The sequence below is a fragment of the Nuphar pumila genome, chromosome 13 (genome assembly GCF_984573655.1).
Source record: "Nuphar pumila chromosome 13, dmNupPumi1.hap1.1, whole genome shotgun sequence".
Lineage (NCBI taxonomy): Eukaryota > Viridiplantae > Streptophyta > Magnoliopsida > Nymphaeales > Nymphaeaceae > Nuphar > Nuphar pumila.
The window spans coordinates 10,303,486-10,375,574 of NC_143261.1; the positions used below are offsets into that span (position 1 = coordinate 10,303,486).

General features: G+C 39.6%; 1 protein-coding gene, 1 long non-coding RNA gene and 1 pseudogene across 3 annotated transcripts; 2 read left to right on the top strand and 1 right to left on the bottom strand.

Annotated features, from left to right (window-relative positions):
• The first annotated feature begins 11,365 nt into the window (after positions 1-11,365).
• On the top strand, positions 11,366-13,599 carry LOC149817726 (BTB/POZ domain-containing protein At1g63850-like). Its single transcript, XM_089986063.1, has 2 exons — positions 11,366-11,950; positions 12,610-13,599. Exons 1-2 carry the CDS (start codon positions 11,366-11,368, stop codon positions 13,597-13,599), a joined length of 1,575 nt encoding a protein of 524 aa, XP_089842189.1.
• A 23,247-nt stretch (positions 13,600-36,846) lies between these two features.
• On the bottom strand, positions 36,847-46,551 carry LOC149817727 (uncharacterized). Its single transcript, XR_016427389.1, has 4 exons — positions 46,354-46,551; positions 40,859-40,979; positions 37,991-40,534; positions 36,847-37,919 (listed from the first exon to the last, which is right to left on the bottom strand). It is a non-coding gene; the product is annotated as an uncharacterized LOC149817727 (long non-coding RNA).
• An 11,693-nt stretch (positions 46,552-58,244) lies between these two features.
• LOC149817728 (brassinosteroid-responsive RING protein 1 pseudogene) lies at positions 58,245-58,905 on the top strand (annotated as a pseudogene). Its single transcript, XR_016427005.1, has one exon. The product of XR_016427005.1 is annotated as a brassinosteroid-responsive RING protein 1 pseudogene (transcript).
• The last annotated feature ends 13,184 nt before the right edge of the window (positions 58,906-72,089 follow it).

Consider the following 72,089-nt stretch of genomic DNA (forward strand, 5'->3'; position numbering starts at 1 on the left):
ATTATTGCATTGTTCCTTTGTTTACAAGGATGTACAAAGATAAGTTCTCGGTTTCTCTAGTGTGAATGGTCATGCGTGAAGACCTAAGTTTTCTTTACATAACGATAAATCTGTTATGTGGATGTTTGTTAGTTTAAAATCTTGAAGATTAAAAATCACGGACAGAGTGTTGGCAACAAAACATCTTTTTGTATGAAATCCATGAATAGGGATCTGCATTTTATTTTACCTTTATTTAAAACTGAAAAAAAAATGTGTGGGTTTTTTCTCAATGAATCCGTATTTTCTATTGCATCTCAAAGAATATTAGTTTATGACTGCATTTTTTTTATAGTTTTATCTATGGTCAAAAATTTGTCATGTACGTATTACTATTTTGCATGTATTTTATAGGCCCTTAATAGAAATTTGCATAAGTGCTTACAAATTATAATACGAGCAAGAGGAATAGGATTTTTACTTGGAAGTCTTTTATGGTTATGTGATTTTTTTTATAAATAAAACAGTCATCAGTTGTTAATCAGACTGTGTGCATTTTTTTTATGGAATGCATTTTCTGTCATATATATATATATATATATCCTACATGTATTTTATAGGCCCGTTCGCATGGAAAATTTTGTAATAATGGAACAAGGTTTTCTTAGTATACACTGCTCTTGGGTAGAATCTCTAATAAAAAAAATGGTGCACAAATAGACCTATAATTCCTGTGTGGGCTGCACAGAAAAAAATAAAACACATAGGTTTGTGTTGTGACCATGTATGTCCCTACTATACATACACCCACGGGGCTGAGGAGCCGCGATGCATAGGCTGTAAACGGACCACACCTGTTGGGTCATCACATGAGGTCGACACCAACGTGTTCGGCATATCCAAACCGTGAATCACCACTTTGGTGACGCTAGCCTTTCTAGCATATAGCTGGAGCAACAACCTGTTGATGTTGCTTTCGGCTCAACGTCAATGTTGTGGTTGGAACTCCATGTGGGTTTGCCAAAGAGAACAGAACCCGTTCATGGGTTTTGGCAAAGGTCGGCTTGACCTTGGTCCTGTTTTCGGTCACACCATTGTTGCGAACTGCAATGACCTGGTGGTTGATGTGCTCATAGGAGGCGGTTAATCATTTCGTAACCCAATTGCTCAACTTTAATCAAGTATAGGTGTATACACCGGTCCTTGGGCGACAGTTGTAGCAAAGGCCACAATGGTATCGATATGTCAGAACATAAAGAGAGAGAAGTGCATAAGAAGGACAACAATGCTTGTCGCTAATATGTTGTTGTTCAGGGGTACGAAAGCGTATGCCAGAAATTTAAATGTTGATTGTGGGCTCCGGGCCAAGCCGATTTCTGATAAAGATTCACTCATTGGTGGTGCGTGTGGCAACCTGACTATAAAACACATACGATCGGTGTAAACCTCGTGGCGGGTTTAGGATTTTTAGAATCTCATGTGGTGCAATGAAATGTACGCATAACCGTAAGGTTTGCGAGGTTTTGGGTATACCCAAAAGATGATATATGTTACCGGACTCCTCGGGGTGCAATAGCTCGCGCGTAATGATAAAGAAAAGGTTAAATGAGAACAAAAACATAAAACCTTCGAGATTCTGGGTATACCTGAAAGACGGTATATGTTACCGGATTCTCTGGGCTCTGTGTATACGTGAAAGACGATATATGTTATTGGACCCATGGTCTACCTTGGAGAGGGTAGGTGGTACAAGTTTTATGGACGTTCTTGTTTTCCTGAGAGCTAGGTGTCTCACCAGGTCCCCAGTCCACGGAGTTAGGGGACCAAGACTACCAATGTGTCCTAGGTGTTAAATCCAAGTCTTTTGCAGAAGTGTCATAGGGTGCATCCTAATTCTTGTTCTAGCCACAAGGGAGTACTCTCTCGGTCATGAACCGTCCCCTTTGGATATCCGTACAGCTAGTCATACGGGTTATTAAATAATAGACTCTCGTATGGTCTCGGTCCGATACGATGTCGAATGCCTGTGCGTACCCACAGGGTAATTGAAACATAACATTAAAAAATTTATATTTTTCTCCAAATTGTTTCTGAGTAAATGTTGAAATTCTTGTAGTGGATCTTATAAATAATGGAAACACATAGTGCCTGTAAGAATGAACACATATCTGGTATTTTTTTCTGTTTTTATAGCAAAGTAGAAAGCATGCTTATCTCAGTAGAAATTTCCTTCTTAGCAAGTTATATTGCATGGAACTTTACAATTGTAAATCTGTAAATGTTGCACATATTTGTACACAGGACACTGATCACAACATATGGATATAATACTTCTTACGCAGACAAGAAAGTCTGACCCTTATGCTTTAAATGTTTTTCAGGTAACAACTAAATCAGAGCATCAGGGTGTCGTTATGGATATAGCCAAGCGATTTCATTTATTTTAGTATTTTATGCTTGAACTCTGATTAGTAGATTTATATTTATGTTATGAGATGTAATTAATAACATTAATGCTTTAATTAATGAATAGTATGCTTTTAGTACTTCTCTGTTTTACCCTGTTTCTCGCCCGACACTTGGACTGGTCACTTCTGCTATTTAAAAAAAAAATTTATCCAAAATTATGCATCTAAATTGTTGGGGTGTTACATGCTTGCTTTCATACTTCTTCACTTGAAAGAAACCTGCCCTGCATACCTTTATGCAATGGATCTTCCAAGGGCAATCAATCGTTATATGCATGTCCTTCCTCGTGCATATGACACTGACTATGTTATTGCAGCTCTTTAAGAATTTTGTTTTATAGTTATTCCTGATCACATGATCTTTCAAAAACTCGCGGTAGTGCTTGAGATCATTAAACCTTTTGCCCAAAAAAATCTCTCAATTGTTTGAGTTTGTTATTATCTATTGTCATTATTCATAATTATTAAGCTTTTCATTAGAAAATTGCTTATACAACTCATATGTCTCCACTTCAACGATGTTCAATTGTTCTTCATTGTATGAGAACTCATTGAACGAGAACCAAGGATTCATATTCTTAAATGTCATTGGTGCATCACTTTCACCTACCCTAATTTGTCCTATGTCATAATTGTCTTTATCCTCTCTTATCGACATGATATACTCATCATCATCGATACTATTTGATTCTTTACTGTCAACATGATCACTGCTACCATTAATTGATTGTTCGATTGCAATAACTAAATCAAAATTCATTGTATCAATCACTTTATTTGCTTTCATGCATGCATCATTCTTGTATTTTAAATATTCAAGATTAACCATCAAAAAATCGTATTCATCATCACACCTACATCTTGACCATAAATTACATCAAAATTACAACTTGTATCTAACATATTCTATGCCCAAGAAGGTTGCATGCCATTCAAATTATTGCGATAAAGACCACTGACATCGGTTTGCCCATGTGGTTCTACATCATTTGCAGTGATCCACTGATCATGCATAACATCAATATCGTCAACTATTTGCGGCAGTTGGATAATCATTAAAGGACTCGACTTGATAAATGGTGCCTGAGATATATGCACATTTTTCATGATATTTGCATTATTCCATTGATTAACTAGTCTTTGTTTAATTGCTTATTGATTAACTTTACATATATCTAAGAAAATATCACCACTAAATAACATTGATTCTACATCATTATTGTATTTAATATCTATCCATATTTCTTGGTTTAAGTTTGAAGAATAAGTATACTGGCGGCTCATTAAGTCTACTGCATATCCTATTTTATGAGATATCAAAACTGCAAATTCCTTAAATGTACTATTTTTGGAGACCACTATAAATTTTCAATTAGTATAATCAGACCTACGATAGTTCACTTTAACTATTTCATACACTGTCATTGACTGCCTACAACAAGCATGGTAGTATATTTTATCCCTTTCAATGCTTGTGCATAGTGAACCCTAGCCACATTACACCAACAAAAAAACAACAAATATAAACTAAAGGATAAGTAAACAATTATAAATCACCTACAACAAAAACAAATATATATATTTGTATAAAAATCATAAATAAAATAAACCCTAAATGATAAATTCGATGGCTGAAAAATCGAGGACAACATAAAAAAATATATAAAAACATCTATAGCAACAAAAAAAAAATACACGTAGGGATAAACGATCATGAGCTTAATCTGTTTGCACCTCTAATTATAGGCTGTCATTAAACAAAAATACGCATGAGGATATACATGTATATTTTGTATGAAACTTATATTTTGAACTTGTAGATGGGGAAGTCGATCACAAGGATGATACCACAACCTCTTCGGAATGCAAAGCCAAATTACTAGGGAATCACTGTAAGGGTTCTACATAAAAGTTCTTTGTAGACACATGTGAAAAGAAGAAACCTTCAAATAAAAAATAATTATATATATGATTTAAGCACTCCGGAAATAATAAAAAAAATCATATATAATAATAAATTCATAAATATTTAAGTAAAACATTTTTTATTTTGTTGTTTCCCTTTAAGTGGAGTTTCACACATATATTTATGCGAATTTGTGAAGTATATGCAAAAAAATAAGATATTTGTGATTGGTGTTTTGCAAATATTTTTATGAGAAATATTAACGTATATGTGAAAAGGTAGGATATTTGCGATTTTGGTAATTTCAATTTCACCAAAAATTTATAAATAATTAATTTCAATTTCACCAAAAATTTATAAATAAATTTACGTGAGTTCATGAGGTCCGCATAAAAAATATGCGGTTCTAGATTTAAGCGTGAGTTTACACTAGTCGACGAGCTGTATGATTCTATCGTAATAAAGCATCAATCATAGTTACGAAGAATAAAAGGGTCCTGACGATGCTGGATATTTGCAAGTTTGGACATCTGGATAATATAAAAAATTATAGGGTTTTTAGGAAATCATGTCAGTGCAATCATTTTATGTTAAAAAAGTTATTGTTCTTTCTTTATTTTTTTTCAAGAATTTTGGTGCTCCTCAAAATGGTGTTTTGAAAATAAGTCAATATACTTTCACTATCATGTAAGTGAAAAAGGACTAAGATCAACTAGGAACTTGAGAAACCACCTGTTTAGAACATTTCTCATTTACATAGCGTGTTTGCTTTTGTGATAAGTGAGAAAGCATACTCCAAGAAAGAAGAAACTGAGACGATAAATCACAAGGCCAACTTTGTGATCTACTTTCACAAGATTCAAGACAAAAAGAAGCAAAAACAATCACAATCACAATTTTTACTTTTTCATGTTCCACTAACCTTGAGAAAGTATGGCAATTGTGATTGAATTGTGATTTACAGTCACGTGATTCAAGAATCACGTGCCATTGCAAACATGAATCCCAATTGTTGGAGAAAAATAAAAGGGAAGAAAAAGAAAGTGTGGCCGGCTCTTGCTTTGTTAAAGAAAATGAGTCAATTACAAAAGCTGCCAAACTTATCAGCTATTCGTACAGACGTGCTAACTTTTCCATTATTGCATTCAACTGCCTTCATTTTTAATGCATTTCAAAAACCTACTTAAAAAATAAAATTATCTTTAAAGCATGTGTTAAAACGATTGCTCATTTTATGTTCTGAAGAAGTTATTGAAGGAATTTTAGCCATTTTTATTAACCAAACGATGGATTTTATGTCCAACAATGTCTTGGAAATAGAAGCGAAAAAGACATGCAAATAATTGTTACCAACCAACACTGAACATGCTTTTTGTAAATAATTGGTAAGTTGGGTGGACTTACGAAATTTATTCAATAAAAAAAGTAGCTGGGGCAATGTCACAAATCCCAGCAAGGGGTCTCGTCTCGAATCCCATGATGATCCGTCAGCTGGTCTATTTGAAAAAATAAAAACTTGCGGCAAATTTTTTTATTTTTCCCGTGGGGTTTGGGCCAAGGTTTTAGGCTTGGGCTTGTTAGGTACTGAGCCAAAACCCGACCCGTTATATATGTGGGCAGGGCCTTGGCCAGCCCGAAAGCTACCGAGCCTGCTTTGATGGGCCTGAGTTATTTATTAATTTTTAATAATATAAAATTTTAAAATTACTATTGCACAGTAACTTGATAACTATTACTATTTACCCAATTTTATAAAAACTAGAAGGATAATTAATTGAGTGCATAGAAAGTTGAGAACTTGTTAGTTATTACTATTTACAAATAGATTTGGACGGGGATGGGATAGACCCGACCTGTTTCACATTGGGCCAATGGGCTGGTCTTCAAACCCGAGCCCGTTAAGAACCAAACCAAAACCTATCTCATTAGTAAACAGGCCAGTCCGGAACGCACTTTAAACCTGACAGGCCCAACTCTAAACGGGAGCCGGCCCGATGCCCAACCTTACATATAACAAGGCTAAACATTTACATATCAAACAATGTAGAAAACAGGTATGGTGGTTTATCCTTCCAAAAGTGATCAACTCCCAGGTTTCCTAAATATGATAGAAAACAACAGAGTTATGTTCCTTACTAATCTTGGGGTAAAGTTGGGTAAACTATATTTTTTAAATATCAAAACACATCAACATATTTAAAAAAATAAAAGATACACAAACTATAAAAATATAAAAAAGTTATTTTTGTCACATCAATATAGTGATATGATTATGATATATTTAGACAATATTTTCAAAAGCTCCCCCTTTTTTTAGAATGATATCAGCTCACTGATATTTGTTGCCTGCCAATTTGATAAATATCAGTTTTTGTTAAAAAAAATGTGATATTTTATGCGGACAATAAATGTAAATAATGATAAAAATTAATCTCTATTTCTTCTCTATAAAAACTAAATTTGTTAACAATATTTTGCCAATGAAAGCGTGATAAAAATAAAAAAAAAAACAATTTCTCACGAGAGAAAAGATTGACATTTTTTTTTTCCATTTTTAAACGTTTGTCACCGTGCATAAAGTCGTTGGAAAAAGAGCCAAACCAGAAAGAATTGTTTTAACAGGGTTGTCAAGTACTCAAGTTCCAATGCCTGATGCGAGTCAGAAAGAATTGGATTTGGACTCAGATACAAAGAGGGTCAAAACAAGATCCAAATCATACTGTTTGGCCATTAAAAACAAGAAAGTTGGATCTACTTTTTCTATGTTTCTTGGTATCTCCTGCCTTTAAGTCTTATTAAACCTAAGTCCAATATTACATGATGTGTATCCTACTAGTGAGATCATCTCTTGGATGGGGTCTGTTTTGAACATAGGCACTTGGTCAGCCATGAAGTATTCAAACAAGGTTCAAGTGCAATTTGATTGGGTCAGGAGGTCGGGTATGGAGCTAGAGTCAAATAACCAATAATAGTAACCCCATTGATCATTTTCTTTCAGATGTGTTTGAATTCCTCGAATCCCCTCAAACAAAAAAAAAATCTGGATTAGAGATCCGTAGATTTGGGAGGAAAATGGCCTAAAACAAGATCTGAGACATAGTGACAAATATCGCAAGATTTATGAAAATTTAGTGATAATATCGCAAGATTTATGAAAATCTAGTGATAATATCATGAGATTTATGAAAATCTTGTGATAATATCACAAGATTTATAAAAATCTCCCAATAATATCGTGAGAAATTGCCTCAAAGTATAAAACGATAATTTCTTGCAAGATTTTTAAAATATCGCAAGATTTATAAAAAAACATAAATACCACGATTCAAACACCATGTTTATGTTTTGAACGGCTATTTATCATAAAAAAACTATGTATTTTTATTTTAAAATAAATTTTATTAATAATTTCTTATAAAAAATACTTTTTATATTTTTTAATTTATTTTTTTATTGCCGAGATTTTGCCAAAAAATGCGAGATTTATGAAATTTTTTCAATTTCTTGCAAGCTTTTGAAAAACAAGATTTTGCCAAAAAAAACATGTCATAGTATGAGATTAGGGTTGGGAAACGAGATGAGAAGCTGAAGATTCAGTTCAGATCGGTTAAAAAATTGGGTTAAGTGAGCCAAACTACGACCCAAAGCTTGATCATGAACCTGTCTAGCTAGTCTTAGATCGGCTTATATAGGCTTGTTTTACATATTGTATAGTTATATATTATATATGTTTTTTTGAAGGGCCATTTTTTTTTAAAAGGCAGTTGTATATTATGTTTACATACATATATTATACATGTTATATATATAATATGGGGTTAATATTGGCTACTAATGAAGGTAGAGAACTAATGAGGTAGAAATTATAGGTGCAACCTGTATCAACTCAATCTAACCACATACATGTGTTCAACATGATTTATTTGCTAAGGATCAAGCTTTGGGTCATGCTTTATTTCAAAATGTGATTTTAGAGTTATGAAATTTTGGCACATTGTGGGCCACTGATTTCTGGACTCCTTTGAAAACCTAATTATTTATCATAATCACATGATTCAAAACAAATTTCTTAATAAAACAAACCATGTAGATCACATTTGTAACATTTGATCTACAAAAAAAAAAAATTAAAATTTTTTAAAGAAAAAAATAATTTCTACTCATTAGTTCTGTACCTTCATTAGTAGCCAATATTTACCCTAAAAAAATACTTCAAAAATAACTTTTATTTTTGAAAAAACCAATCAGTTTGAAAAGCTCACCAGCCGAGCCCAAAGAATGATGCACCCTTAACCATCCAATCCTGAATAGCCCAAGCTCAGCTCGTTCAGCTCTATTATCAGTCCGATATGAGATCTCCCATTTGAGAGTGCGTTCGTGTGTTCATGGATCTCCTTAAAGATCCATCTCCGTTAGAGGTGGTCAATGAGCCAGGCAGCCCAAGGGCCAGGCTACGGCCTATAAATTAGGCCCACACTCAGGTTACCCCAGAACCAGCTCCGCATGAGCCAGGCCGCCAGCAGCCCGGCTCGAACTCTCTCTCTCTCTCTCTCTATATATATATATAATAATAATAATAATAATAATAATAATAATAATAATAATAATAATAATAATAATAATAATAATAATAATCCCAACCTAGCCTGCTCGAACACAGCTGATTTCTCCATCAAGTGGGGCCTCTCATATAATCATCTACCAGTATTTAACTTTAAAAGCAAACGAATAGACATCCTAAATACTGAGAATTTAGGTGAGGACCACTCATCAAACTAAGGATTTCTTATCGGGATACATTTTTCGACCATTACAGTTAAAAAACAAAATTCTCCCTAAGTTTTCAACTCAAAAGAAGAGCCATTATTTTCTCTCCCTTCTGACATTGCATGTGAATATTTTTATTGGCCTAACCAAGAGGGTACCTATACTTGCTTTTCCTCTTTATTCATGAATAAAATACATGAAGAAAATTTATTGGCTCATGCTAGTAGTGGGAGTCACATGACTCTCATAGTTAAATGAAGCTCCTCCCTAGCCAACTATCCTCTCTTTCAGGGTGTAATTAGGCCCCTGTTTGGAAATTAGTAGCTGGGATGAGAGTTGATGCAATTGCTAACTACCTTGATGGCGGACGTTTGGAAAATGGCAGCTGGGACAAGTGTGTATGGATTTGAGATGAAAAGTGAGGACCTTTTTCCTTTGTATTTACTATAAAGAATGGAATTACTAAGGTGGCAGCTGCTAAATCCAGGATTTAGCAGATGCCACTTTTCAAATGCATAATTTCTATTCCACTGCCAGTTTCCAATAAAAGGACTCCCTTGTCATCAAATGACTTGGGCTAGAAGGAAAGCTCTTTTGGAAAATCTGTCTTTTGCAAGTGTAGAGTTACACTTGGGGTGTCAACAGGTTAATTAATAAGGTCTGGGTATGGTGACAAATAAGAAGACCCGATTAAGACCTGGGTCCAAACTCAAAGGTCCGATTAATACATGGACCCGGGTATAGTTTGTGAAATCTTATAGCAGACTCTGGCCCAACTAACTGTCCAAGCAGAATGAAGATCACAAAACCTCCAGACCTTGGTTTTGAGATCTTTCTTTTGTATTGAAGTGGATCAAGGCGTGAGCCCCATGTCTCAATTAATGAAACCTCAGTTCTGCTCAGAGATCCAAGGTAAGCAAACACACCCTAAGGCTCCCCTGAGATCCGAATTTGAGAAGGAAATGGAAGGGGAGATGGGGGTTCACCGTAATATCTAAGTCTACCATTGTTTGGGGTCCTGGGTTTGAGAGATGAGTAGATGGATGGGATGAGATTTGGCCTCACCTCTCAATTTCAATTGCATCCTCAACAAAGATGTCCTCCCATAGTTTCCCTCACCTCTCTCATATCCATTCCAACACCGGCTTCCCAACAAAGCCTTGAACAGAATAAAAAAAATTTTTTTGGAAGGCAAGCTGGGGTTAGGCATACCCCCCACCAGTTACTATTCAACGTACTATTGGAGTTTCAACATGCAACGTCCCACTATAACGAGACAGACGTGCACTGACAGCTCCTAGCAACCACCCGGAGCCCTACTGCTCTACTACTACCAACTTATGACACTGCTACTAACCCCAAACTAAGCAAATACAAGTAAAGCACCAAAGCCCATAAATCAACTAGCTTGCATTCTCTAATAGATGGAATAACTAAATTCACCATGTATACCTGACAGCAACTACTTACAACAAGAAAGTGATACCCTTTTCTGTTAAGACACCCCCACAAAGTACATACTCCACATACAAAAGCCACCAAGAAGATTCAATTGAGGGCAGTTCAGAAGAATAAAGATTGATATATTGCAGACACTATCCATGCCAATCCTGGAAAACAGACGCTCATCCAAGCATGCACGCATTAAGACACTGAAGGTTGATGACCCTAATAATAGAAAGGGGGTGGTCTTACTGCTCTTAGTCAGACACATTTTGAATGGAATGGAGGCACGGTGAGCATGGTGGGAGGCACCCTACCCCACCAAACTACCCTTATCCATCGATCGCATCGCCCTTTCTTTTGGTCTCAGACTCGAGATAAAACCCACTTCCCTGACCAACCCTTCAAATTATGGCAGCCCATCTCAAAAACCAAACCCACCCTCCCCAAACCACTGGACCCAGAAGAGGGAGGAGAAGGGAGACCACCATCTCCACCACCGCTGCCTCAGCCTCCCTCCTTCCCCTCCCCAAACCCATCCTTCTCTGCTAAGTAGGAGCCACCGTCCGTCTCTCCGGCCGCAACTGGTGCTGCGCTCCTCATCGCCGCCGCCCCCACCACCAATAGTACTCCTACTCCTACCCATCCATCACAAGACCAGAGATACCAACAACCAGAAACCACCAAACCCACATCATAAACCACCGAAATCTCCTCCCCCACTACGCAGAGCTTCATTTTAGACCGACCCTCTTCCTCCCCATTTCGAGTTAGATCCTCTCCTGGCCGAGTCTCTCCCCTCATGGAATCTTCTTCCTTCTACCCTTCCAGCTACAGCAAATTCAACTCTGCACTCAATGCCGGCCTCCTCAACCCCATGTCTCCTCCTCCCTCCATCGACAAGACTCGATCGAGCCCGACCCTCTTCGAGATGATGACCAGCGAGCCGGATTCCCGCCCCAGAAACCAACCCCCTTCTGTTAGCACATCCACCACCGGCGGAAAACCGCCTCCCCACGTGATGAGCGTTCAGGATAAGCACCTACTGATGCAGGAGAGGGTGAACGAGATCCTGGGCAGCTCGAGCCCCGGAAACCAGTTCAACGATGCCGGATCGAGCGACGTCAAGCTCACGCTGAGCTCCAAGGACGGGTTCGGCGTCTCCTTGAGCGTCCACCGCCACATACTCGTCGCGCACAGCCGGTTCTTCGCGTCGAAGCTCTCAGATAGGTGGTCGAAGCAGCAGAGGTCGCTCCCCCACCTCGTGGAGATCTCGGACTGCGACGATGTGGAGGTCTATCTGGAGACTCTGCGCCTCATGTACTGTGATGACCTCAAGAGGAGGCTGATAAGGGAGGATGTCTCCAAAGTCTTGGAGATATTGAAGGTACAGGGCCCGTGTGTGTGTGTGTGTGTGTGTGTGTGTGTGTGTGTGTGTGTGTGTGTGTGTGTGTGTGTGCGTGACCACCATTGTGATTCAATGCTAGTCTTGGAATTTCTACTTTTGTTATGCATGATTCTAGTGTTTCAGAGGCCATTGTTGATCCAGTGGTGCGTTATGTTGAGAGATTTCACGTGTATAACTGCCCTCTTGTTTCGTTATACGTTTTTCACTGCACTATTGCTTTTAGGGAAAAAATTATCTCTATACTGTGGAAAAAAAAAGGAAAAAAATGTTTAGTGCGTATTCCTATTTCTTGACATACTATTTCAGCACTTTTCAGCTCTTTTCTTTTCTTGGTAATTATAGTTTTTCTTTTCCTAACCCATTTCAAACGAATGTTCACAAGCTGTAGTGGTTGAATTCAGGGAAGGTTCAACTACCATTTCTATATCTGATGACTGTCTCAGTCGAAGTGGTGCTTTTTGCTCTCTACCTTTTTATACCCTTGTGGCGTTTACCTGTTTTACTGTTTTACTGTTTTCCTGTTTGATGAAAACCGGACTTTATAATTCAGGTCATGAAATTGAGCATCCATGCTTCTGATTTTTCACTTTGATTGCTATGTAAATGATCAAAAGGGCACTTTTTTCTTCTCTGTTTAGGTATCTGCAGCAATTGTGTTTGATGCGGGTATTTTAGCATGTCTAGAGTATTTGGAAGCAGCACCATGGGCCGAAGACGAAGAAGAGAAGGTGGCAACCCTGCTGTCTCAGTTACAGCTCGATAGCACAAATGCGGCAGGGGAAGTCTTAAAGAGGGTGTCCATGGAAACTCCGGCATCTTCTGAAGAAGAAATAGTGGTGAGACTCTTAGACGTGGTGCTTCAAGGCAAAGATGAGAAGGCCAGAAAGGAGATGAAAGGATTGGTGTCTAAGATGCTAAGGGAGAACTCTTCTCACAACAGTACTAACAACACCAATCTCCTTGACATCAGCAAGGAATCACTCTATGCTGCCTGTAACTCTTGCCTAGACCTTCTCTTTCATAACTTCACAAGGGCTACCCAGTTGGGTTTCATGGACAAGAGCAACCACGAAGAAAGAAGTGCAGTTGTGAGTGAGATTTCTCGGCAATCTGATAATCTCAATTGGGTGCTGGAAATCCTGATTGATCGACAAATTGCCGAGGATTTCACTAGGATGTGGGCAAGTCAAGTTAAACTTGCAAAGTTTCACGCCACGGTCCCAACAATGTATAGATATGAGGTGAGTAGGCTGACTGCTAGGCTGTGTGTGGGGATTGGGAAGGGTCAGATTTTGGCACCCAAGGAAGTGAGGAGCTTATTGTTGCAGACATGGCTTGAGCCCCTCTATGAAGATTTCGGGTGGATGAGGAGGGGTTGCAAATCGATGGATCGGAATGTGGTTGAAGAGGGGCTCAGTCAGACAATCCTTACATTGCCGCTGTCTCAGCAACAGGCAATTCTGATCAATTGGTTCAATCGATTCTTGAATTCTGGCGACGAATGTCCAAACGTTCAGAGAGCATTTGAAGTATGGTGGCGGAGGGCTTTCTGGAGAAGAAATGGGGAGACTGACCAGCGAAGGCAGTTACAGATTGCAACAATGCGGGTTTATGAAAATGGGGGTTGAATATCCTGTTGGTTTAAAGGAAATCAGGAATTGGATTCCTTTGAAGAAATTTTCCTTGGAAAATTCTTTTAATTGGTGGCCAGAAGTTCTTTATTGGCTTGTCATGTGATGGGAGAAAAAACGATCAACGGATGAGGGTGAGATTGAAAGAAAACTGATGATTGAAACATACTGATATGGATGATGATTTCAAAAAGAATAGACGGGCAACTTCATCCTGGTAAATGGTGATAGACAATGACGGGATCAAAAAATAAGGGTTTTATGTTTGATGGGAAGATCACGTTGAAGACGATGGAATACTAGGAATCTTTAGATTTTTTTCTTTTTTTGGCGTTCCCCCTGTACGTTTTTTTATTGGCAAACACAGGAGGTAGATGTTTGTTTTTGGTTGTATAGTGAATTAGTGTATTCAGACATTCTGATGTCATTTAGTTTCTAACAATCGAGTGATTGACCCTCTCTCTCTCTCTCTGCGATTAATGGTTTTGCCTAAAGCAACTGTTCTCTCAATGACAATTTATTAATTGGAGAGTTCACTTAGTTTGAGCACCCAGACATTTTGGAAGGGGAGGTAAAGATTAAAACACACTATCTACAACCCCAAGGGGGGCCTTGGCTGCTAGACGGGCAGTCAAGGCCCCTGGGGCAGGGGTCATAGCCTCAGAATTCTATGCTGCCAGCACGATGACCGTAGGTATGGCAGGCTAAGCCAGTGCAACCAAGTCTTCATGCCGGGTGCAGTTTTTCGGGTTATAAATTAAAAAAAAAAAACACAATCTACAAGGATGCGACCTGCAGGAAAGTGGTCGCCCACACACAACTTGCTATGGGGCCCATGTGAGCCTCACATTTCCCTGCTGGCTGCCTTTTCGTATGGAAGGCCTTTCGCAGGTGGTCCATGATGCAATGTTCTTGTATCACTATACCAAAGGCTGTGAGGAGGCCCATCATCATCAAGCATTTGTTCCATCTGCAAGGAACATGTGTACAAACCTTGGTATAATTCCTCCAGTTTCATTGGTGCGCAGAATATGGTCCTCTGTTATAATGGTCTATATTCATGTTAAGGGTTAGTGTAACACCCCAATCTGGGATCTTGGGAGTTTGAGTTTGGTTGGTATTATTTTTCAAAGAAAAAGCATACAGAGTTCACATATAGAAAATATAGCTATTTTTTTTTAATAACTCACTTTCTTTTACAATGTTCATCATTTATAAAAAAAAAAATAACAAATATAAGAATGTTCAATGACAAGAATGATAAAACTATCAAGTACTCTGTTGAAGAAGAAATCAGTCACGTTCTGCCTATGCTAGTATGTCTGAAACCTACAGCTGTAATTATACATGAAAATGAGTTTATAGCACAATAAAAAATAATTATAAGCAAATAAACACCTAAACTTACAGCTGAAGTGCGCTCTAAGCCTCTAGTCTGATTTTAGTTTTTGACACATCACACAAGTTTGCGTATTTTAATTATCTCGTCATTACTCTCTTAAAACCTCTATCACCCCAATTAATCCTAAGTCGGTTATACCGGTCATAACCATCTATGAGCATAACAACCCATGTAGAACACTCCAATTTTACATATTGGTCAGACAATGAACCATATACTCTCAGTGGTCCCCGTACCACCAGGCACTACATTGAAACAAAAATAGGACCCCACCTGTAGCTAGCCGGGAGGTCAGGATTAATCTCAATCTCGATATGGTTCATGCTATATCCTAACCATAATGGTTCTCAACCATCCATAGTCGTCTAGAGTCCCCAAACACTGTGTGGGTGTAACCCTAAGTCATAAACTAACTTCAATATGTTGAACCATATTCTCAAACTCATATTTTACTCATTCTCTCACGAGTGATATTGTAAAATGATCACGACAGATCTCATTCTTTAATCTCATAATGACATTAAGACTCAAACTTATCTCATAATAATCACGCAACGATGTAAGATCTCTATATCATTAAATCACCGGTGACCCACTCTCCATGATGACTGCACTCTGGCCGTGAACCAGGTGACCCTTACCACAGGTTGCTACTTTCAGGATTAAAGATGTTATGCATGCTAATCTCAATATATCCATTCACAACATGAATAGAATAAAAAAACTCAAAACTAATACTATCTCATTATGATGCATGTTATTAACAACTTATTACACGGATATGCTATCACAAAATAATCTCTTTCTAATATGAATGACATACCACAACTAATATGTGTATGTAATCATCGCATAATATCATGCATGATCATTTTATGCACATCAAGATCACACTCAAATGCTATCATACAAATTTACAATATTACAATAACATGCAAGGTAAAAAGGTTTATTCACATCTAAATTTTACTTATAATATTTCTTACATCGAATACGAATATTGTGCTCTAGTTGCAGTCGAGTTTCAAGATGCTCTAACAGTAGGACCTGGTCATTATACAAGCATATTCATATTAATACACATCACCTCTTATATTTTAACAAAATTATTAAAATACCCCTCCTAAATTGACTAGTCAAACCTCAATTTTTGTGCCCCTAATTTGACCAAAACCAGAGGACAAGTAAATTTTTCTCTATGATATGAGTCCAATGCACCAAACCTCACTCGATTCTTAGTTTGGAGGGCGAAGTTATGTCCATTTTATCAAAATAGATTTTGGATACTCATAAGAGCATTTTGGTTATTTCAAAATTATTTTCAAAATTCAAAAATAACTCACAACCTGATCCAGATCCATTTATGAACTATGTCCAAATTTTTTTGACCGGATCCAGACCCATTACTGATCTAGATCCAGAACTGTCTAACTCGATTTAGACCTAGTTCTAATCTGGATTCAGAACTAATATGAACCAGATCCAGTTCTGTTCTAGATCCAAAATAGTCAGTCCAGATCCAGACCCAGATCTCTCTGGATCCAGTTCTATTTGGATGTATAGACTGACTGGATCAGAATGGATCCAGATTCGGTATGGTCCAGATCAGATCAATATGGATTTGAGACCCAGTCAGATCCAACTCAGTCTGGTTCAAACCCAGATCAGTTCTGTTTGGATCGATTCAGTGTCACCTGGTTTGATCCAAATCGGTTTGGTTCAGACTGGTTTGGTCTGAACCGACTCTACTTGAACCGGTTCGGCCAGGACTGATTTGTCTGAACCTGTTCGATTGACCCTATTTTTTTTAAGACCATCTGGTTCGGTTTGGGTGCGATCTGGGTCGCACCCAGGCTGACCTAGGCTCGATAAAATGAAAGCAGAAGGGGCAGAGCCCCTTTCGTCTTCTCTGTTGCGGGGGGGGGGGCGTCTGAGCTGGCCCTCTCCTCTTCTCTTTGCGGCAGAGGGGTCGACCACCGATCAACCCTCTCCCTCTCTCTCTCTCACAGTCCCCCCTTTTTTTCATTACAGTAACTCATCGGCAGCCATGGCTGTCGGCCCTCATCTTGATCAAAAAAAAGAAAGGAGAAAAATATGAAGAAGAGGGTGAAGGCCCTTACCTCGCCGCCGATCGAAATCTGATAAGTCTTTGAATTTTTTTTCTTTCTTTCTGGTTTCTCTCCCTCGTTCTTTTCGCTCTCTCTCCCTCTTGCTCAACTATGGGAGGAGGATAACCCTCACCCCCCTGACGATCGTGGGGGGTGAGGTTTATTCTCATCCCCTAATTTTTTGTAAAGGAGGCGGTTCCACCAAATGGGAAATCATCTTTTCCCTTTTCAATTTTTTTTCAACTACATCCCATCCAACGGTTTCGTCAGAGTTTTTTTTTACAATTCTACCCCTCTTAAAATAAGATTTGTCCTAAATCTTACCTAGAAATAATTGTTAAAATTATTTACCGATGTCTAATTCACGCTCCCAAGTAACCTCATTTTTATTATGATGACTCCATCTGACTAATACGAGAGATATTTCTTTGTTTCTCATCTTCTATACTTTCGCATCCAAGATTTCTATAGACTTCTCACTCATGCTCAGATCGTCTTAGATTTTCAACACTGACTCGACTATATCCAATATATGGGAGGGTTCAGGCACATATTTCTGCAGTATAGAGACGTGAAACACATTGTGAATTCGAGACAAGAAACGTGGCAAAGCTAATCAGTACGTTGTCTGACTAACTCTTATGAGTATCTCAAAGGGTCTAATATATCTTGGACTCATTTTTTTTGTGTGATCAAAGCGCATCACTCCCTTAAAAAGAGATATCTTCAAATACATATGATTACCTTGCTCACTTTCTAACTCACGATGTCTTTGATCTGCATAACATTTTTATTGACTTTGTGCTGTTAGGAGATGCTCTCGAACAAATCTCGCTTGGTCTATCATCCGCTATACCAAATCAGGCCCTAACAATCTTCTTTCTCTGACCTCATCCCAACACATGGGTGTTCGGCATCGTCGACCATACAATGCTTCAAATGGAGTCATGCCTATACTTGCTTTAAAACTATTATTGTAGGCAAACTTCATCAGAGGTAGGATGTCATTCCATGAGTCACTATACTCTAAAGTACATGCCTGTAGAATGTCTTCCAAGGTCTGAATGATTCACTATGATTGAGGGTGAAATGTCGTGCTCATTTTTAACTGTGTCATCATTGACTCTTAAAAACTTTGTAAGAATCGCAACGCAAATTTAGAGTCTTTATTCGAAACAATCAAATTAGATACTTCATGAAGTCTGACTCTCTCTCTAATAAAAAGTTTGGCAAGTTGGTCACAATAGTGAGTTGTCTTACAGACCAAAAAATGAGCTAACTTAGTTAACTTATCTATAATCATCCATACTTAATCCATTCCATTCTTGGTCTTTGAAAGTTTTGAGCCGAAGTCCATAATGACATCTTCCAATTTTCATTCAGGTATGAAGAGTGGTTGTAGTAGTCCCCCGAGTCATTGGTACTCAATCTTCACTTGCTGGCATACCAAACACTTGCTTACAAACTCAGTAATGTCTCTCTTCATTCTGCTTCACCAAAATGTATCTTTCAGATCTCGATACATTTTAATACTGTAAGGGTAGATGATATATCTAGAGTGGTGTGCCTCGCCCAATAACTGATGCCTGAGTTGATCATCCTTAAGAATGCACACTCTATTACGAAATTTGAGAAGCCTTCATCATTAACTTTGAAGTCTCACTCCTCACTTTCTGAAATCCTCTTCCTCGCTTGATCAAACTCTGGATCTAAAGGTTGCTTTTCCTTAATTTGCTCCTACAATTCAGACCTCAACATGGTTTGCACAAATAGTAGCTGACCTGGTATGCATTTGGCTTCTGCTTTTTGATGCACGATCGAGAAAAATAAATCCTAATTTGCGATTCTAGCCAATGTTCCTGACTTTTTGCTAAGCATGTCAGCGACTACATTCGCCTTTTCCGGGTGATATTTTAATTCAAAGTCATAGTCTTTTAAAAAATCTAGCCATCGCTTTTGCCTCAGGTTTAAGTCTCTCTTTGAGAATAGGTATTTAAGGCTTTGATGGTCGGTAAAAACTTTAAATTGTTCGTCATATAAGTACTGTCTCTATATCTTGAGGGCGAATAGAATCGTTGCTAGCTCTAAGTCATGCATCAGATAGTTGACTTCATGTGTTTCAAGTTAGTGAGATGCATAAGTTATCACCTTACCATGCTGCATCAGAATGCAACTCAATCCCTTATGAGAGGCATGACTGTAAATAGTGAAACCTTCAGATCCATAAAGTAAGACCAACACTGGAGCAGTGGTCAAACACTTCTTTATCTGTTAAAAACTTCGCTCACACTTATCATTCCACTCAAACTTTACGTATTTCTTAATGAGCTTTGTCATTAGAGCTGCCAACATAGAAAACTCTTCCACAAAATGTCGGTAGTACCCAGCCAATCCCAAGAAACTATGAATCTCTGTAAGATTCTTGGATCCAGCCTAATTGTTGACTGCTTCAATTTTTGTAAGGTCTACCATAATTTTATTTTTAGATACAATATGACTAAGGAAGGATACATGCTCTAACCAAAGCACACACTTAGAGAATTTGGCATAGAGTTGATGTTCTCTGAGTGTCTGCATAACTATTCTCAGGTGTTCCTCATGTTTCTCTCTCGTGGTTGAATAAATAAGAATGTCATCAACAAATACTACCATAAACTTATCTAAATATGATATGAAAACCCTGGTTATCATATCCATGAAGGTCGTTGGTGCATTAGTCAGACCAAAAGCAATGACCCAAAATTCATAATGATCGTATCTTGATCTGAACGCCGTCTTAACCACATCTTCTTTCTTAATCTTCAACTGATGATAACCTGATCTCAGATCGAACTTCGAGAAACATGCAACTCCTTGAAGTTGATCAAACAAATCATTAATCTGGGACAATAAATATTTATTCTTGATGGTCACTACATTCAATTGTCGATAATCTATACGCATTTATAGTGATCCATCATTGTTCTTGATGAACAGAATTGGAGCACCCCAAGGAGATATTGACAGTCGAATAAAACCTTTCTCCAAAAATTCTTGCAATTGCTTATTGAGTTCCATAAGTTCTGCATGTCTCATCTCATAAGGAGCCTTTGAAATGGGCGTTGTTCTCGGAATGAGATCAATCTAGAATTTAATTTCTCGATCAGGAGGGAGACCTGGTAGTTCTTCCCAAAAAATATTAGCATATTCACGAACTATGTCTATATCTAATATGGAGAGTTCATCTCTTCTTTCGGTCTTCATGTAGACTAAAAATCTAATGCATCCTTCTTAAATGTATTTGTTGTCTTTCATGCAAGATATAATCATTGAGTTGGGTAGTTTCCTAACACCCTGATATATAAAAATTGGAGTCTAGGGAGTTTGAAAACTAACACACTTCTTTATTAAATCAATGGTAGCATGGTGGTATGACAACCAATCCATGCCAAGGACATCGTCTATATCCGTGAAATTGAGTTGCAGCACATTCACAGACAACTCACGGTTCTCTATTTTTACTATATACTTGTTATACACAATGTCCACTATGGTGGACTCGCCTATGGGTGTTTTTATCAAATAAGAAACATCCAATCATGAAGGTGCAATTGACAATCATTTCTCAAAGGATAAGGTAAAAAATTGAAATTATCATATAACAGTCTTATCATTTATTTGAGTCATTTATCTTCGCACAAAATTCCATCACATGCAAGCAATTATGATACTCATTTAGTAAAAAATTATTTTATTTCATTAATCATCCCAGCACATAAATATTACTAGGCAAGCAAGAAGAAAATAATGCAAAACAAGAAATAAACAAACTAGACTACATAATGCTATGTATTTCTAAATGTGATGTCATATCACTCTTTAATCCATCCAAAGTTTGGTTTTTTCCCTAAACACTTTTGTGTCTGTTGAGGGCCAGGCAAAAGAAAAGCTTTCAAATCGTATTGGGGCAAAACAGGAGTATAGGTAGGTGAGGCAGAATCAATAGTAAGATCTTCATCCTCGCCTCCTTTCCATAAACTTCTTGATGCTGCTCGATCCTGTATTAGTCTTAGGCTACTTTCGTTCGCCTCTACAGCTTGCCATGTTGCTTCAGCTACCTGAATTGTTGTCCTCTTAGTTTCTTTTAAAAAAAATCCCCAACTAGATGTGAAACTCCTCAATTGGCTGCACTCATGGCAGCCACATAGCTGGCTCGAGACCTATATTATCCCCGTGCATTGGTCTGAGACTCTTCCCGAGATGCAAAGTTTGCGCTATGGGATGCTCTCCTTACGACTCATCATCGAGCAATCATCTAATTTTTTGTTATTCACCCACGTACTGATCGAGCTCTCTGACGGTATGATTGGTGTGTCATTCGCTCGTAGGGTTGTGGTTGTTGCCCATAAAATTATGACTGTCGTACCTGAGTAGTGTCAGGGTAGTCTTGTCGGTACGCCTCTCTCTTATCGGCTATGATATAAATTGGCGGGAGTTGTAGTGTAAACTCTCTAACTATCTGGGTCATGCTCGCCATGACTCCAGTAGCCATCACCATTATAGTGACAAACCCCTCACTCCCTACGATAAGTAGCTCAGAAAGGTCTTGTGCTCTAGGGTCTTTATGATTATTGCGCTTGCTAGCCATTTTCTAATCATAAAACAACCTAGTCACTAACGTATTTTTCTCGAGCAGAGACTTATATCATATTCTATATCATTGAACTTGTTATGAATGATGAATTTTTTTGTGTGAACCTAGCTCTGATACCATTTGTAACATCCCCGATTTGGGACCTTGCGAGTCCGAGTTTGGTTGGTATTATTTTTTAGAGGAAAAGCATACACAGTTCACACAAAAAAATTATGGCTAAAAATTTATAATGACCGTATCTTGATCTGAACATTGTCTTATTCACATCTTCTTTCTTAATCTTCAACTGATGATAACCCGAAAAGCATACACAGTTCACACAAAGAAATTATGGCTAAAAATTTATAATGACCGTATCTTGATCTGAACATTGTCTTATTCACATCTTCTTTCTTAATCTTCAACTGATGATAACCCGATCTCAGATCTAACTTCAAGAAACATGCAACTCCTTGAAGTTGATCAAAAAAATCATCAATCCGCCACAATATATATTTATTCTTGATGGTCACTGCATTCAGTTGCCGATAATCTATACGCATTCACAATGATCCATCATTCTTCTTGATGAACAAAATTAAAGCACCCCAAGGAGATATTGATGGTCGAATAAAACCTTTCTCCAATAATTCTTGCAGTTGCTCATTGAGTTTCTTAAGTTCTGTATGTCCCATCTAATAAGGAGCCCTCAAAATGGGTGCTCTTCTCGGAACGACATCGATCTAGAATTTAATTTCTTGATCAGAAGGGAGACCTGGTAGTTCTTCTGAAAAAGCATCAGCATCCAATGCATCATTCTTGACTGTATTTGTTATTTTTTTTTGTTATGAATGATGAATATTATAGAAGAAAGTGAGTTACTGAAAAATAATATTTTTTTTTCAATAACTCACTTTCTTCCACAATGTTCATAATTCATAAAAAAAATAAATAAAAGAATACTCAATGACAAGAAAAATAAAACTATCAAGTACTCTGTCGAAGAAGAAGTCGATCACATCTTGCCTGTGCTAGTATGCCTAGAACCTACAATTGTAATTATACATGGGGGTGAGTCTACAACCCAGTAAGAAATAATTATAAGCAAATAAACACTTAAAATTACCACTGTAGTGGGCTCTAAGCTCCCAGTCTGATTTTAGTTTTTGACACACCACACAAGTTTGTGTATTTTAATTATCCCCCCTATTACTCTCTTAAAACCTCTATCACACAAATTAATTCTAAGTCGAATATATTGGTCATAGCCGTCTATGGGTGTAGCAACCCGTATAGAACACCAAATTCTACATGTAGGTCAGACAATGAACCATCTGCTCTGAGAACCCATAGTCGTCAAATACTGCATCGATCTGACCCTTGGCTGTGCGAGATCGAGCTCTCGAACCTTGCCACTAACCTAATTGGCGAGGTCCAGGTGGATTGGATGCTCAAGAGCATGTTTCGGCATCTGCCCTCATGATCTCCAGAATGTCGGCGGATTTTAAGAGCCTGATGAAGTGCCGCTCTATCTCGGTCCTCTAGGAGAGGAAAGTCTAGGCTCCTCTGATGCACCACACACTCATGGAGGAAGTGTATCATGGCATCACCGTCGGCCACTACAGTTGCTGGAAGACCACAAAAACAAGAAACCAATTTATGTGGTTTTTCTTTCTGTAGTCGACCGTCGACTGCCTCCCATAGCTGGACCCAAATCTCTTCTATGATGGCATTCATCAACCGACATCAACTACCCTCCACCGACATACAACATCTGGGTGGAGTTCGGCGGATGCAGAGGCCTGAAAACCTGCACAATGACCGCCACAACAGTTCATGTATGCTACTGGCAACAACCGCTTAATGCCTGCAACATCTGCAGAGATAGGAAAACAAGGATGACGACAAGGTCTCCTGTTCCTGCAAAAGTGTAAGCCACTGTACGGTCATCGGCACCGCCGCTCTGACAGAAAACAATCAATTGCGGGAGTGCAAAAGAGTGACTCAGTCAGTAAACTAAAATCCGATGAGTACCGTAAGAACACTGACACACCCACACATGCAACATATTGCATGACATGGGCCCATAACCCAATGTCAGCGTTCTTCAAAACAGAACCGGAATATGAAATAGGAATACATACCAGTAGACATCATGGATGAAACGATGTGTGGGTGCTCGGCGTTCTCTTCAACCTATCGACGTGCACGATTGGCCCAAGCCATCATGTCGAGGGTGAGCAGGACTGTGAATCATGTATATGAAGAAAGAAGATGACACCCCTTGGTTGTTCTCATCATGCAAGTAAGCCCCTTCTTATAGGGTTCTAAGAGAGGCCTGTAGTGTGAGGAGTGAGTGGATGGGCAGTTACAATAATTGCTCTGTAACTCCCATGAGTTGTTCCACCCCATGATGTACTCATGTCAAACATGGTCACATCATGTTGGATCCTATCCATATTCCAATGGTGCAGTTGGGATGAAGCCGGACTCGAGCGTCATGTGTGGCTGAGGAGTTGGAGGGAGGTGGGAAAGGTGGAGAGGCGGGTGAAGTCAGAGAGGAAGGTGTTGTGGAAGGACGGATCCTGGGGGTTTGGGCACCAGGGGAGAATGGAGTTTTACACCTTCTGGGCGTGGGAAAGCTTGTGGGATGTGAAGATGTGGGTGTGCTGCTGCTTCTTGTCCTTTGAGGGTGGGGTTGCATAGGGATGATAATGGTGGTCGTCGCCATCGTCATCTTGGTTCTAGAGGATGACGGAGGATGAGGCATTTGGTTTTGGCTTCTTAGTCGAAGAAGAGGACGATGGTTTTGGAGCGCTTCTTAAGAGGGAGAGAGGTGTGCGTTTCTATTTTGATATCAGGCCGCTCAGTCTGCCCATCTCTCTCTCTCTCTCTCTCTCTCTCTCTCTCTCTCTCTCTCTCTCTCTCTCTCTCGGCTCTCTCCTCTCTCTCATCTCTCTCTCTTTGAACCGAAACCCTAACCCCCAAAATCGCCGAAGATCTGAAAACAGACAGCCCCGTCAAGAGAACCTAGAGGGTGAGCCAGAACCTCTCGGCGAGGAGGCAGAGGGATCAGTCGGAGCAGTGGCAGACGAGAACCTCCCTAAGACCGCCGGAGCTCCAGCGGACAGCGGATCGGAGCATGGAGTCGATGACGGCCTCGATGTCGGGGGACCACCATCGGGGGTGATCAGAGGAGGCAGGGGAAGCAGAGGAGAAGGAGGGCTCGAGGTCGAGGGTGCGCCAGAGGGAAGGGTCGCAGAAGGCAGCCAACTACCACCTGCACACCAGCAGGGCACACCTCCACCGGTCCTCTAGGGGCTATCTCCTCATTATGTCCACCAGCTGGGCATTTTGGGGGCTTCCTCCTTTGTCTTCTGCTCTCTCTGTCCATCCATTAGAGGGCTGATTCAGGACACTCCGGAGCCACTAAGGAGGAGGAGACCGCGTGTATCCCCTCCACAACTCTCACCCATCCATATAGACCTTCGTGATCAACGACGTCAGGGTCGTCTTCTTGAACGAGAGGCCGCAGCTCAGGCTCGGCAAGGCCGTCACCAACACATGCAGAATATGCACGAGGACCCTCCTTGACTCCTTCCATTACTGCTCTCTTGGGTGCAAGGTGAGTCTCTCTCTCTCTATCTCTCTCTCTGACCTCTCTTGGCAATCTTGGAGGCTATCTCCTCAGAGGGAAGAGACACGAAGTGGTAAGGAGAGTCCGAGTGGTGGTTCTCCGGGAGCTCCCACTGCAGCGATATGTTGGAGGGAGATTGAGAGCCGCCGATAAGCTCAACGAGAGACTCCATCTCCGGCCTCCTGTAGTCCAGCAGCCTGTGGTAGAACACACAGAGGAACCACATTCTCTCTCTATATCTTTGCCCTTGAAACCCTCTCCTTCTCTCACTCTGAGCCTCAACCCACCCAAACCCTACTCCTTTACGCCCTTAAAACCCTTTTCTTCTGTCTTTGGTCTGCGGCTAATTGACTGCTCTCTCACTGTTCCTTTACCCTGAGCTACGCTGCACCTGTTTGAGTCTTCCATCAACGCCTTCCTCAAACTCCAGGTTTCCACTCGTGACCCCTCTCTGTCTTTTGGGTGTGGCCCATGCCTCCCTCATCCCTCTTCTTCTGAGGCTTAGGAGCCTCCAACTCCCTGCAGATCAAGCAACATGCTCTATCCTCTATCCTAGTGGCTTTGAACGATTGGGGGCTCGCTTTCGCCCTTCGTCGCCAAGGTGCTTCTGTTGCTCTCCCTTTCCGCTTATCTTTTCGTGTGTTCTTCTCTTTATCAGAGGCCTTCGCGTCCTGCCTCGCCGCTGGATCACTACTGGCTCGTGATGTCGGACGATTCCTTAGAGCTGTTAGGGTGGAATCTCTTCAGACATGCTCGGTTGGCGCCACTCTCCGGGCTCCGTTCTTCTTTCGTAGGCCGCCCAGCTCGATCGACGGTCGGGGCTGGCAGGAGGTGAAAGCTACCTGGCAACGGTCTTTCTCCAAAATGCTTTCTCGTTCTCGTCTTTCAAAGGCGAAGCCGGGTGACTGGTGGTGCGCGGGTTGCCATTCGCTCAACTTTCGCAGGCGTAGTGCTTGCCTCCATTGCGCCTCATTGTTCAGGTCTCAGCGACACCCAATGTTCAAGCAATCGTGGGCGGTAGTCCATCCTCCCTCCATCGGACGAGCCTCTTCATGAGGTATGCTCCGCCCTCGCAAAGCTTCATTCGCGCCTTGGGTCCAGATCGGTATCTTGGAAGATCCTTCGTCGTCATTTTTGGGTTTCAAGATCGGCTCCGTTTGGGTGCCGATGCGACCGTCAACGGCTGCACCGATGTCTTTCGCAGGGAAGCGTTTCAATCTCAACCATCTTTGTCGTGACCGTACATGTGGCTCGCCTGCCATCTTGGGTCGGAACAGTTACTGCTCTGCTGTGTCGGGCCCGCCTGTCGATTGTGCTGCCACCGTCTCTGAGGGTTCCGCGTCCGGTGACTTCTGCAGCCAGGGAGTGCTTGCGACTTGCTCGGGGGTGCAGGAGGCATGCTCTGGGGTGCCTGCGATTTATCCGTCCTTTTCTCCTCGGCGTAGATCGGGGATGCAGGTCGCGTGCTATGGGGTGCCTTCGACTTATTCTCCTTTTTCCGTTTGACGAAGGTACTATTTCTCTTCTTTTGCTCTTTTTGATGTGCGAGGAGCTGTTAAGGCCAGAGGTGAGGCAAGCAGGCTCTCCCTGATTCTTTTATCGAGATCTCGCCTCTCTTTGTCTTGGTGGTCGTGCTGGCCACTCGGCTTTCGAGCTGTACAGAGATCGGTTGATAGCGTGGGGCCCTTTATCGACGTTGCGAGGTCTTCTTGGGTTTGCAGGGATGTTCTTCGTCCGCTGTCGTCATCTTGCTCTCCTTCGGGGGCGTTGGGGTTCGGGCCACCGCGGCTCCGTGGCAGTGTTTGTGTATCTGTGTCGGCAGGGGGCTGTTTACAGCCTCGGGGTGCGAGTCTGCTGGAATCATCATCATCATTTGTAGTATCTTCCTTTCTGAGCTCGTGTTTCAAAGTGGGGCATGTTTTTAGGTGGAATGGCAGGTGTGACGAGGCATCTTGGCCTCGGTCAGGAAGATGTTGGCTGTCGTGGCTTCCCGGGTGGTCTGAGTCTTGGGCTATGTTGTTGCGGAACCTTTTGGTGGATCCTTTCTTCGAGCTTGAGGGGGATCGGGGACCGTCAGGTGTCGCCTTGGCATCTAGGGTTTCTCTCTGCCCCTCGGCAGTTGCAACATCCTATATTTCGTTTGCTTCGACCTGTTGGGCTTCTGAGTTTGAGCCTTTCTCGCATAAGAGGTCTCATCTCTCGGAGGACTCTCTCCTTGCTCGGGACCACATGTCGCCTTTTTCAGGAGTCCTGATCCGTCATTGTTTCTTCTTCAAGCTGGTTGATGGCCTTTCAGTCTTGGTTTCGTCTATCTCAACCAAGTGCATCGTCTGTCCGATTCGCCTGGTCTTCATCAGTTTGGTAAGTGCCCCTATGTTAGCCGTGGATTGCAGGGCTCTGTTTGCATTGAACACCTACTCTTTCATCAGGGAGGGCGACTTCGCAGGCCTGGAGGGCTCCTCAAACTTGACCTATCTGTCAATTGCGGGTTAACTCTCATCCTTTTTAGGTCTGTCTGTGGACGATGCAGCTCGGCTGCTCAACCTTGCGCTTTCCCAAGCCCAGCTCCTCAGCGTCGATTCTGTTATGCGTGAGTCCTTTGCCGCGATCGCAAATCGTTTACCGACCTTGGTCGCGGATGATAGGCGTATCTCGTCCATCAACACCCCGTCTCCTTCGGTCGAGGGGTTTTCTCATCCTGGGTGGAGTGGTCTCCCAATTAGGAGACGTCGTCGACATTCGCTATCTCCCTCCGGCGAGTCTGGGGTCTCTCCTAGGCAGTCAGTGAGGATCTGCACTCCTCGGGTATTTCCGGACTTTCAGTTATAAAGATCTTGTGTTGGAATATTTGGGGACTGAATTGCCCCACCAAACGTCTTTTCTTGACGAGTTGGATCCGTTAAGAAAAGCTCGATCTAATTGCACTTTGCGAGACGAAGATAGCAGATATCTCGAGCTCCGTCGTCTCCGAAATCTGGCGTGGTGCAGATTTCCTCTTCAAGCCTGCGACTCAATATGCGGAAGACATCCTCATCCTCGGGAAGCATTCTCTAGCCTTTCAACGGGTGGACGAAGGTACGTTTTCTATATCCATCTCTCTTCCCTTACCTTCTAAGACTATTCCAGTAGTGGTCACTATGGTGTATGGTCTCCACCGTCAAAGCCATCGGGAGGAGTTTTGGTTGGACTTAAATAGGGTAATTGCTTCATTCGGGGACCAGCATATTATCATGGAAGATTTCAACTGCCTTATGTCTCCTACCGATTCTAGCATTCTGGTTAATTACTCGGCTTCAATGAGGGGCTTCCAAAACTTTATTCAGATGAACCGGTTGTACCACGTTCCCCATGTGGGTGAAGCTTTCTCGTGGTCCAATCGACGATCCACACCGTGCTTCCGTCTGCTAGACAGGGTGCTCATTTCGTCAGAGCTGCTGAGTTCTATTAATGACATCTCTTGTTGCCTTCTTCCACCATCTGTCTCAGACCATAGTCAGATTGTTATCCGATGGGGTCAAGGCTTCACCGGCGATAGCTCCTTTAGATTTGAGCAATGGTGGCTTAAGGAGACGGGCTTCGAGTCGTTAGTCCATCAATCTTGGAATAGACCTTGCTTTACAGTACGGGCGGCTACAAGATGCATGGTTAAGCTTTTTCGTCTATCCCGCGATATCAAATCTTGGCTTATTTCCAATAGAATAAGCAAATTCCAAAATCTTGGGGATTGGGAGCGAGAGCTGGCTTCTATCAACCAGTCTCTCTTGGACATGTCCTATATGAATGCATCAGATATTGAATGTCTCAATGCTAGATCGGCCGAGCTGACTCTTCTTGTGCAATCGTGGCGTCTAAAGGATGAGATTCGTTGGAAGCAGCGGTCAAGGGTGACTTGGCTTAAAGCGGGTGATGGGAATACAAGGTTCTTTCATTCTTTGGCGTCTCACAGGCATCGAAGACATGCGATTCACACTCTGTACATCAATGGTGTCTCCTTTTCGGGCGATCGGGTAATCAATGTTGTCTCCAACTATTTTTCTAACATGTATTCCTGCAACCAAGCTGTAGGTGGCAATATGGGTTCAACTTTATTTTTGTCCATGGATCGAGCGTTATCCAACTCGATTCAGGGGTTGTTCACCGAAGAAGAAATCGTCTCGACGGTGCGGGAGTCGTCTGGGTGGAAAGCTTCAGGTTTTGATGGGTATCCTGTGGATTTCTTTCGCATATTCTGCAATGCGTTAAGAGTGACATTCTTAGTGTCTTCGCTGAGTTTCATCGTAATGGCCAATTGCCGGTTCACTCTCACCTAGCAATTGTGTCGCTTATTCCTAAGGAGGAAGCCGCATCGGATATCTCGCGGTTTAGACCTATATCAATGTTAGGGAGTTTATATCGCATTATCGCAAAGGTCTTAGCTAACAGGATGCGGTCAATTGCTCCTAAGATTTTTTCGGAGGAACAGTTCACCTTCATTTCTAACAGAAGACTTCAACATTCCTTCATTTTGGCCACAGAAGTGTTGCACTCCCTAAAGATCAGCGGGGGGGCATTTTTCACCCTGAAGCTTGACTTTCATAAAGCCTACGACTCGGTTCATTGGCCGTTCCTCTTCAACATGTTGGCAAACTTGGGCTTCGGTAGGTGTTTCTCTAGCTGGGTGCATGAGCTGGTAACCAATGCCCAATCTCAGTTTCAGATCAATGGGGTCAAAGGAAAACAATTCAAACTTGGGCGTGGTCTTCGACAAGGATGTCCTCTGTCTCCGTTACTCTTTAACGTCGTCTCTGAAGGCCTGGTGGTTTTGGTTAAGAGGGTAGTGGAGGGTGATCTAATTGAATCTCTCGGTATTCAAGAGTGTCGTAGTCAGATCCTGACCTACGCTGATGACATAATTATCTTCGGAAGGGCCTTCATCCAACAAATGTTAAGATTCAAGCTTGTCCTTTTTTTCCAATCGATGTCAGGTCTATCCTTGAACTATGAAAAGTGTTGTCTATCCATGGTCAACGCCCCTCCATCAATGTTGAACATGGGCCAGCGGATATTCGGATGCTCGGTTTCGGATAACTCTTTTTCTTATCTGAGTCTGCCGCTTCAAATCAGTCGTGTATCAACGGCAGCCTGGAGCACCACTATCCAAAGGGTTCAGAAAAAAATATCGGGCTGACAAGCGTCCTACCTTTCTATCGCGGGTAGACTAACTCTCATCAAGCACGTTCTTTCTGCTATGCCAGAATTTTTTATGTCTATGTTCATGATGCCTATGGGGGTTAGTAAGAAGATAGCTCAGGTAGTGATGCACTTCCTGTGGTCTGGGCGAGGTTCCAAAAACAAGCGCCACCTAATAGGGTGGGACACTCTTCAACTACCCCCAAATAGGGGGGGGGGGTTGAGAATCAAGTATTCCCGGCTGAGGAGTATGATTCTGGTCATGAAGCAGAGCTGGCTTGCACACCAACCTGGGTCTCCGTGTGCAAGCGTGCTTCTAGCTAAATACGGTGGTGTGGAATCATTGGTGGGGGCCACAAGCGTGCGTCAGCGAACTATGTCAAAGCTTCAGCGATCATGGATCCAAGCATGGTTTGCAGTTCTGTCTCATAATGGCAATGTTGACTCGCAGTCTCAGTTCTTTGGTCGTAACCTTGCTCTGAACAGATCTTTTCGCTCAAAAGAAGGCTACCTCGCTCTCCTTTCGTCGGGGGTGGACCGGTTCCCGATGAACCTGATCTGGGGCAAGGGTCCCACTCCGAGATCATGTTTTCTGGCTTGGCAAATCTTACACGATCGGGTGCAGACTAACAACTTCCTCAAATCCATCGGATTTCATCTACCGAGTAAATGTGTGTTGTGTGAGGCGGCTGAAGAATCTGCCTTCCACCTTTTTTGGGAGTGCTCTGTTTTTCAAAACATCTTTAAGGTGACTTGGAATAAGCCGGGGGTCAGCGTGCGTCAGGAATCGTTCGCCAACGATTTATTGTGGGGTCTTCAACAAGTTCGTCATTGCAACAAATGAAGTATTATTTGGCGAACCTGGCTGCTCTCGTCATGGTGGGTCGTATGGATGACTCGCAACAACGCTATTTTTCGGCATATTCCGGCAGTGTTCAACAAAATGGCGAACCTTATTTTGGCGGACGTATACGCCATTCTCCGCATCAACATCCCTGATCTGCAACACCATCTGCCTCCAGGGACCATTCATGATCCAGGGTGATGCTCGTCGCCTAACTGTATTTGTTTCTTGTTTATTTCTTCTTTTTCTCCTTGCATCGCTACTTTTCTTTTTTCCTTTTTTGGGCTCCTTGGCATGTCTTGGGCCCGTGTTTTGGTTACCGGGTAGGTTCAATGTTGGTTGAACCTGTTGTTTGTATCGTAATGTTGATGGTTATAGTTCGGCTCTCTCTCTCTCTCTCTCTCTCTCTCTCTCTCTCTATATATATATATATATATATATATATATATATATATATATATATGAGCTTAGGGTTCTATGATTCTATATTTGAGCTTCCAATTCTGGAGTGGCAAGGAAAGATTGTAACTAGTGGGACTAAAACGGTTTGGATGTGGGTATCCCTAAGAAAATAAGATTAAAAACCCTCAAGGCAAGTTCGGTAACATCATTTTTGAGTGATTCCAAGAGACGCATGACTTGCTGCGATTTCTAATCATTCTGATTCGAAATCACACGGGTTGCCCTGTAGAATGATTCGAAATCACACCCATGAAACACAGGTCTGCAACTAAGAGCCGTGTTTCAGGAGTCTGCAATGACTCTCTTCCTACTCTCTCCTATATGATGGTAAGCATTACTCGCGTGAAAATGTCTCTAAGCTCGCTGGAATCCATTACCGCCAGCTCCACTAACCTCGTGTTGATGCAGCTGAAGGGGCGGAGGAGAGGGGGTGGTGGTAGAGGAGCTCGCCCGAATGGGTTTCAGCGAGCAGCCACCTACTATTAGGAGTGTCAATGGGTCAGGTTTGACCTGGACCCGACCCGTACCAAACCCTATAGTAATAAAATAAGAAGACCCGATTAGAATCCAAGTAGGATTTGCAAAATTTTATACTAGACCCGGGCCTGACCCGAGTTTCGATTAAGATCCACAAATTTTTATTGTAAAAATGATAAAAAAATATTATTTGACCAGGCATAGTTCGAGTCTAGATCATGTAATCCTTATAGGATGTGGGTATGGTTTCTCTTATGATGGGTTCGATTAAACTTGGGTCCGGACCCAGTACCATCATCTCAAATATGGTTTTTTAAGCACAGAATGTCAGAATCGATTTCAATGAACTCTATATAATCTAGTAAATTCAAAAATTCATAATTTTGTTTAAAACTACCTTATTGGATCCAAATTTAATCCTAACTGGATTCAAATATGATAAATCCAAACCATGATCTATTATAAATCCAAAAATCCATCCAAACAAGCCATAATGCATTAGTTTCAATCCATGATCATTAAATTAAAAAAAACATCGATCCAATCCATGATCCGTTAGATCTAATCCATAATACAATTTTTTAAAACATGAGAAAATAAATTCATGTTACAGTAACAGAACAAAAGAAAATGAATCTCATTTGTATAAAATTCTTTTTCCTCAAGCCAACCGAATATGAAAAATGAAATATCATCAGACTCCAAATCAAATGATTTTGATTCTCATGAGATTTCAAATCTCATGAGATTCTAAATCACATAGGTTGGGAACAGCCCAACATGTATATAAGAATATATCTCTTACACAGGACGAGCATATACAAGTCAAGCCGAGCAGAGTACATATTGTTTATATTCAACCTGCAGAGCCTATTTTACGAGTTTGAACAAAAACTTTATGAGCTGAACATGACCCGAGCCGTAGCTCTCGGCCTGTTTCCCAGCCCAAAATGCAGCACATGGGCAATGCAGGTGGCGTGCAATGTATTTTGGGGGCCCTAAGTGCTGAAACCAGTTTGCTGGATTTGCTCTCCATGTGCATGCATCTACAGCAGGGATGCAAACAGCAGCTAAGTACATGAGGATTAAATCAGATCCGAAACAGCCAAAAATTGCAAATCCGACCCATTTGTATCCCTGAGATACAGCTTTTGTGCCTATGGAACCATTTGTAGAGAAATAAAGTAAAGATTAGGGAGAGGTGCCCAAGTGGGACTGCACCAATCATACTGGTTTCCAACCATGTCACTGTCCAAGTCCAACCATTCTTTATGTTCCCCAGTCTATCACATGACAGCAGCATTTTGAGTGGGGCATGCACTCTGTTGTGGTGGACCCATGAAAGTCTCTCTTGTCCCATCTACACAAGAGAAGAGTTATGAGCTTTAAAAAACCGAGTTTTTGGCAAACCTGGTTTGGCTTTGAAATCGAGTTTTTGGCAAAATTTGCCAAAAAAAACAGCTCTTGTTGGTGTTTAGCTGACCCAAAACCTCCAAGACCAAGTTTTGGGTTTCCAAAATTCAAAAAAAGATTACAAAAAGGTGGGGCCATTTTCCACCCAACCAACAGTCGGGAAATGGCCAAGATGGTCCCACCTGACAAGGGCTGCATCAATCTGGCCATTTTTGAATGTCTGTCCGAAAAAATGGTCGAAAATCATAAAAACAAAAAAGAAACATGAAAAATAAAAGAAAATACTTTATTAGCCAATCAGATGAGAGCACCCATACAGTTTAATGTGAGAAGTACATGAAAATACTTTATATATTAATGAAACATTTCAAACTTTTTACTAAAACTAATATTATGATATACCCACCATAGATTTCATGCTTTTTGAATGAACCCCCATAAACTTTTCTACCTTTAAGCAAATATTCCAATTTCTCCACCTCAAGTAGCTTAATGTTGGGTTAATCTCAAATTAAGAAGTTAAAAGCACCTTGTTACCCCTTGAAAATGTATATGCAATGTTTTCTTTGTGCTCAATATAAATGTTTTATGCTACCCTTGAGACACATCAAATGTTTACTAGAGGAAGCAAAACTTTTTGTTGATGGTTTTATTGTATGAGAAGATAAAGTACAATAACGAACGGGGTAGGAGCTGTTAGTGCATGTCACCATGTGTTGGGACGTTGCAAGTTCAAAACCCAATGGTATGTTGGGGGTCTGCCTAACCCCAGCTTGCCTTTAAAAAAAGAAGATAAAGTTCAATAGGGTTAGGCCAAAAGTTTTTTATTAAACATGCCTTACCCCTTTTTTTAGATAGTCCATTTTTTGTTTGTCAAAAGCATAGTTACCAAGAAACGAAATGAATATGAGAAGCGATGCATGAAGCGCGGAAGCGGGGGAGTGAGTGTTGAAATAGTATGTGGTTGTGAAGCAATTTTGCAAGGGCATGAAAAATGAAAATGAAACGCATGGAAAACAATATAAAGTGCTGGGAGAAGCAACTAAAAAAATGACATGAACACAAGTATAAAACTAACATCTAAGCTTGTTATAAAAAAATATTATTTTTTAATATAAAAAACATAAAAATTTAGGGAAAAGAGAGTGGGGAGTGCCAAGAAACTAGATAGAATCATCAAAGAAGCAAAAGAGAATGGATTTTGTAAATGAGGAGGAAACCCACTTCCTACTAAAGGGAATAGAGTTTCTTACATTTAAAAAGCAGGTTTCTCAAAGCTTCCCCTCCTATCGAAAAAGCAAGGAGTTTCCCACTCCCAAAGTGAGCTCTCCCATGCAGCGAGAAGCTTCCGTAACTATGGCCAAACATACAATTAGTTGACCCCTGCATTGTGTCAAAAGATCCCAAGTTCCCACATTTTCCCTTATGGACACACACTGCTGGTTTGAAACTCACGATGCCCCTTCACCTTAGTGACATTAAGAGCCATCTCTAGACACAACAGGGCTTACCTATTTTGCAAAAAATAACAAGTCATTTTCATATACAAGTTTAATGTTAGTTATCTCGTGGGTTAATTTGCTTAACCAAGACAGAAAACTTTGCTTCATATTGATTGGTGTCAATTTCATTGAGTTTCCAAATAATAGTTGCCTACTTAGCCTTTTCTGTTTGGTTGGATCTTCCAATATTATGTGATAGCCTAGAAATAGGCAATACTTAGTATTAGCTCCAAGTCGAGGAAGAGACCTTAAATGATTTCCAGTTAATCAAACAAAAAACTGGTGCCCAACTTAATGAGTTATTTAAAATCTAAAAAGGTCGTTAATTATTAGGGGCAACCATGGTTTGTCATCAGACATGGGATGACCTAAAACTAGATAGGGCATCCCTTATCACAAGATCAAAGTTGGGTTTACTCCCTGATGAATGGCAGGGCCTTTAACAGTTTTTTTTTTTTTTTTGAAGAGAGGCCGACCAAATGTGAGTTGGTGATGGGGTTCTTTCCTTGGCCTAAGTAATTGCTAATCTCTTCTTTCTTCACCATTATCCAATTTATTTATTTGATTTATTCTCATAAAAACTTTTTGTGCTTTCGTTTCCTTTTTTACTAGAAGGAGACAACTCGTTTCTCCTATTCTGTTTTCTCTACTTCTGAACATCTCCATTAAAGAACTAATAGGACTAAAAGGGCTCCCCACACCTAGCTAGGTGAGTCAGGCATTAAGGCAGTCAAGATTGAAGGACGTTGTGAGTTCAATGTCCAAGATATGTCTCATGATGAAAGTCGAAGCCAGAGGAAAACTATCCTAAGTGGACAAGGGGGAGTATTTATAGAGTTTTACACTGTAGACACCAAAACATAGCTACAGTTGAGTTTTGTTTGGGAGCAGGAGATGGGAGGGGAGATGGTATTTAATGAGACTTTAATTAATGCCACCAAGCCACACAGGTGCTTAGGAATCCTATTTTAGGAGATGCGTTGAGATGAGTTATTTTTAACTACATTATCACAAGGATGTTGTTTACAACTCCAGCTTTATCGCCTATTTTCTTCTCTCCTCCCATCACCCCTTTCATCTCCTCTCCAACATCAGCTCCCAAATAGAGCCTTATTGTTGCACCTCTTAGCCTGTAACGATACATCCTAACCAGATCAGTACTTCCTCCTGTTATCAAAATGAATAAATAAAAACTAATGCGAGATGATTGACAATGAGAATAGTTTTCGATGGCTCTATTTTATATTCTGAACAAAAAGACAATTGAATTTGTGCTTCATGGGATTGCCATACTATATGATATATTAACAATATAATGGAGTTCAAGTGATGCCAACGGATTGGCAATAGAGAGTTACCATTGCCAATGTTTTAGGGATTACCACTTGTATAACAAAACTCAACTGTATCACGTGTGTTTTTTTTATACTATCAATAGTCTTGTCACCAGCTAAAAGTGAAGCCCCCCTTGAAGTGCTCTGGTGTACCCCAACACCTGAATGACCTTTGAAGCACACAACAAAAATTAAGCTAAATGTTGATCATCAAGTGTACGGGCGAAATATTACAAGCACACGTGCACACAATCACATAAAGAGAGCAGGGAGTTAAGAGAGCATACAAGAAGGCAAGAAAACAAAGACTTTGATTAGCAAGTTAATGAGTATAGAGGGACCCCAAAATCACCTTGTGCATGAGGATTCTTAGGCCAAAGGCCATTTATGCACCTAAAAAAATCAAAAGAGATAACTACATCAAGCAACAAAAGTAAAAAGCTTGATAGTCCAGAACACTCTTCCCCGCCTAAGTTGGCACTGTCCTCGGCAAAAATTGTGAGTGACACTCCTCCACAAGTTGATGGTGCTTCCACATGCTGATTGCTTTCTTTTAAGTAGCTTTGCTCTTTGGTAGTACTTCTTTACCTTGCCAAAATAAATATTGAAGTGGTTGAGGATGACTTCTGGTTCTCTGCCTGGGATGCTGGCTATTGAAGGTGCACACTGCAGGATCGAAGCACGTCATTGTCGATCTCCTTCATTTTCATGGAACGACTTTAGGTTGGACACATGAAAAACTGGATGCATCTTAAAGTCGGATGACAAATCTAACTTGTACGCCAAATTCCCAATGCACTTCATGATAGTGAATGGGCCATCAAATTTGTGAATAAGGCCTTGGTGGTGACCCTGAAAGATAGCAGTAAGCTCGAGGTAGAGCTTTACCAACACCTTATCTCCAATGTTGAACTCTGCAGGTCGATGCTTCTCATCCACTCATTTCTTCATGTGCTTCGCTGTCTTGTTCAGATATACCTTCACTAAGTCTGCCTAGTCTTGCCGGTTTCTGACAAATTGGTAGGTGTATGGCCCTTTTTCATATCCACATATAGCAAGAGAGTGAAGAGTCTACAACTGCTACCAGATGATTCACTTTTCTAGATATTATAGCAGAATTGAGCGACATCAAGTAAGTCTACCCAATCTCTCTGGTTAGCACTCACAAAGTACCAAAGATACTTCTCCAGTATGCCATTGATTTGCTCTGTCTGCCCATCAGTCTAGGGTAGAAAGCTGGTGCTAAAATGCAATCTATCCCCAACAATTGAAATACCTCACACCAAAACTTTTCAGTGAAACAAAAATCTTGATTATTGACAATGCTATCTGAGATTTCTCAATACTTTACCACATTCTGCATAAACAACTTTGTAGTGTCAACAATTGAGCAGGTGCCAGGATGTTGATAAAAAATTTGAGACTTACCTTTAAAATCGAAGAAATTCCTTTTTAAAATGACTCGGGGGACATTATTCGAACTTCGACCATCATTCACCAAAGGGAAGGTAAAGCTGAAGCACACCTTTTGATTCCATAACATAACTCACACAACAGATAATGCAAATAAACAAAAGAAACATGTAAGAATCTGCTCTAAACTAATAAAATTAACTAAATGAATAACATAAACAAATAAAAGAAAAGGAAAATAGATAAATAAACACACCTTTTTTGGACCCGGGGTCTGTTTTAGGCTTTAGACCTCTTTTCATCCTTTTCGTCCGTTTAACAACACTTCCGCAAGAAAGTGAAGATTTTCTTTAGTTGTTCTGACACAACCTCTGTGCAGGCAGGATATTTAGAGAAAGGAGGGAATGACAAAGCTCACGTTCATTCTCTGTTGTGTCAGCGCTCGAACATCTCATGTTTGCCCTATTTATAGGCATTCAGAACAGATATGGATTCTAGGATTTTTTGGGTTCAAATGAATCTGTACTCATTCTGGACAAGAGATGAGGTTAACTAGGAGGAGTCCTCCTTGGGAGAAAGTTTATCCGAGGAAAAATATTCTCTCAAAATTGAGTGGTTGGAGATGAGGCAAATGTGCCTCATTTGCTCAAACTGATTGGATGACTAAGCTGGTTTGTCTATCCCGCGATGGATGACTAAACAAGTTTGACCATCATATAGAGACAAAATAGTTCAAATGTCAGATAGACTAGACTAAATGGCTGAATTGGAGTAGTCGTCCAGGGTCTGATGTTGAAATTGAGATAGTCGTCCAGGAGGGACAAGGCAAATGTTGGATCGGTTAGACGGCTGAACTGATATAGCCATCCAGGGTCAGACGACTGAACTGAGATAGTTGTCTGAAAGGGACAAGCAGTGGATTTTCTAGGATTTCTTGTGTTTTCCTTTTTTAGAATTTCAATCCTACAATTTGATTCTTCCAAGGATGTTACTATTTTAGGTATCTTGAAAAAAAATTGGGTGTCTACAGATGCCCCTCTTTGTTATTAATCAATAGTGACTCAATTTATGACAAAGACATAGACACTGTCAACCAATTTTGAAAACTACTAGGTTGTGGAGACTGGTTTGGTCTCACCGAATGAGGTTGGACCAACATTTAAAAAATAGAGAAAACTGGACTGCAGAGACCATTTATGATATCTCCAAACAAGGTCGGGCCAGTAGGAAAATCTAAAAACTAGGTTTTTTAGTCCATGCTTGGTCTCACCAAACGAGGTCAGGCCATTTTTGGGAAACATGCCAGTGTGGCAAGATGACGACATCCTAGGAGGATCTACCCCTGTGATTTTCGGCAAAAAGAATGTGATCCAATTTTTGCTAAAGATGGTGATGAATGTTTTGTGCTACAATAGCTAAACTGGTTTAGCCATTCATATTAGGATTTTGGAGAATATGGCTCCCAACAGAACTCTACCTCTTCTTTTCATAAAAAGTTTTGTTTGTCTGGCTTTTTCCTGTATGGCACCAAATATCTGCATCTTTTGCTTCCTGTGTAGCCTGATTGGTGCCCGAATTTTTGCAATGGACTCATCTGCAACCATTGTCGCCCTTGAGAAGAATAATGTCTTTCTATTCAATCCTTATCAAGCTATGCACATCACCACATTCGTCATGGGCTGTTGGTAAGACTCTTTTTCGATGTTTTTGTTGATTCCTCTTTTTTTTGGCTTTTTATGCTTTCTTTTCATAGACTGACCGCATGTACAAGGGAGGAATTGCTGCCCCTTGTTGGTTCAATGATTGGTACATGAAACTACAAACAATTCATTGCCAGTTTTTATAAGACTTCGAGTTTTTTCATATCTGCTAATTGCAGAAGATGTTGATCAACAAAGCCCTATTGTCTGCCCTTATGGAATGCTAAAATCCCCACATGAACACTTTTTGGCTTCCATTTGGAGAGATGACCATCACCCTTGATGGGACAATTCGCCTATTGGGTTGGTTCATTCTCTTTCTGAACACCCTGTAGATAGCTTCATGGTGAGTCAGGGTACAATGAATACTCAAAAACTTTTATCTTCTCGGTTCAAACACACATATTGGGATTTGATCCATCCTTCTTGAGACACAGACAATCGGCACCCTTATATTGTCCTTGAGCATCTAAAATTGGCATTCCAACCACATATGCACAAGGCCACTGGGATCCATGCACAAAAGCATATGTTGGGGGCCTTTTATCTCTACACTGTGGGACTACTGCTTTTCCCTGATGACGAACATCTAATAGACTTGCAGTACATGCATATGTTGAAAAGTTGGCACGTCAATGGCCAACGCTTGTCCCTAGACATGGTTGTTCTGGTGGCAACTTACTGAGGTATAAGCACATATTTGGTTTTCGCTGTCATTGCCAATGCATAGACAGAAAAGAAAAAAGAGCAGATTCCTATCGGATGACCAAATATGTCAGAAACAAAGTCTAGCTGGTTGACCAAACATGTCAGGAACAACCAAAACTGTCAAGAACATAGTCTGGATCGACGACCAAACCTGTTAGAGACAACAAAGTAGACAATACACAAATTGGGCCTCAGACAGTCAAATCTACAAAAAAAGCAGGATGGACGACTTAGTTGTCCAATAGAGCAAAAAAATATTATAGAAAGCAGAAAAATAAAGGAATGCACACATGCCCAAGGACTGCCAAGTCTGCACAAAGAACATGGTGGACGACTAAACCTGGTTTAGCCATCCAACAAAGCAGAAAATGAAAATAACAAAGACTAAAATGCAGGTCTAGCTACGAAATTTTGAAAGAAAATAATATCCCATCATGATCGCCAAAAAACTATCGATAAAAATTTTGAGACTTACCTTGAAAATCAAAGAAATTCCTTTTTAAAATGATTCAAAGTCATCGTTCGAACTTCGACCATCCTTCACCAAAAGAAGGTAACGCTGGAGCATGCCTTTTGATTCTGTAGTGCAACTGACACTGCAAATAATGCAAATGAACAAAAGAAACATGTAAGAATCTTATCTAAACTAATAAAACTAACTAAATGAATGAAACAAACAAATAAAAGAAAGAAAAGGAAAAATAGATAAATAAATCCATATTTTTTAGACTTGAGGTCCGTTTTAGGCTGTAGAACTTTTTCGTCCTTTTCGCCTATTCAGCAACACTTATGCAGGAAAGTGAGGGTTTTTTGCAGTTGTTCTGGCATAACCTCTGCTCATGTAGGATATTTAGAGAGAGAAGGGAATGTAAAAGTATATGTTTGTTCTCTATCATTTTAGCACAAAATATTCCCTCGAAAATATACAAAAGTGGTTAGAGATGAAGCAAATGTGTCTTATTTGCTCGAACTGATTGGATGACTAAACTGGTTTGTTTGTCCCACGATAAACGGCTAAACCAGTTTGACCATCCTTTAGAGACATGATAGACCAAATATCTGATAGATTGGAATGGACGACTAAACTAAAGTAGACGTCCAGGGTCAGACATCATAATTGAGATAGTTGTTTAGGAAGGATAAGACAAATGTTGGATCGATTGGACGATTGAATTGAGATAGCCATCCAGGGTCAGATGACTGAATTGAGATAACCGTCCGCAAGAGACAAGTGGTAGATTTTTTGAGTTTTTTGTGATGTCATTTTCGTGAACTCCAATCCTACAACTTAATTCTTCCAAGGATGTCAGTATTTGGGCATATTGTTAAAAAATTGGGTCTACACAGGAGCAACCATGACAATAGCATACTTTAAGAACCTGTCCACAACCATAAGAATTAAACTACAACCTTGTGCTTTCGATAGGCTAGCAATGATGTCCATGAGGATGCACTCATACTGATAGCTCAACACAGAAAATGATTCCAACAATCATTTTGGTCTCTGATTTACGACTTTATCCTACTGGCAAATCAAGCAGGTCTGCATATACATATCTATGTCATCCAGTATATGAGGTCAATAATACACATGCTCCAACAATGCCAATGTTCTCAGATGCCCTGGGTGGCCAGCCCAACGTGTGTCATGACACTCTTGCATCAAGTGCCTTCATAGAACACCCCACTGTAGGATATACAAATGATCCTCAATAGTGCAGATCAGGTCATCTTCGAATCAAAATCTCTGGGTCTTTTCTTCCTTTGCCAACATGGCAATCTGTTGTGCCATCAGATCATTCTTTAATCCTTCTTGAACATAATCGAGAAGAACACTTATTGGTTAGATGGTGCTACCTTTCTCTAATGCAATGTTGTGAGTTTTGCCTTCCGACCCAAAACATTTACAACGATATTGGTCCATCCAGGCTTATACTCAAGGACCATGTCAAATTCCACAAGAAATTTCTGCGAATGAGCTTGCTTCAGACTCATCTTCTTCTGAGTATGAAAATAACTTATTGCCACATTGTCGGTGTGCACAAGAAACTGCGGCCCCAAGAAATAGTGTCTCCACATGCGGAGGCAATGCACAATAGTTAACATTTCTTGCTTGTGCACAATGTAGCACCGCTCGACATCCTTTAGCCTGCAGCTCTCAAAGGCAATGAGATGTCCATCTTGCAGTAACACCCCACCAATTACAAAGTCAAACACGTTAGTGTGCACTTCAAACAACTTTTGGTAGTCAAGCAACTTCAGCATAGGCTCCTCAATCAACACGCACTTCAACTTCTCAACAGCTTTTTAACAAGAATTAGACCACACCCATGACCTTATCTTTCTTCAGCAGATTAGTGAGCAGGGCAGCGATCCAAGAATATCTATGAATGAATCACCAATAATAATTGGCAAACCCTAAGAAAGAATGCAACTCAGGAACTTTGGCAGGTGACACCCACTCTTGAATTGCTTGACCTTCTCGTGATCCATCCTCATCATGCTTCCTCCCAAAATGTGGCCAATAAAATGCACTTTCTTTTGGCCGAATAGGCACTTATCTCCTTTCACGAACAACTCGTTATTCTTTAGAGTCTGAAACACAATCTAAAGGTGTTGAACATGCTCCTTCATAGAATTGCAGTACACCACTATATCGTCTAGGTAAACTACAACGAACTTTTCAAGGTGCGAGTAAAATATCTATTAATCAATGCAAAGAAGGTTGCAAGCACATTCATGTAAAACATCTCGAGTACATCACAAGAAAATTAAAGCAACACTATCCATTTCATTACCAATAAAATTTGACATTAATCAAAATGTTAAGATCATTACAAAAGCAGAATTAAAAATAACTAAGCTATTTTAAGTTGCCCAGGGAACATAAAAAATTTGTGCATCCTGGTACCTACATCATCCCACAATCACTATGTGTCATCTATTTTTTAACTAAAAATGGTAAAATAATAGGATCATACTACAACCAGTCTGAGCAGTAGGATTACTATGATTATGCATGTATACAATATAACAAGGATGAGTAATGCTATTGGTTATTCAATGAATTGTAAAGCTATGACGTAACATGAGGTAATTAAATGAATATTATATAAAATATTTAATAGTGTAACTCTTTTTTGACATATGAATAAGCACAAATAAAGGATAAACAAATTCAGGCACAAAATATCATGACCTCCATATAGAAAAATAACATAAAATAATTAATTTAAGTTTCTCTTTAATTATCTCGCGGGTACTCGCAGGCCAAGGCAATCGTAACAAAAGAGAACATTCGGAGGTTTGTTATGCAATGTATTTTATTAACCCGAATGTTTAACTAAAACTGAAATCTTAAGGGCGCGGTTTAATAATCGAGAGAACCTCCAGAAGGTCAAACAAACAAGATGCATCCTTAACTTCTGCAAAAGAACTTGTACCTACCACTTAGGATAAATTGGTAGTCCGGGCCCCCTAACTTCAAGGACTGAAGAACAACAAGACATTGTTGCTCGAAGCTAAACAACTCATGTCTTCAAAGTTGTGTACCACCTACCCTCTCCAAGGTAAGCTCGAGTCTGAGTGGGTTACTTATCTTATAAATTTGTTACCTGACTTCTCAAGGGTTCTACATGAATTGAACCCAATAGCTCAATGTTTCAAGTACTTGCATAAGTAACGAATCATACCACCATAGTAGTATATTCCCAATTATTCTCACTTTAGGTAGGTAGGTTGCCAAATATCAATTTATTCGTATAATCTCACTCAGTGTACTTCGGTACCTTTAAACCATCGAGCACAAGAGCCCCGATACCTGTAAACCAGACATGCCAAATATTAAATTTATATTTACTTGTATATTTATTTTATGAAACTCGAGGTGCCCATGCAGTGGCGTAGCTATGGTTCATGTGAGGGGGGGGGGGCAAATAGGGGTGTAGCAAAAAAAGAAATAGTCGGGGGTTCGGGGGCAGTGCCCCCCAAAAAAATTTTTTGAGATAAAATAAAAAATGACTACAATTATTAATAAAAATCTATTTCATATGGACAAATCAAACTATTTGCTGCAGTCAGGGCTGGGCTAGGACTGGACTGGGCTAAAAAAATGGATAAAAATCTATTTCATATGGAATCAGGGCCGGGCTAGGACTGGGCTTTTAAAAAAAAATAAAAAATTAAACTGTCCGCCTCTGCGCCCATGCAAAACTCTCAATTCCCTGGCTTGGTAACTCATGTGCTAGCACCAAACTGACCCATAGGCTTGGTTATGAGTTCACTCTTTGAAAATTGTAGGTAAGTTACACTTTCCTGTCAATTACCTACAAGTAATTGTAAAACTTCACACCAACAGTCATTTTATAAGACACAATTCTATGATTACTCATTCTTGGACTTAACACTTATATGAGCAGGGCACATACAGTCAGTCCTTTGCATTAAAGTATTTATAAACAGGATTTTACCCTTGGTATATTGTACAGTGTTCAAGTTTTATAAGCAAGAACTAAAAATTAGTTATGCAAACACAGAGTTTTAATCATGGAGTCCAATATTAAAAGCACCAAGTTTTTTAGCTATGCAGTCAATGATTTCTGTCTTTGAACTCAACACAGAAAACATTTTGTCAATAACCTAACACAATCACTCATTTCCAGTCAGGGTATTTAATGTAGAAATTCAAATCATCATTAAACTAAATGCAGAAATTAGTTCTTGAAAATAAGTTTCTGTTATTAAAACTAATACAAACATCCAAATTGTCATTGTCCAAGTACTTAACACTGAATTTCAAAATCCCATTATTGTCTCAACACAACAATACGCGATCATTGAACTATATATAAATAAATTTCTGTAAATATGTTTAAGACATCAAATCACCTAACACAGAAATCAAAAAACTATTAGGGAACTTAATATAGAAATAAAAAACTATTAGGGAACATATACAGATATAAATTTCAGTCAATATCATGAACATAGAATTTCAATCTGTTATTGAGATTAACAGAATAACATGCTGTTATTGAGATTAACAGAACAACATGCTGTAATTAAAATTTGCATCGAAAACTAACTATTGCGACTAGCAGACACTTGATACTGATTTTGATTATTGCTCTTTCAAAAAAAAACAGAAACTAATAACAGCTAATGTAACAAGCAGATTATGAGATAAGTTTGACTTCAGAAATCGATTCTTGGTCATGGTGTAAAAAATGCAGATATCTTTTTCTAACATCGAAGTTAATCACAGAAATTTCAACCAATGGAAATGCGCAGACCCCTTTTACAGAAAAATACATAATAGCCAATTTTACCTTAGGATATAACACACAAAAAAACTATAGTAAGACCCATACATCCGTTTATGTTATTGAACCTGATACAAAAAAACACCCAAAATGGACATGCAACTCAGGAATTCTAAAGTATATTTCAAAGCTAAACCCGCAGATTAAAAGTTGGAATAATTTTTAGAATATTTTTTTTTTTTATCTAAACATGCTTAACAGAATGATTTTTATTATGGAAACGATTTTTATCATGGTAGAACTCAAAACACACATATTAGAAAATTTTGATCAGCCTAAGTTATGCATATTGGTCATTGGGCTTAACATAAAAGTATCCAATGGCAATACATCAAGTTTTACCACGATTTTCAGTTAGCATATTTCAGGAATTACAAATACGCATACACAGACTTTGTTCGTGGAAACAAGATATATTCTGCTGAAATTACGTAGTTCAAAATACTTCACACATGCAGGACACAAGTTTCACAGTCTGATTTCATGCATGTACATTCAGAAGATTATCTATAAACCATCACACAGAAATTACACAGTTTAAAATCACGTAGGACAGAAGTTTCACACTCTGATCTCACACCGCTGGATTGTGAGGCAACACATTGCATGCTTGAAACAAAATACACTGCAAAAATTACAAGAATCCTACTTTTTTTTTGTGTGGGGGGGGGGGTTCCTTCCTCTGCAGAAATTTCGTGAAACCCTCACGTTGGACCGAGAGAGAGAGAGAGAGAGAGAGAGAGAGAGAGAGATGTGGTTCACGCCTGCTGGGGATTTCTCTTTTAAGGATTTTCGTGAGAGGGAGTTGGAGAAGAAAATAAGGGAGAAGAAGAGTCGTGGGTGAGAGGTGGGGGGTCGGCCTCCCACCTTTTCTCCCCCACACTACATAAATAGAGGTTTTTACGCCCCACACTTTTCCTTTTCTTTTTGGGTTTCACATTTTTTTTCCTTTTTTATTTCAAGTATCACGTTATTACGGTTCAACCATGAACCCTTTCACGTATAACGCCCCCATTATTGTTTTTTTTTAAATTTTGCCATGCCCCTCGCACGTGATAGTGTGAGCTTTAAAAAAAATCATGAGTTTGGATCTTTTACACGAGGACCCACGATTCATTATATTTTTGGATTCATGTATGGTCCATCCAAAGATCCAAATCTTTTAGTATTAAACTTAGAGCTTCAAACTTCGGATATGGATCCAAATACATTGGATCCGACATTAAAATTTAATTGGACCACATTATGATTTTGATGTAAAATCTATACTAAGATATCAGAAATCCGATGTCAAAGATCCAAACAATGCATTTTGGATCTAGTATCGAATATCCAACCAAGGTTTCTACAATCTGATATCGAAGATCCAAAAAATGTTTGGGATCTAATATCGAAGATCCGAATAGGATATCATGGGTCTGATATCGAAGATCCAAATAGGATATCCAGGATCAAATTTTGAAGATCCAAATAAGATATCTAGGATCCAATATCGAAAAACCAAACAGGATATCTGGAATCCAATTTCAAAGATCCAATATTTGGGATCTGATTTAAATAAAAAGAATAGAAATGAAACTATTCTCATACCGCATTTTGGCCATGAAATTCAAGTCTACTTAGGCGATAAAATTTACAAGTGTTACAATTAGTGCATATCATCTTTGTGTTGAAGATTCAAAACCCAATGGTACAATTGTATAATTGGTAGGGGTATGCCTAACCCCAACTTGCCTTTAAAAAAAAAAAGCTTTATCAACTCAATTTGACCACATAGATGTGTTTAATTAAAACGGTTTTTTTGTTAAGGATCAAACCTTGAGTCATGAAATTTTAGTGCATTGTGGATTGTTAATTTTTTAAGCCCTTGAAAAACCTGCATATGCATCAGAATCATATGATTCAAAACTCATTTCTCAATAAACAAAACCTGTAAATTACAATTATAGGATCTATTCTATAAAAAAATCTAAAGCCTATGATTTTCAGCTCAATAGTCCCATATAATTTGGTACCTTCAGTAGCACCAAACATTAACATATATATATATATATATATATATAATGGTAGCTGCCTACCAAAAGGGCATTTTCAAGATTTTTTTTGCAAAACTGACCTTTGCATATGTGTTTGGCATTTTCGGTGTTGTAGGATACTACACTTGGATCATGTTCTTTCTGATAAAAAAATATGAATTTTTAAGCTTTGAATATTTATGAAATCTTAGACTGTCAATTTTTAAACCTTATATAAACCTACTTGCATGTTGAAATCAAACGAAGCAAGAGTAGTTCCTTATGACATCAAGCATGTAGATCACATTTATATGGTCAGATTTAATAAAACACTGGAAAAACTCTTCAATAGGCCAAAAAAGTGGTAGACAACTGCCACCTATTCATACGTATTTAAGATTTGCTCCAATCGTGTGTAGGTGTAAAGTACCTAGTAAATGAGGTAAAACCCCTTTGTTTAGTTTTTTCCTCATATCTAACACCATAGATGTGGTAACCAACTTTGTCTTACTAGGATCCTACTTGTGATTTTTCGGCAATCCAAAAATCTATGGACATGAAGGCATTGATTTTTCTTGACTCACAAAAACATATTTTTATAAAAAATATGATCCGAGGGTAGATTCCTACTAAACTGAGCATGCTGAACATATCTATGAGGTTAGATTGTGTCAATACAACTAACATTTGTGAGATTCAAACAAGATTGCAAGAACAATCGATTGCACCAAATTAAACCATATATATATATATACATATATATCATCCTAAATATTTCACATTATGTGCAGTGTTGCCGGATGGTGGGCATTCACCGACCTGCCTGACAGCCATCCATCTTGGAGTTTCTCGAGATGGGTGGAGTGTCCATATCGAAAAACATTGAGATGGATGGTCAGCAGTAGTGGAGCTGCACTATGCAAAGCATGCAGCGCTGCATAAATTATGGCCTCAATCCTGAAACTGCCCCTGCGTTCCCTTTCACCAATATCAAAAAACCATCTGAATTTGTGCACGCATGTAAGGAATCGCTGGGCAATTTGACTGATCAAACATGACAGTCATATTCCTGTCACTCTCCGCAACGGTTCACATTATTCTTTTAAAGGAGTTAAAAAAAACATTAATTTTGAGGTAACAAATTAAACCTAATGTCAAGATGAACTGAAATTTACCCATAACATTTCCGTCTTGTCTTGTTGGTGCTGTCTCTTGGGCACCCATGCACATGTGACAGGTCGTGCATTGCTGTCTTTTTCATCTTTCTTTGCTGCTGACAATAGCATGAGCCCCACATTGGCATATTGCTCTCAATCCCATTCTCTATGATTGCAACAAAGCAGAGGATAAGGTCTAGATGTATTTTTTTTTACCCTTGACAAAAATAATGCAAACTTGAAAAAAAAAGAAACTGGGCTTGCTTTAATGAGTTCCTTCATCTATGTTCTTATTCACATCACTGTTAATTGGAGTTCTAAGGCTTAAAACACATACTACAACATGACCATTTACAGATAAATGTGCTAAACTACATTAAAAAAATTTGTTGATGTTTCCAATAGAGAATGTTGGAATATTAGTGATATTAAATCAGTCATCTTTTGTCTCTTTGAGTTAATGAGCTTTTTTCTTGGTAGTTTGAATGTTAAGATAATTTTTTTTTCATTGCAAATGTACATGTTTATAGCTCCTTATTTGTGCATCATGGACAAAGAGCTACAGTTATCATACTTTTGTGTGCCAATGATACAATAATTACTAGGACTTCTCAATTGTTGATTGAAAAAACTAAAAGGTTCTTGCCTATGTCACACCAACACTCCACCCTACATGTGTTAAAATGTATATATATATATATATATATATATATATATATATATATATATATATATATATATATATATAAATTTTTTTTTGCAATTTTGTAATTTGTCATGCCCTCCAATGGCATTTTTGTCTTTTCATGTATTGTAATAGTTTTGTACTTTTTTATTTTTATTTATTTTTGTCTCTTTTGAGTTAATGAACATTTTTCTTGGTAGTTTGAATGTTAAGATAATTTTTTTTCTCATTGCAAAAGAGGGAAAAGAAGAGGGTTTTCTCTTGTGAACTTTTGTACATCCAAACCCACGATGCTTTCTGGATCGAGTATACGAAGGTTAAAATTTGATTGTGGTGTTTTCTTGTTGGGTTTTCAACAGATTGAGGAAATAAAGTCATCGTCCCAAGGGGGCTTATATAGCATAGTGGGGTGGGGCCTTGGCTGCTAGACGAGCAGTCAATGTTCGATTCTCATGGGCGTTACCCCTCTGTGCAAGCCAACACTTATCATAAGCCCTGAGAGCAGGGGTCTTAGCCTCAAAGTTTTACGCTGCCGGCACGATGACCATAGGTATGGCGGGCTGAGCCAGCGCGACCAGGTCTTAGCCCCGAGTGTGGTGTTTTTTGTTATAAATCCAAAAAAAAAAAAAAACATTAATCGATTAACTTATAATCTCTTGTAATCTTATTGTTAATTATAGATTGTTGCTTGCAGGCATTGCCCGTGGACATAGCCCTTTGTGGGGTAAACCATGTCAAATCTTGGTGTTGTGGTTTGTGCTCTCCTTGTTTCTCTGTTCTCTAATACTACTTGCGTGTACGTATCTCTAGATCTTTTTTTGGACTGCTTGAATGGATGACAATAAAACTGATTTGGGAAATCAGATTAGTGGCGGTTTGGCTGCAACTCATCATGTAAAGATTTCCTTTGCATTGATTAGATTATTTATGGGCCATCCAAACCCTGCAAAAATGAAAGATATGCTTCCTCATGAAATTAAAATATGGATAGCCATGCACATGTTTTGTAGGCCCAACATGGTTCTCATGCTCCCTTGTGTTTCTTCCAAAGCATCATTTCATGAACACGTGACACTGCAATCCACCTCAAGAAAATGACAAGGAAATACTGAAATTTGACCAGGCAATGACGCGGCCCATACTCATGCATCACATCCCACAACTTCCAAGCAATGGTCTATAGAGAATCAATGCAAAAAAAAAAAAAAAGTTGCTTGCTTAACTAAAACCGACGATGAGGAAAGAAAGGAGAACAAGAGTGAGGAATATTGGGATGCTATGGACAATGTGTGATTGGGACACTTGGGTCTAGAAGGGCAACCAAGTTATGGGGGGTGGGGTGTGCTGCTTTTGTTTTATATTTTGGCAGAGATGAGAGGGAGCTAGACTGTACAAATAGTCGTCATAAGGGGCCAATTTTTGGGTCAACAGTGGTGCTTTTCCTCTCTCTATCTCTCACTTGTCTTCTTGTCTCCATCGCTTGCTCTGTCAAAGCTGTCCTCCAGCCTTGCATTTGGCTTATTGACTGGTTGCTGTTCTCACTACTCATTGACACAATTACTGAAAAACTTGTACCACATTTACTGTAGAGAGAGAGAGATTAGCAATTTAACCTAAATTCTATATCACATGGACACGCCATTTTCGAGGTGAACCTATGGTAACACGAGGCAAATATTTTGCACATGGGCCTGGCCCGATTAGGGATCGATTATCTAATCAGGCTTAGCCCGACCCAACTTGATTCGAGCTGGGCTGCAAATGCAGCCCAAGCCTGACCTGATACAGGCAGGGTACCTGACAGCCCATCGGGCACTCGGCCCGATGTCCACCCCTAACAATGTTAGGAAAGTTTTAAATTATTAATGGTTACTATCAAAAGTGTTTTGAAAAGTTTAGTCCCATATCTAAGAGAGAAAAGCTTTTCAAGAGGTTTAAATAGAGAGTTTGTAATCTATTCTTTACTTTGGTAAGCCTTGAGTATTTAGGTGGATTGCGCACGTTGCTGCACGTAGCAACGGACGCGCCGTTCGCGCACACGCGCGCGTGCGTGCGCAAGGGCGCAATGTGGCGTTTTGATGGCGCACTTTGCACTTTTGAAAGGTTTTAATAGCATTTATATTGAGTTTAAGGCGCTTTGTGACTGTTGGACGGTTTTGGAGGCCTTTGATTGACAGTCAAAGGTGGGTGACCGTTCAGGTACCTTTCATCCTATTTTCAAACTGTCAGATTTATGGCCTTTAATCTCATTTATCGCAAAACGTTTTGGCCTCTCTAAAAGGTTATAAATATCTTCTATCTTCGTCTTTTGGATATCATAATTTCTGACTCTCCAGTTTTCTCCTTTCTTTCTTCTCGGTTTGGCTTGCAGAGTTCATGTGTGGGAGAGGTCATCTGTTCTTGCGAAGCAGTGACTCTCTTGAGGTTCAAGCCTAGTTGTATCCTGGGAACTCAGTCGTAACAAAACCCTTTTTCGCATCTTCGGAATTTCCGGAGTGGGGCGATTGAAGTTCTAAAGATAGCAATCTTAAGAACGTGCCTCTAGGCTTGAATTCTCTTTTCTGAAATCCTGTTTTCACTAGGTTGGTATAACAAACAACACATCTAGAGAGTCAGATTCGAAAAAATAAAAAATAAAAAACTTTGAAAATACTCTCTTCACATGAAAGTTTGCACTTTCGGTTCACCAGTCGCGGAACCCCTACCAGAACAACAGCCGCCCCATGTGACAGAGGGATTCGATCCCAGGCCTTCAGCTTGACACCGGAACCCGCGGAACAATTACTTTGTCACTAACACGTTATTAGTAAGCTTATTTTAGGAAGGTTTTTGCATGCTATATATCATTGGTAGCAGCTCAGGTAAAACTTAAAAATTTTCCCTATTAAACCACTATCAATTAGTTTAACCATGTACCACCAAGGTGGTATTCCATGTGGTAAGCGGGGTCCTGTGAAAAGCTGAAGTCCCAGGTTCGAATCACTCTGCCACATGGTGCTTAAGAGATATCTGGTAGGGTATGCCTAACCCCAACTTGCTTATAAAAAAAAAGAAAACTGGTTTAACCATGCAGCAGAATTTCAGTGTAAAAAGTAATAAAGAGCAATATGGTTGGCGTTAACGATTGATGTTACATGTCTTTCAAAAAGAATGCCCTCCAGCATGATTTCAATGAAGCTCAAGCCCCACTTTATGAACCTGGCCAAAACACTTTTCTTTTATGGCATCATATATATATTTTTTGTGAATAATCTTTTAAAGCATGATCGGTGTTCAGCTTTTACATGAGATTCACAGACCCAGGTGCATGCTAACCCCACAACCTCCTATTTGTTTGTGATTCTTCTGTTCATATGCAATGTAGTTGTCCATTCATACTCATGTTATCAGTATCGGTATACGCATGAATCAGTTATTTTTTAATAAATACAACAAATACGTACTAAAAACTAATTTTCAAATATTATTTTAATAGTTTTAACAAGCATGAGGTTATGATTGACACATTATTTTTTATTATTTGTTGGCCGATACAGTATCAGTCAATACAACTGAATTGGTGGCCAAATCGAATCAGGGCCGATACAGATACTGATACTGACAACATTGATCCATACAACTACACAAAAAGCAGAGTTGGGCACATTATTGCACATCATTGATGATTCTTGTGGTGGTAATTCTGATTTCCGTTTCTAGACATTCCTGCGTTATTTATTACAATAGTGACAAATATCGTGTTTTTTTTTTCAACAAATTCAAGAAATTGGTAGCGAAATAAAAACATATCACAAGAAATTCAACTTTATTTAAATTTAATTTAATTTTTTACTTTGTAAAAATTAATTCTTATATTTTAAGTTGATTGTCTTGCCAATATTTTGCCGAAAACACAGAAAATATATATATTTTTAATTTCTCACTAGATTTTGGTCGTTGATATTTGCTGTTTTAAACGTTTTGTTTACTATTGTTTATTGCCCTATCACTTCACGAATAATTGTTATTATTAACTGACATGGATTTTTTTGTATAACAACTCATTTTTTGGTCATATTTGTACAATATTGAAGCTTTTAGGGATAGTACACGAGAAAATGTGGATAATGGAATTCGCTAAGCCAGATATTTTTTCTTCTTTATTTTCCCAAAATCATACATGATGATATAGTAAAGACGTCTCTCTCTCTCTCTCATATGAGTGGATTATTTGGCTACGCTAGTGTTTCCCATACTTTCTGTATTAGGACTACTTGTGGGTTAGGGATGACAGTGGGGGACAAGGTCTCCACCCCTGCTCCATCTCAAAATTTTGCCTTTCATTCTTACCTCCATTCCCTCAACGGGTTTTGATTTTAACCTCTATCCCCGTTTCATGTCCTTCATCCCCATCCCCGGTCCCAGAGGCGGAGCTGAGGGGGGGACAAGACTGGGCTGTAGCCCAGTCCTGCCTCCCGAAACAGTTATTTTTTTTAAAGCCCAGCCCTGATTCCATATGAAATAGATTTTTATCCATTTTTTTAGCCCAGTCCACTCCTAGCCCAGCACTGACTGCAGCAAATAGTTTGATTTGTCTATATGAAATAGATTTTTATTAATAATTGTAGCCATTTTTTATTTTATCTCGAAAAAAAATCCAGGGGCGCTGCCCCCGAACCCCGGCTATCACACCATTTTTTTTTTGGCTACACCCCTGTTTGCCCCCCCCCCCCCCTCACATGAATCCTAGCTACGCCACTGCCCAGTCCAAAAGGGATGAGGCAGGGCGAAGCTTCGTTTTCTCTCAATCCACTGTCATTTCTAAAGAGTATTTTAGCATTTTATTAACGGGGATCAAGGACGGGGTGGGGGCAAGTTTGGGTGCGGCAGGGGAAAGCATAATTCTATCCCCGCACAGGTTTTGATTTTAACATCCATTGCCGGTCCAAGCGAGGAGATGTGGTGGGGCCCATTTTCTCCCGGTCCACTGCCATCTCTACGTAGAAGCAGATCAGGTCATGCTGAACATGAGCATTTTTTCTCATGCGGACATCGTGGCCGTCTGTTTGCATTTTTGGATGAATGCCACGTGGTTTTGTTGGCTTTTGAGCTTTTTAAAATGCAAATCGGATGGCCACGATATGTCAGCATGACCTGATCTGCTTCCAACTGTGGGTATCTCCATGCTTTTCATCTTTTTACTTTCTTTTTATCAATCTTTGAAATTGATGGCTTTTTTAAAGCATCCGCATTTACTCAACCGCAACAAGCTAGCCTAGACAGAATTCTGATTTTGTCTTTCTATTTGTAACAGAGATCCAGAGAAGCTGTCTTCCATATCCAACTAAGGATATGTATATCAATATTTAGGATTTGGGTTATACGACGTAGGCTGCAAAATCCAACAGTGCCTGCCTTTTACTCTGCCAAACCATCCTATATATATATATATATATATATATATATATATAAGAAAAGTGGTAGCTTTCTATCACTTTTTGAGCCTACCACATGTGAATAAGGGTTTCAGGTTGTTTTTTGCAAATCTGACCCTACCGATGTGTTCGGCATGATCGATTTGCTAATAAATGACACTTGGATCCTGTTTTTTGGATAAAAAGATTTATTTTTTAGAGTAGAAAGAATTCTGGTTGTCTTTGTATTTGTAAGAGAGAGAAGCTGTAATCCAATATCAACTTAAGGATATGTATGACAATATTTAGGATTTGGGTTATACGCGACGTAGGCTGCATTCTGTCAAACCATATATATATATATATATAAAGTTGGAGCTTCCCATCACTTTTTGAGCCTACCACCTGTAAATAGGGGGTTTTGGGTTGTTTTTTGCAAATCTGACCCTGCTATGATCGATTTGTTAAGAAATGCCACTTGGATCATGTTTTTTTGATAAAAAATGATCTTTTAAGCATTAAATATTTTTGAAAATTATAAAACATTGATTTTTAAATTTTATAAAAACCTAATTGTGTGTTGGAATCGGATCCAAGAGTCTATTCCTATAAAATCAAACATGTAGATTACATTAGTATGGTCAGATTTTAGAAAAAAATCTTTCAAATTCTGGTAGGCTAAAATAATGTTAGTCAGCAATCGCCTACTATATATATATATATATATATATATATATGTGAGAGAGAGAGAGAGAACTGATTATTTGACTTGTGCCAGTGCGAGTTTTTGTAGCTATTTGCAACATCCCCACTATATATGTCTCAAAGTTAAAAAACCCAATGATTCTCTTTTTATTGGAAAAAAACTAATTAAAATTGTGCAACAGACTCATCGACCTAATCTTTGAAAGACTTGGATCGTCATCTTTAACTTTAGTGGCTTATAATTAATCTCTCTAAAGTGACAAAAAGGCCTCCTCATGAAATTCACGTGCCTGAAATCAGTGTGACAAATTTCGAAATCTTATGGAAAAATTATGTAAATGGCTAAAATATCATGATATTTTAAAGAAAATTTTTCATTTAGAGACCCACCTTTTTGGCTGGAATTTCAAATTTCCCGATTTTTTTGTGTGTAACATCTCGGAGTGGCATTTATATTTTATTGCATATTTTAATCTCTACTCTTTTGCAAAAAGTTTTCTAATTTTTAATTCTATTTGTTTCACAAATATTTGTGATAAGAACACGAGAAATAAAAAGAAATTAATTTCTCACGAGAAATTCACATGCATTTAGTTGTCATTTCATTTGTTTGTCACTATGGCTGCAACTAGTATATAAAATAAGCAGCATAATTATATAATATTAATATCAACAACAGTAACCGATTAATTTTCTTATTGTTATCACGTAATTTTCATGACTATAAAATTTACCCCAAAAGAGTTCCTTTTTTTTTTTCATCGAGATGCCCGTGGTGACCCAACAACCGAGTAAGGCCTTTCACACGGAATCGAGAAAAATTAGAGGAGCTAAACTTTTTTCATTTTTGAAAGGCAAGCTGGGTTAGGCAGACCCTTAACAGTTATACAACTATACCATTGGGTTTTGAACCTGCAACGTCCCAACACAAATTGACGTGCACTAGCTGCTCCTACCAAACAAGTGGAGCCCCAAACCTTTTTTCCTTCTCCTTCTCCCTCTCCCTCTCCCTCTCCAGCATCAAAATCTCATATATTTATTTGAGGAGAAACCCTTACCAAGAACTGGTTCACTTAATGGAAACACCCCCTACGAGATAAACCCCTCACGGAGTAACTGATGGCCATCATTTTTCTGATTTTTTTTATTTATTTTTATGATTAAAAAATCAATTATTTTAAATAAACTGATTGGATACGATTCAATTATGCCAATCTTTTGAATTGTATTAAAAAATAATTTGGTTCAGAAACCAACTCTGAAGACAATGCTTTGAATCGTATGATTTTAACAACAACAAAAAAATCATTTTGTTATTATAAAGCTTTGGTGCAATATGAGCTGCCGATTTCTGATCTCTTTTATAAACTCATCTGAACATGAAAACTGCTTAATTCAACTCAATCAGCTGTAGGGCTAGGCCAGATGATACATATCGTATCGATACGCTTCACTCCTGAATCAACTCTTTTCTAATAAATATAAAAAATACTTAAAAATTATTTATTAATATTATTTTAGTGCCTTTAAAACGTGTGGCGGTTAACATGTAATCTTTTTTTAATTATTTTTTGGCCGATTCAGAACGATTCTCTTGAATCGTTGGCCAAACTATATATACAGGGCCGATACCGATACTGACGAGAGAGAGAGAAGTGAACCCTAGAGTGAGTGTGGGACTCCAAGATAAGAAAATACGAATTAAAAGAAGAAAAAAAGAATAATTAGTGGCGGGCCCAGGCATGTCTTAGGCACAGCAGACACGCTAATGTCAAGAAAAGATAGGGAAGGGAGGGGTGGCCCACCACCATTTTACAACCACAACTGTAACAACAACAACCCAACCTAGAACTCACTCACCATGTTGTGAGCCCCACCACCAACCAAAGTTTGAGCATAGCTTCATAGACCCAATCCCACCCTCCCCCACAAACCCCCATTTATTTCTTTTTTTGAACTGGACAGAGGCAAGCACGCTTTGGTGTCTCACTTTACCCTTGCATTAGGATTCCCCTTGCACCCTCCTTAGTCTTTCCTTCCCTTGTTTCTATTATCTACCCTTAAACCTACCCCTAATAATATGCCGAGGATTTAAGCTCTAGGGTAGGCCTCTTTGGTCATCATCCTCATGATAGAAAAATCAAGATCAAAACTAATCCCCTCTTTTTATGAATTCCCAAAATGCCCTTTATTGTTGGTACCTTTAATCAAGACGTAGAGTCTGATGTTGAATAAATTTATGTCAGATGGCAACATCTCACTGCCAAAAGCTTTAATGCCACCCTCGTGACAACAACGACCACTCGCAATGGGCATCACAATTCACCACCCTTCTCATTAAATCCACCATTAATGCCCTTTGTACTGAGGTATCAGGTCGCCAACATGACCAAGAAAAGGGAAAAAAAAAACTCTGGTAATTTGTGAAAATAAAGGGGCAATCCTGTCCATGAAAAAACCAACAGTCCAAAAAAGAAAAACAAGATGGCAATCTAGATATTAACTTCAAAAAGATGTTCTATCTCCTAAGAACCGCCCCTATTAATCTCCAATGAGTTCTCCCCTCTTCCCCCCCCCCCACACAGACACACACTCTCTCTCTCCCCATCTCTTTCTCTCTCTACCCACTTTCTCTAGATTCTCAAATGGGTTTTCCTGTGGGCTACTCTGAGCTGTTTCTACCTAGGTTCCTCCTAAACCTGGCCTCATTGCTGGGGGTCCTTAGAGGGATCATAGACTGGCTCCTTACGTCAGTGGGTCTAGCCGGGTTCCTTGAGCCCGACCCATCCTGGCCGGACTGCACAGACCAGCTGCCTGAATTTCAGTCCGTGACGGCCATGCTGCTCCGGGAGATACTCCCGGTGGTGAGGTTCGACGACTTGGTGGCTGCCGGCGACTACGAGGGCGGCGAGAGCTGCGCAGTCTGCCTCTACGAGTTCGAGGCCGGTGACGAGATCCGGCGCCTCACGAATTGCCCCCACATATTCCACCGGGCGTGCCTGGACCGGTGGATGGACCACGACCAAAGGACTTGCCCGTTGTGCCGGACGTGCTTTGTTGCTGAGGAGATGCTTGAGGCCTTTAATCAACGGCTGTGGGCGGCTGCAGGGATCCCCGACTTCTACGGCGAGTACTCCCCCTCGGCGTCGCTTCCATTACCGATGTAAAACTTTAAACACAGCGGTTGGACCAAGTGTGCATATACATTTGAGAAGGAATTCAATCCACATAAATATTTTTTTGATCTCGAATTTTCACTCTTTCTTCTTCTGGCTTTTGTTTATATGCTCGACTCTTTATGATTTACATCATATTTCAAAACTTATATATATGAGATTTTGATGGTATGAAATATGATGCATCCCTTTAAATAGATTAGATACTTTTTAATATGTGAAGGTTTTGTTAAGAATGATAGTGAGGAAAGATGAGGTGTTCCATATGACATAGCTGCCGGATTCCGGTGGCCGGAATATGATGGTACAAGGCCACCTTGATGAGGCCACGACAACGTGACGGCTCGGAATTTGATGAGGTGTTCCATGTGACATAGTTGCCGGATTCCGGTGGACGGAATATGATGGTACAAGGCCACCTGGATGAAGCCGCGACAACGTGAGGGTTCGGAATTTCATGGGTGTGGGGTTGTACGGATCACCTTTTCTTAAATGTGAGCGGTAGGCCCAAGGAGAAATTATTTGTATTTGGAGGGGCTTTACAAAATATTCTACTTTATCTTTGTGCTCGACAATACCCATATTTGGAGATACGGAATTCCAATTGAAAAATAAATAAATAAATAATAGAAAGAGGAGCAATGGAAAGGAAGGCCAGGGAGTTGCAGATTTCTGTATTGTTTTTACTGTTGCAACTGCTTTAGGGTTTTGTTAGGGAGCCCACTCAAGTTGTAGCATCTCGGAACAATGACTGACCAGCCTAGTTGGGGGAGTTAAATTACGATTCCACTCAATTAGGTTCATGCCGTGCCGGGTGTTGAGCCAATGTGGCTCGATCTGAGGATTAAGGGCACAGTTCAGTCTTTGTCATGACCTAGACCCACCAAGAAGGCGCCCTTGAGTCTGATGGAAATTTGGAGCTGCAGATTGTTGGGAGCAAAGTTGGTTCATAACTAGGCTCGCCTGGTTGACTAGGGTTAGTTGGGGATCACCATTTGTCTTTGACATAAAGAGATGGTTGGGGTTGTAGGTTTTGAGACTATTGGTGCCTTTATTACCTTTAACGATTGAGTGACGAGAAATTTAAGTTTAGTTAAACCACTGAAAAGAGATTTGTCCTTCTCACTCTTTCAAACAGCATAGCATGTCCCCCACGTTAACGTGAACCCATGTGGATTGGATAAGCACATCATATCATGAGGGTTTCTGCTTGGGTCCACTGCAAAATCAATGGGTTGCCTTGTGAAAAATTGTTTGCTCTCTAGGTAAAGGTTATATAAGACTAGCAATTCTCTTTTGATATGAAATTAATTGTTTTCAGTTTAGAAATTATTTGTCTTTAGTTAGGATACAGGTTTGCATATTTTGAACAGGGCTAACTCTCAATCTTCAAGAATCTACTTGTAATTAACTATTCGAGTGCAAACTTGGAGAAGACTAGTTCATTGTTGAATTTGAAGGATGGGCATATTCATGAATATTTTATTTGCTTAAGGCATGGTTGAAGAGATAAATGGTGAGTAGCCAATGGGACTGGTATCTATCAATGTTCTTGATGGCAAAGTACTTGATGAAATGGGACATGGGTGACACTAGTAATACTGATGACTTGCTTTGCTTTGTCAATGGCTCATTATATGCAAATGCAGGATCAACTTCCTGTCAAAATAATAGCATCTATACTCAATGCATTGCACACCCATTTGACTGCTTGAGGTTGCTGTCCATCCTAACAAATGTTGGAAATCTAGTTCAAGGATTAAAGAAAGGGGGTGTTCGCCTTGGATCAAGACTTGGAACCAGTGCTATCAAAATCGAATTGAATCGGCCAATTCGAGTCTAATAGACCAATTTTTGACTCGATGTGGGGGCCAATGCAGGCGTGGTTCAGCCGTGTCAGGCTGAATCAGCCTGATGGATAGGCTCTGCCTCACCGGTGGCACTTAATTAATCTCTTTTTTTGATCTTTTTGAATATTTAGAAAATCATTTACTTGAATAAACGAATTCGAATCTCTCTCTCTCTCTCTCTCTCTCTCTCTCTCTCTCTCTCTCTCTCTCTCTCTCTTGCTTTGGACTATAGTTCCTACCTCCAATTATGTATGTTTCTTTGGAGCTCTCAGACAGCAGTTTAACTAACAGATTAAATTTGCTTGCGAGAAGTAGCAAGTCAATCCATTAAGATGTGTGCAGATTCAAATTCAGTGATGCGTTGCATCTGCATATGAATACAAATAATATCCAAAGTATTCCAAACCCATATTTTGCTTTGCATACCTACATAGTCCTTGTTTTCTACCTTAGCGAAACTTATTTATTTCTTATATGCGATTAAAATTCATTCAAATTTTACATCCTAGACATTAATTGAAAATAAAGGCACCAAACAACTTTTTGTAGAGAAATGAGGATAACAAAAATCTAACAGAAGCAATATAGGATTTAACAAAGACACAATCAAACCACAACACAAGGGTTTACGTGGCTCGGTCAACACGACCTACATCTATGGGATACGGAGAGAATAATCCACTATAATAAAAGTAGAGAATACAACATCTAATAGTTTGCCCAAAGCTAAAGAAACCAACATCAAAAGAATCACAGGGAGAGAAGAATACAAGATTACTTCCCGAGTGCACAACCCGGGTCAAAACTCACACCACAACTAACACCTCTTACCGAGGATCAATACGTGGTGACAAACCTTCTTCCCTTCTCTTCTTTACTCCACCATCTCTCTCTCTTCTACTTCTTTTCTCTCTGCACTCTACATGCAGCACACTGCCACTGCTCACAATGTCCAGCACACAGCCACACCTCATTGCACACTGTCCCCTCCTTTTTATAGATGACATAGAGCCTTATAGACATGAGCATTCTAGACTCATTTCAGAAATCGAAGGGGTTTTGGCCCTTCAGCTTCTTCTGCATTAATAGAGAACAGTGTGAAGTTATTTCACTTCCCCACGTCATTAATGGAGGGATAGGGCTGGACCCAATAATCTCTCCCTCCAGCCGAAGGGGTACTCCAATACATCTAATCAACTAGAGTCTATGTCGACCAATTGCCGACATGTATTTTGTTTCTTCATCGATAAAGCCTTTGTCGGCATATCTGTGTCATTATCATTTGCGGAGATCTTTGCAAGATGAAGCAAATCTTTTTCAAATACATCTTGGATCCAATGGTACCTGATATCTATATGCTTTGATTTTTAGTAAAAACTTGAATTCTTGGCGAGATGAATGACACTCTGACTATCGCAGTACACTAAGTACTTGTCTTGCTCAAAACCTGGCTCCTTCAAAAATCTTTTCATCCACAACATCTCTTTACAAGCTTCTGTAAGAGCAATGTACTTCGCCTTAGTAGTAGACAAAGCAATACACCTTTGCAATTTTGACTGTCATGACACAAGTCGCCCTGCAAAAGTGAGTACAAAACCCGATGCAGACTTCCTCGTATCAATATCTTCAACTATATCTACATCTGTGTAACTTGTCAAGACAGGTGATCCACCCCCAAAGCTTAAACAAACTTTGGAGCTCCCACTGAGATATCTAAAGATTCACTTTACTGCTGCCCAATGCTCTTTTCCTGGATTTGCAAGAAATATGCTAGCAATACCCGCTGCATGTACGATATCTGGTCTTGTACATACCATCGCGTATATCAAGCTTTCGACTGTTGAAGCATAAGGAACTTTCTTCATTTTCTCCTTCTCCTCATCACTTGATAGACTCTGTTATGAGTTCAACTTAAAGTGACCTGCAAAAGGAGAACCAATGGCTTTGTATTGTTCATACTGAATCTGTCCAACACCTTCTCAATGTACTTCTTCTGTGACAACCATATCTTCTTGGTTTTTCTGTCACAAGAAATCTGCATGCCCAATAGTTCTTTTGTTGGCCCCATGTCCTTCATTGCAAAGGTCTTACTTAGTTTCTTCTTCAACCTGTCAATTATAAACATATCTTTCCCAGGGATAAGCATATCATCAACATATAACAAGAGAATGACAAAATTCTCACCAAACCATTTGATGTAGACACAATGATCTGAAGTCGATCTTTTCTATCCATTTTCAACCATAAACAGATCAAATTTCTTATACCACTGTCTAGGAGTTTGCTTCAACCCATACAAGCTCTTTTCCAACCTCTAGACAAGATTTTCTTTACCTTTAACTTTGAAGCCTTCTGGTTGCTCCATGTGTATCTCCTCCTCCAAATCACCATGAAGGAAAGCAGTCTTCACATCTAGCTACTCAATCTCCAAGTCCAAGCTGACAACAATACCTAAAGCAACACGAATAGAAGATATTTTAACAACAGAAGAGAAAATCTCTTCAAAGTCAATACCTTACTTTTGATCAAAGCCTTTTATAACCAATCTAGCTTTGTACTTTGGTTGAGAACATTGTTCTTAAGTCTTCGACCTGAAAATCCACTTGTTCTTTAAGGCCTTTCTGCCTTCTAGTAGTTTCACCAAGTCATAAGTGTGGTTCTTCTGCAATGCATCCATCTCATCCTGCATAGCTATTAGCCACTACTCTTTCTGCTCACACTCCTGTGCTTCCTAGTAACTCTCTGGTTCACCTGCATCAGTAAGCATTACATACTCATGTGGAGAATACCTTCTGGAAGGTTATGATTCTCTGAAAGATCTTCTCAGTTGGTACTCTGAAGGAGGTTGCTTTCCAACTTCTTCCTGCTCCACATGTCCATCAGCTTCTGCACTATCTTCCTGCATCGGTCTTCCTTCAACTTGTGCCACTGGAGGAGTAACTAGATCCAAGTGGATGGATTCACCTGCAAAAGTCTGAACTGACACATTTTTCTTGATATCTTCAAGTGTTTGGTCTTTAAAGAATACCACGTCTTTGGATCTGAATACCTTCTGCTTCTATGAATCTCATAGCCTGTAGCCAAATTCAGCATCACCATATCCCAGAAAAATGCATTGCCTGATCTTATCATCAAGCTTGGACCTCTCCTCCTTGGGAACATGTGCAAATGTCCTGCATCCAAATACCCTCACGTGCTTGTAGGACACATTCTTTTCTGACCACACTCTATCTGCAATATCATTTGTTAAAGCATAAGCAGGAGATAAGTTGATCACTTCAACTGATGTCCTTAAAGCCTTGTCCTAGAATCTCTTTGGCAGCTTGGATTGTGCAAGCATACACTTGATTCTCTTTGTAATTGTATGGTTCATCCTTTTTGCAACTGCATTGTGCTGTGGAGTATCTGGAACTGTCAACTCATGGTGAATTCTATGAATTTTACAGTATTCATGGAATGAACCTGTGTATTTGTCACCATTATCTGACCTAATGCATTTCCGTTGTTTTCCTCTCAACCATAGCATGAAATTGCTTGAATATATCAAGAACCTGATCCTTGGTTTTTAGAGGGTATGTCCAAATCTTCCTAGAAAAGGCATCTATAAAAGTAACAAAATAAAGTACACCACTGAAAGTTTTTACATCAGTAACACCATTAACAATTTTTATTCTCAGAGGACCACAAACATCAGTATAAACTCACTTCAGAATGTGAGATTTTCTATGAAAGACATTTCTAACAAAAGATACTCTATGTTGCTTATCAGCTAAGCAATGAACACATGGGTTTAGATGTGTACCTTTTAACTCTGGAAGTTGCTTCCCCCTAGCAAGAATCTGCAAGCCCTTCTTACTTATGTGGCCTAATCGACTGTGTCACAAATCAATAGAAGAGTCCTCAGTTGTATTCAATTGTCCCTCGCATACCTTGCATTGCATCTTGTAAAGAGTACAATACCTATTTTCTCTAGCCTGAACCAATGACCCGCTGCTGAGTTTCCACTGTCCTTGGCTGAAAACACTACTTATGCCCTCTTCATCAAGCTTTTCTACTGAAAGCAAGTTCAACCTCAAGTCTGAAACATGTCTGACATCCTTGAGTACCAGCATGTACCCAAAACTGGTCTGGAGATGAATATCTCCAACCCCTATAATCTCTGATGTTTCTGTGTTTCCTATTCGAACACTACCAAAATTACTGGTCCTGTATGTACTGAAATACTCTCTCTATGGTACAGCATGGTACGAGACTCTTGTGTCTATGACCCAATCTGTATACTGGCACACACAAATACACGGATCATTAGTAGTAGACAAAATCACAAGCTCACCTTCAACTGTGGTTGTAGTATCTTCTTTGGTGTCTGATGATTCTGCATTTTTTTTCTTTTTCTGATTTTTCTTTGGCTTTTTGCACTGATTCTAGAAGAGCATTTTCTTTTCACAATTGTAGCAAGTGATGTCCTTCCTTGACCTGAACTTGGTTTTATATCTGCGGTCATTTTTCCTATCCTTTGATCGACTCCTACCTTTAGATAAACTCACCATAAATCCTTCACCAGAATCCTCATTCGGTGATGGTTTGCTCTTAATTTCATTTAAAATGAGGGTACTTATGACCTCTTTCATATCCAATGTTTTTTTCTCATAAATTATGGTTATCACAAGATACTCATAAGAAGGGGACAATGAGGTTAGTAATAATAAAGTTTTATCTTCATCTTCAAGTTTAACATACAAACTAAACAGACCAGTAATAATCTTATTAAACACACTGAGATGGTCGAGAATGAGAGTATCTTCTTTCATACAAAGACTGTAAAGTTGTTTCTTGAGGTGTAACTTGTTAGACAAGTTCTTGGTCAATAGAGACTCTCTAGCCGCAACCACAATTTTGTCGTTGTCCTCTCTTCCATCATGTTACACATGACTTCATCTGACAGACACAACTCAATCACATCAGCGACCCTCAAGTCAAGATCATCCCATTCATTATTGGTCATGATTTCTGGCTTATTCACCTTTTCGACAAGGGCCTTGTGCAACCCTTATTGTGCAAGTAGAGCCTTCACCCTTCTTTGCCATAAGGAAAAGTTTTTTTTGCCATCAAATATCTTCACCTCAAACTTAGAGCTAACTGACTTAGAAAACATGATTATCCACAAACCTGACTTTGATACCACTTGTAGAGAAATGAATGTAACAAAAATCACGTGAAAACAATATATGATCTAACAAAGGCACAATCAAACTACAACACAAGGGTTTACATGGTTCGGTCAACACGACCTACATTCATGGGGCACAGAGAGAATAATTCACTATAATAAGAGTAGAGAGTACAACATTTAATAGTTTGCCCAAAGCTAAAGAAACCAATATCAAAAGAATCAGAGAGAGAGAAGGATACAAGATTACCTCTCGGGTGAACAACCCGTGTCAAAACCCATACCACAACCAATACCTCTTACCGAGGATTAATGTGTGGTGACAAACCCTCTTTCCTTCTCTTCTTCACTCCACCCTCTCTCTTTCTTCTACTTCTTTTCTCTCTGCATTCTGCACGCAGCGCACTGCCACTGCTTACAGCACCCAGCACACAACCACACCTCACTGCGCACTGCTTCCTTCTTTTTATAGATGATGTAGAGCCTTCTGGACTCATTTCAGAAACCAAAGGGGTTTTGGCCCTTTAACTTCTTTTGAATTAATAGAGAGTCGTGGGAGGTTATTCCACTTCTCCACGTCATTAATGGAGGAATAGAGCTGGACCCAACACTTTTGACATTATCTCAAGCAAAAGTTTCTCCCAACAACTTTCCCGTTAGAGTAACCTTCGTTCCTTCAACCTGCTTAAAATTGTGAGGGTGTTGGGATTGGGGTGCGTTACTGAGTTAAGTGAGTTGAAATAGAGTATGGTACAAGAAGTGGTCATACATCACACAACTGAGCACTTGACCATCAGTCACAAGGCTCACAAGTTGATGGTAAAGTGCCCATTAGCACGTTTGAGTGCCACGGAAACAGGGGGGTTTCTGCGGAAACACACAAAGCATTCCACGAGTCCCACCATGGCTACGCAAACACTGCCCTCTCTTTCCCCACAGAAAGAGAAGGCCTTTCCAACGTGCCTTTCTGCAGAAAGCTTTCCCAATGGTGGGGGGAAGGGGAAAGAAGACTCCGGCTTGTCTGGTAGGAGCAGCTAGTGCACGTTACCTTGTGTTGAGACGTTGCAAGTTCAAATCCCAATGGTATCGTTGTATAACTGGTAGGGGTCTGCTTAACCCCAGCTTGTCTTTCAAAAAAAAATAAAAAAACCTTAAGCAGAGTCTTCTTCAGCTGCACACAAACACCGCCCTAGTACTTGCACAAAACACAGAAAATCGCGGTGCATGTAGCAATTTTCTGTGGGGGTAAGTTTTAATGCACCCCAATACGTGGACACGCATATCAAAGTCAGATCTGGCGTGGGGCCTGTGACAGATCTTATCTTCCACTAAATGAAGGATCTCAAATCCTGAAATATGAGATCACAAAAATAACCAAGGCCCATGGGTTTCTACTTTCTAGTTCCATGTGAGGAAGTGGATGGAGGGGTCAGACCAAAAATCCACGGATCTAACATCCTAGGATCTGGGATCAGTGGAGAGGCTTCCTTTTCAACGCATGAAGGTGGGATGGGTAGGTAGGTGAAGCCTTGTGTGCCCCTCTTAAGTCTACTATTATCCATTCCCGGAGGGAAAAACACTGGGAGTATGTTTGATGTCTCCAAACCTGCGAAGCTCCTCCAACAGACTCCAACATCCAACTATGCCCAACCCTAACTTGATATTTGATATAATAACTTCCAGCTTAAATCTTTGAAGAAGCCTGTAATCTAAGATTTTTGCAATGATCCAAACCATTGAATAAATCTTTGACATCTTATAGTTAGTAGATCAATAGCAATCAATCATATTCATTCAAAAAAATCAATCAATCATAAATAGTGTTCATGTTACCTTGCCTTAATGTGATTCAGGAGGCATGAGAGAGAGAGAGAGAGAGAGAGAGCTGGTAAATAAGCTGAATTTAAATCTGTCAAGAAGATATATATGTACAACTCTACACAGAGGTGGAGCCAGAAATCCAAATTAGGGTGAGCACGCACAGTGTGCATGTGTGTGTACATATATAAGAGAGAGAGAGAGAGAGAGAGAGAGAGAGAGAGAGAGAGAGAGAGAGAGAGAGAGAGTATTCATGTCAGGTGGGCACTTGCCTACGACCCTGGCCAGTATGTGGCTCCGCCACTGACTCTACACGAGCTTACATGAAAAGCCAAGCAACCCTTGTTCGTGCTCAGCTTCATAAACCTTTATGAGCAGCTTGTGGCTCGGCTTGCTTGCGAAGCTTATTTTATGAGCTCAAACGAGCTGAAACCAAGCATAACTAAGTCACAAGCTGCTCATCTCATTTCCAGCTCTAATTGTAACTTAAAAGCATGGAGTTAAGGCCATTGGACCTCTCATGAAAGCAGATCCAGTGTCCTGCCGAGTATCTTGCAGACATACTCTCCTATTTTCTTAAAGGGGTTGAGACATGGCTGTCAATGATTGAACGTATCACTAGATCTGCCCAGGGTGCGGTTTGGAAGGCAGGATCAGGTGCGATCACATTGCACAAATGCAGCGTGGAGCTGCCGCCATCTTCTATTGTACAGCTGTCAGAGTGGGGGCTCAACAGCAAATGGATGGTGATCAGGTGTAGGGGCACAATAAATTTGTGCAATGTGATTGCACCTGATCACTTCTCGCGGTTTGGCAGTGAAAAGCAAGGTTGTTAAATGCGATGAGGTGAAGCGAGGCGTTGAGCCTGCACTTCGCCTCTGAGGCGTACGCCTCTCACAACTGGAATGGAAGTGAAGCGGTGGGAGGGGAGGCAGTAAGAGAAGGGCCACCCGCCCAGCTGATACGGAAGCGAGGGATATGCCGGTCGTCCGGTGGTCGGAGAAGACTGAGCAGCAGCTGCAGCACAGCAACTCCGGTGGTCGGTGGTCACAACTGGTCGGAGGTTAATGAGGGGCGCATCACAGCAACGCCTCAGTACCTTGAGAGTGCGCCTCGCCTCTGAGGCGTACGCTTCAGGTACTGAGGCGTACGCCTCTCACAACACTGGTGAAAAGATCAAGTGCAATATGATTGCACAAATATTTGTACATTAAGCACTTGATCGCCGCTCGCTCTTCTTGGGGACAAGGCCTGTCAGTTGTAGGGCCTAAGGCCTGATGGACGGCGATCAGTTGCTTAATGCAAAAATTTTGTGCCATGTGATTGCACCCGATCAGGACTCGGTTTGGTAGGACGGTAGGACCATGTCCTCATTTGAGGCTTATTGCACACCTTTTCTACCCACCAATGAAAGAGTGAGGGCCCACACAGTTGGTGGATGACTCCACCCACCCCCAACCAGTGCCTACCTTGATACGCGGTGACGTTTAGATGGTAAACATGATTAGAGAGTGCATATCTGATGCCCCAAGACCACAGTGACAAAAACTTTTAAATCTGGCAATTATTGCTCCATCATTTTTTTTTCGTTTTCTTTTGTGCATTTTTATCAGGAGAATCTTGGCAAAAACAAAAGGTGATTGAAATATATAAAACATATAAAAACAAATAAATAAAATAAACAAACTTTCATGCCTGATTGAATTGACAATACATTGATGTTTTTAAATGTTTAAAACGGTTGGGAAGATATCAACTTTTCTTTTTGAGATAATTGTAACGTGGCCCAAGAGGGAAATATATTATCATTCGGTGATGACAAGACACAAAATTACACCTTTCTTTTTGCCCTTGCCCCAATACTACATAGATTTGTCATTTGGGTTTGGTGCAATATTAAAAGATTAGGATGGTCTGTTACTTTTAATTTAGCTAACTTCTGCCCTTGAGTTTGTAAGGCACGCTGAGGTTTGGCAACGATTCCATTGGGATTTGAACTTGCAACGTCCCAACAAGTGCACTATACCAGACAAGCAGAGCCACCGTTGGTCTTGGATTGCCAAACTTATAATCGTTGTCCCGAACTAATAAGTTACTATCAACGGGCACCTGTGCGCGCACACACATACATGCACAACGCATATCTTAAACTCAAGTTTTTTAGATGCCATGATCAAACAAGGAAAGATTATGTTGGGAAACAATCTTGCATGGGGCCGGAATTGCAGCGGGATGAAGACTTCAATGTTATGCTCAAAATCGCCAGGGAATCCGAACTCTCAACCCTTCTTTTATCTCAATGCTTTTTAGTAACCAGAACTGTTACTTTCTTTATGTATATGTTTTGTATGTTTTTATACTGCATTTATAGACATGAAAGTGTTCAAGTTTTGGGATACAACTCTGGAAAAAATCCCTTCATCCCCTAAGAGACATGTCTCTTGTATTGTGACTGTTAAAATAGTCTCCAATAGTCACTTATGGTCATACAACCTTACATCTCTCGCTTGGCTATAAGAGGCTTCCTATGTTTATATGTTTGTTCTCAACATGAACCTTGCATACATACTTTTGGAGTAATTTTTACTCACCCTGTGTTTATATGCTTGTTCTCAACTGAAACCTTGCATACACACTTTTAGAGTAATCTTTACTCTCAATGTGTTTATATTTTTGTTCTTAACCGGAACCTTGCATACACACTTTTTGAGTAATCTTTACTCTCATTTATCACTTAGACATATTTGAGTCCCATTTGACTTACATGTCTAGTGAAAACATCATCAGTGACTGCCTTGGTTAGCGGGTCTACTATTATGTCACTTGAATGAACATAGTCTATTGTTATTTCATTTTTCATAAGCATATCATGAATATATTGATATTTAACTTCAATATGCTTACTTTTAGAGCTATTAGCTCCTGTTTGTATTAGTCTTATAGTAGCTTTATTGTTACAATATAGTTGAACTGAATATTTTGGAATGTCTAATTTTAACTCATTTAAGAAATGATTTATCCACACACCAAATATAATTGTCATGTTACAGGCAATATACTCAGCTTCTTGGATATGTTGTGCGATACACCCTTTTTTATTGCATGACCATGCAATTGCCCCACCTCTTAACATAAATACATAACCAAAAGTGGACTTTGCTTCATCTCTATCACCAGCAAAGTCAACATCTAAGTATCTTACAAGCTTTAAACTACCTGACTGATAGCATAGCTTAAAGTCCTTAGTGTCCTTTAGATATCAAAAAATTCTTTTCACTGCTTCTCAGTGAGAGAGCCCGTGATTACTTTGATGTCTACTTATTAGACTTACAACAAAGCTTAAGTTAGCTCTAGTACAAAGCATTACATATATCAGGCTTCTAATTGCCTGAGCATAGAGAACATTCAACTTTTCTTGTTCATCATTTGGACAGTCGTTCTTACTTAGCTTTTGGCCTTTTACTATAGGAGTACCTTTTACCTTGGCACTTTTTATTTTAAATTTTTTTAGAATATGGTCAAGATATTTTTCTTGACTCAGACATAGCAATCTCAATTTTCTATCTCTGTGGATTTTAATTCCAAGGATATATGAAGCTTCACTCATATCTTTCATTTTAAATCAAGAACTTAACCATAATTTAGATATATTTATAATGTATATGTCATTTTCTACAATTAATATATCATCAACATAGAAGGATAATACAGTAAACTTACTCTCAATTTTCTTGGCATATACATAGTGATCTAGACTATTTGCCTCATAACCCAATTTGGTTATAGCATTATGAAAAGTCAAATGTCATTGTCTTGGTGACTGCTTAAGTCCATACAATGATTTATTTAACTTGTATATTTTATCTTTTTGATGTTTAATTTTAAAACCTTCTGGTTGTTGCATAAAAATAATTTTATTTAATTTACCATTTAAGAAAGTCATTTTCACAGCCATTTGATATAGAGTAAGATCAAAATAAGTTACTAATGTCAAAATAATACGAATAGATGCCAGTTTCGCTACAAGACATTAAGTTTCTTCATAATCAATCCCTTCTCATTGAGTATAACTTTTTGCTACTAACTTTGCCTTGAATCTATCAATAGATCTATCTGCCTTGAGTTTTTTCTTGAGAACCCACTTGATACCAATTACCATATATCTATTAGGCAAGGTAGCTAGTTCCCAAACTTCATTCTTTTCTATAGAGTCCAATTCATCTTTCATTGCTTCCTTCTAGAGTTCAGACTCATTAGAAGCAATTGTATCTTCAAAACTCAAGTTATAAATAGTTTCATCCAAATCCATGGAATAATATAATTTTTCACTCAAGAATGTATAATAATTATTCAAATAGGATGAAGAAGTTCTTATTATTTTCTATTTAGTTACTGGTTGTGAAGTTTGTTTATTGT

What these genes read in the sequence shown, in the direction of transcription:
- LOC149817726 (XM_089986063.1), top strand. Translation starts at nt 11,366, where the DNA reads ATGGAATCTTCTTCCTTCTACCCTTCCAGCTACAGCAAATTCAACTCT. An exon ending in AAGTCTTGGAGATATTGAAG is followed by an intron (nt 11,951 to 12,609) that starts GTACAGGGCCCG and finishes TTCTCTGTTTAG; the next exon opens with GTATCTGCAGCAATTGTGTT.